This window comes from Odocoileus virginianus, chromosome X (genome assembly GCF_023699985.2).
Source record: "Odocoileus virginianus isolate 20LAN1187 ecotype Illinois chromosome X, Ovbor_1.2, whole genome shotgun sequence".
NCBI lineage: Eukaryota > Metazoa > Chordata > Mammalia > Artiodactyla > Cervidae > Odocoileus > Odocoileus virginianus.
In genome coordinates, this window is record NC_069708.1 from 46,427,405 (window position 1) to 46,499,493 (window position 72,089).

Here is a 72,089-nt window from a genome sequence, read left to right on the forward strand (position 1 = left end):
CTTAATTATCACAGTGTCTTTTAAACCCCATATGGGCAATTTCTATTGATTATAATGCTGCCTGCTGCCTACTGCTAAGAGCAAAACCGTTCCACTGCATGCTCGAGAGTGGATAATCCTTGCCAGCAGGTCACTTATGCCTCCCAAAGTTTCCTTTTAACACAATTAATGATGATGGTGAAGATGGTGGCGATAATAATAATAATCCTTAATGCTAACTCAATACATTCTGCTAAGATAGCTGGAAAATTAAATAGGTTTTCTTTATAGTTCTAATTCAATACATGATTTTGAATTCTGGTCATCTAAACATAGGGCTTCACCTGCAGTGGCAGAGATGCAAGTTCAATCCCTGAGTCAAGAAGTTCCTCTGCAGGAGGGCACAGCAACCCACCTCGGCATTCTTGCTGGGATAATCCCATGGACAGAGGACCATGTCGGGCTCCAGTCCACAGGGTCTCAAAGAGTCAGGTATGACTGAGCAGGCGCACACACATCTAAATATGTATTTCTTGCTTGATTTTTTGTTTGTGTGTTCAAGAAACCACTGAAACACTGCTGACTCAATGGTCTTGGCACAAAAATATTTTTTATATTCTAGAATGGTCAGTTCAATAATCTCTGCCTCCAATGGTACCCCAAAACTACTATAATAAAACAGAATGGATTTATTTTTGCCCTTTTCAGCTATTTCAATCCCTGAAGTGGTCACCAGTAGCTCCTTTCATTAATCATACAATATTATAAATTCACATACATTCAAACCACTGGAGCTACTTTAAGATAAGCAGATTTCAAATTAATACATGCCTACTAATTTTGAGATCTGAGCTGAAGTTTCTTAGTTCTGTATCACTTCATGCATATGACAATCATAATCAGTTTCTATACACAAAGTATGAGCAATTTAGAGATCTAAAATTAGTGTGAGCAAATTATTTAAAAGAGTGCTGTGTAAGAGATTAATCAGGTCACATGAATGACTAGAGTGTCCCAAATCCAAGTTGTCACGTATTTTCTTCTCCACTAATTGTCTAACCAAAGGTAGCACAAATTTCATTTAGTGAATTTATAGATAGTATAGTGGCTATTTTCCAAACCCACAGTGATCTAGCATTCATAGCTGAATTTAAACATTTTTGTCCGTTTTCTGACTGAAGGTTTTTTCAAAAAGAATGTTCCCTAAAGTTTAGCATTGTTGTTTTTGCTTTAGTTGCTAAGTCATGTTCAACTCTTTTGTGACCCCATGGACTGTACTCTGCCAGGGTCTGCTGTTACATGGAATTTCTCAGGCAAGAATACTGGAGTGGGTTACTATTTCCTTCTCTAGAGGACCTTCCCGACCCAGGGATCTAAACTGTGTCTCCTGCACTAGCAGGCAGTTTCTTTACCACAGAGCCACCAGGGAAGCCCGAAAGTTTAGCGGAAAATTAAGAAACATCGTCAAAAAAATAAAAATTAAAAAAAAAAAAAGAAACATGGTCAATCAATAGGAACATGAACTAGATGACTTTGTCTTGCTAATGGTATGTTTAATAACTTGGTTTATGGCCTCTACATACAAACCTTTATTACGTGTCCTTTCAGTCAAGCAAAACTGGGACAATATTGAAGCTTAAAATTTAGTTTCAGCTATTTTTACAACATAGAAATCCTATGAAAATGTTTATCTGTCCCCCAAATATGAGAAAACCTAAACACAACCCCACAAACATCCATGTCATTTATATATAATTTCTATCTAAATTTCTTTAAATACTATACTATAAAGCATAATTGCCTTTATTGACAAAGTTTGACCAGCAATTTTGAGTGGGTGTTGATTTCTGGCTTAATTATAGTTTTAACACTATAAACTTTTTAAAAGGTATTTTTTTATATCTCTAAATACCAAAAAACTTTATAAGATGCACTCCAGAATTGTAAACCCTTTAGCATGTAGCAGTCATGCTTTGAATACCTATTTGATGAATGAATCAAGGAGTTTTCCTCTTCCACATTCCAAGAAAGATTATCAGTATTTAGTGGGGAAAATGGTTATAACTCATAATCTCTACATTACATCAAACTCTAAGCCAATATAAAGTTATATATACCTACATCTCAGGCAAGAAATAGAGATCTTCTCATAGTTTCCATAAAGAAAGGTAAGATCCAATGAGGTAGCAGGCAAACTGTACACTATAAAACATATAGTTGAATAGTGAAAAAATTTCAGATTTGGCAGATCACCTAGTAGGTGTTGGGAGATATGTGCATGCGTGCATGCTAAATCACTTCAGTCGTGTCCAACTCTTTGCAACCCTATAGACCGTAGCCTGCCAGGTTCTTCTGTCCATGGGATTCTCCAGGCAAGAATACTGGAGTGGGATGCCATGCCCTTCTCCAGGGGATCTTCTTAACCCAGGGATCGAACCTGCGTCTCTTATGTCTCCTGCATTGGCAGGCAGATTCTTTATCATTAGCACCACCTGGGAAGCCAGTTGGGAGGCATATCAGCTTTCAAAACTAGCTAGGGTCAGAGAGACTCTTCCTAGGTAGCAAATATTTCCAAGTCCCACCACTGTTACCTTCTGCTTCCCTTAAAAAAAAAAAAGCCAAGAAGACAGAATCCAGGCATAAATGTTACAATGTTAATGCATTTGGCACTATTACACAAATTTGGGAGAAAAGAAAAAGTGAGTCAAAAATTAATTAAGGGTGTTTATATAACAGAACTGTACATGACCAAGTATGTTACCACAACATTTTACATTTAGTTTTCTGGAGCCTTAGGCAGGCTTAAAGTCTAGAATGGGGCTCTTCTCTAGAAAACCCTTTTCAAGATCTTTTATCTTTATCAAACAGGATTATTTCCACCTCCATCACATGGCTCATGAGTACTAGATAACACATGCCTACTCAGGCTTAAGATACTTGAAATCTAGGCAAATGGGGCCATGATTATTATTCAGTGGGTTTGAATTTCACTGTACTAATTTTGAGTGAATGAAGAGCATTCAGAACAACTCTTGCCTGTTTCATTTCTGTGATTTTCTTCTGTTTCTCCTTTCCTTTTCTTGAGCTCTGCCTTTCTTTTGATAGCAGGCAAGAGATTCACTTTAAGTGAAGGAAGGTAATAGTTTGAGGAAGACCATTTCTGCCTCAATTTCAACTTCTGGGTTCAAATATACTATGCTATGACCCACTACTTTACCTTTAATTTATGCTTTAGCGTCTTAGTGAATAGCTAATTTGTAGCTCATCAAAATACTCTCTCCTCTTCCAAGACATAAACTGTACTGTGAAGTCCTCAGCTATTAGTGGCTTAGAAGACAAGGTGTGTGTGTGAGAGAGACAGAGACAGAGAAAGAAAGAGACAGATAGAGTCACTAAGTTGTGTACAACTCTTTGTGACCCCATGGATTGTAGCCTGTCAGGCTCCTCTGACCATGGAATTCTCCAGGCAAGAATACTGGAGTGGGTAGCCATTCCTTTCTCCAGGGGATCTTCCCAACCCAGGGATCGAACCCAGATCTCCTGCATTGCAGGCAGATTCTTTACCTTCTGAGCCACCAGGAAGCCCAAAGGAGAGGCCACATCCTCCAAAAAATAGGCTCTTGCATACTTAAAAATAGCCAGTATACAAATATCTTGTGTTGAGTTCCTAATATTTGCAAAGTACTTTGTTCTCATTGCTGTTCTAGATACACATGTTTGATCAGTGAGGGGTGACAGAAGGCGGAGGTGGTGCTGCAGGCATCTGGTATAAGCTTGGAAGCTGAATGCCACACAGAGAGAAAGACACTCCATCTAAGAGGGCAAGCCAGGCAGCATTCTGCAGCCTGTAATACTGGGTTGGGGAGCGAGCCAGCAGAAGTCTTGTCTAGGGCTGGCTGGGTCCAGGTACCCTGGAGGCTCACTGTTCACGGAGGTCATGGGCAGCTGTGGCAGCAGTGGCCCTTGGGCTCAGCACACATCATTCAGGGCCTTGCGGGCAAACTCAGGCAGGATGAAGGCTGCCCAGTGCACATCAGAATTGTAGTATTTCAGTTGCATCTGTTCCACCTGCTTCATGTGTCTGCTGCCTCAGGGGCTCCAAGAAGTTGGTGCTTGGATATTTGCCGCACAGCATAAAGCCAATTTAGGATCCCCTGGAGAAGTGCATAGCAATCCACTCCAATATTCTTGCCTGGAGAATCCCATGGACAGAGGAGCCTAGCAGGGTACAGTCCATAGGGTCACAAAGAGTCAGACACGACTGAAACTACTCAGCATGCACAGAGGAATGCACATGAAGCCAATTTGGCTGCTGGGGTAGGTGGGGATGGTGCACGAAGCATACCCCATGCCCAGAAAGAGTGATTTGCAGAACTACCAGCATCTCCTTGATGAGGTCCAGGTTCAGCCACTAACACTCACCCTGGCAGCAAAGGATGCCATCCTCTTTCAGGGATGAGCCGGTAATAGGACTTCTTCATGAGTTGGTAACAGGACTTCTTGAAGAGATTCTTAGCAGGGCCCAGCGGGTCTGAGGAGTCAGTGATAATGACATCTAAAGCATTCTGGTTATGCTACATGAAGCTCAAAACCATCACCCACAGATAGGGTGAGCTTTAAACTGGAGTAGCGAATGGTCGTGGGCTTCCCTGATAGCTCAGCAGGGAAAGAATCCACCTGCAATGCAGGAGACCCCAGTTTGATACCTGGGTTGGGAATATCCCCTGGAGAAGGGATAGGCTACCCACTCCAGTATTCTTGCCGGGAGAATCCCATGGACAGAGGAGCCTGGCGGGCTACATATCATAGGGTCACAAAGAGTCAGACACGACTGAGAGACTAAGCACAGTACAGCACAGTCAATGGCCATGCCCAGCAGGAACTTCTTAAGAGACTTGAATGACACTGCCCTCGGTCTCGCACTGGACCACTGACTCCACTTCCCGCTGGACACCACCATCCTCGCCCCTGAGGATCAGCACCTCACCTGGATTGACGTGGCTGCAGGGAGCTTCAGAGCTGCCTTTCATCACCTGGTAGGAGAACTCATTCCTCTCAGTGTACTGGATGACAGATGACACCATCCAATGTCATCACGGAGCACGTTTCCATAGCTCTTACTGAGGAACACAAGGATATCCTGGTACCAGGAGCGCTGATAGTGTAGCGGCTGCTCCACCTGCAGCTACAGGACCTGGCCGGGCTATAGGCTGCAAGTCTCCCGAACTAGCCTTCAGGAAGGGCTATGGGGCAGTCGGAGGTGGGACTCCATGGCTGGCGAGGAGGTCGGAGAAGGGGATATCAGGATTCCAGCTCCGCCTGCACCTCGCTCCTTCCCCACCAGCATCCTAACACCGCCCATGTTCTAACAGCTCCCGCACCCTAACCCCAGGGGTGGGGCGGGAATGCTAGTCAGGGGAGAAATCCAAAGCCTCTTTGCAGACTAGTTTGGTATTTTTCTTTCTCCTAGGTGTTTATTCTAGATATTTTTTCTCCTAGATGTCAATCCTATAGGAAATCAGTCCTGAGTATTCATTGGAAGCTGAAACTGAAGCTGAAACTCCAGTACTTGGGCCACCTGATGCGAAGAACTGAGTCCTTGGGAAAGACCCTGATGCTGGGAAGGATTGAAGGCAGGAGAAGAGGGGGACAACAGAGGATGAAATGGTTGGATGCCATCACTGACTCGATGGACATGATCCTGAGCAAGTCCTGGGAGTTGGTGATGGACAGGGAAGCCTGGCATGCTGCAGTCCATGGGGTCGCAGAGTTAGACATGACTGAGCAACTGAACTGAACTGAACAGAGACGTTTATTATCATTAACATTCTCCCCCACCGTCTCCAGATCACTGTCTCACTTCTATATGACATAATCCCATCCTAACACTTCTGGAAATATCCACTAGAGAGCACAAGAGGTGCTGTGTCCACTTATCCAGCAAACACTTTTAATACAAAATTATGAAAATGGTATTTCATTAACAGAAAATATACCTGTCTTGAAGAGTTCTGACAAAACATGGCCTACCTGAGGAGGAAATGGCAACCCACTCCAGTATCTTGCCTGCGTTGCTCAGTTGTGGATGTATCTGGTGGTGAAAGTAAAGTCTAGTGTTGTAAAGAACAATATTGCGTTGGAACCTGGAATGTTATGTCCATGAATCAATGTAAATTTGACGTGGTCAGGCAGGAGATGGCAAGAGTGAACATCAACATTTTAGGAATCAGTGAACTAAAATGTATGGGAATGGGCAAATTTAATTCAGATGACCTTTGTATCTACTACTGTGGGCAAGAATCCCGTAGGAGAAATGCAGTAGCCCTCATAGTCAACAAAAGAGACCAAAATACAGTACTTGGGTTCAGCCTCAAAAATGACAGAATGATCTCGGTTCTTTCCAAGGCAAACCATTCAACATCACAGTAATCCAAGTCTATGCCAAAACCACTGAAACTGAGGAGGCTGAAATTAACTGGTTTTATGAAGACCTACTTTATCTTCTAGTGTGCATGCTTAGTCACTCATTTGTATCCGACTCTGTGTGACCCCATGGACTGTAGCCTGCCAGGCTCCTCTGTCCATGGGATTCTCCAGGCAAGAATACTTGAGTGGGTTGCCATTTCCCCCTCCAGAGGATCTTCCCAATTCAGGGATCGAATGAGTGTCTCTTCCATCTCCTGTACTGGCAAGTGGATTCTTTACCACTGAACCACCTGGGAAGCCCACAGCATCTTCTAGAACTAACACCAAAAAAAAAAAAAAAAAGATGTCCTTTTTATCATAGGGGATTGGAATGCAAAAATAGAAAGTCAAGAGATATGCAGAATAACAAGCAAGTTTGGCCTTGGAGTACAAAATGAAGCAGGCTAACAGAATTTTGTCAAGAGAACAGGCTGATCATAGCAAATATCCTTTCCTAACAACCCAAGAGACAGCTGTACACATGGACATTACTAGACAGTTAATAGTGAAATCAGATTATGTTCTTTGCAGTCAAAGATGGAGAAGCTGTATACAATTAGAGAAACAAGACCTAGAGCAGACTGGCTCAGATCATGAGCTCCTTATCATAAATTTCAGGTTTATGTAAATCCATGGCTAATTCATTTCAATGTATGACAAAAACCACTGCAATGTTGTAAAGTAATTAGCCTCCAACTAATAAAAATAAATGGAAAAAAATAAATAAAAATAAATTGAAGAAGGTAGGGGAAAACACTAGTCCATTCAGGTATGATCTAAATCAAATCCTTATGATTATAAAGCTGCAGTGATGAATAGATTCAAGGGATTAGATCTGGTAGACAAAGTGCCCGAAGAACTATGGACAGAGCTGCATAGCACTGTACAAGAGGCAGTGACCAAAACCTTCCTAAAGAAAAAGAAATACTAGAAGGCAAAGTGGTTGTCTGAGGAGGCTTTACAAATAGCTGAGGAAGAAAAAAAAAGAAAAAGGTAAGGGAGAAAGGGAAAGATATCCCCAACTGAATGCAAAGTTCCAGAGAATAGCAAAGAGAGACAAGAAGGTCTTTTTAAATGAACAATGCAAAGAAATAGAGGAAAACAATAGAATGGGAAAGACTAGAAATCTCTTCAAGAAAATTGAAGATATTAAATGAACATTTCATGCAAAGATGGGCACAATAAAGGACAAAAATGGTAAGGACCTAACAGAAGCAGAAGATATTAAGAAGTGGCAAAAATACACAGAAGAACTATACAAAAAAGATCTTAATGACCCAGATAACCACGATGGTGTTGATCACTCACCTAGAGCCAGACATCCTAGAATGTGAAGTCAAGTGGGCCTTAGGAAGCATCACTGCAAACAAAGCTAGTGGAGGCAATGGAATTCCAGCTGATCTATTTAAAATCCTAAAAGATGTTGGTGTGAAAGTGCTTCACTTAATATGCCAGAAAATTTGGAAATGTCAGCAGTGGCCATAGGACTGGCAAAGGTCAGTTTTCATTCCAATCCCAAAGAAGGGCAATCCCAAAGATCAAACTACTTTACAATTGTGCTCATTTCACACACTAGCAAGGTGATGCTCAAGACCCTTCAGGTTAGGCTTCAATAGTATGTGAACCAAGAACTTCCAGATATACAAATTGGAATTAGAAAAGGCAGAGGAACCAGAGATCAAATTGCCAACATCTGTTGGATCTTGGAAAAAACAAGAGAATTCCAGAAAAACATCCACTTCTGCTTCATTGACTACACTAAACCCTTTGACTGTGTGGATCACAACAAACTGGAAAATTCTTAAAGAGGCAGGAATACCAGACCCTTATCTGTCTCTTGAGAAACCTGTCTGCAGATCAAGAAGCAACAGTTAGAACCAGAAATGGAACAATAGACTGGTTCAAAATTTGGAAAGGAATACAACAAGGCTGTATGTTGTCACCCTGTTTATTTAATATCTATGCAGAGTACATCATGCAAAATGCCAGGCTGGATGAATCCAAAGCTGGAATCAAGATTGCTGGGAGAAATGTCAACAACATCAGATATGCAGAAGATTCCACTCTAATGGCAGAAAATGAAGAGGGACTAAGATCCTTCTTGATGAGTGTGAAAGAGGAGAGTGAAAAAGCTGGCTTAAAAATTCAGCATTCAGAAAACCAAGATCATGGCAGCCAGTCCCATCATTTCATGGCAAGTAGAAGGGGAAAAAATAGAAGTACTGACAGATTTTATTTTCTTGGGCTTCAAAATCACTGCAGACAGTGACTACAGCCATGAAGTTAAAAGACGCTTGCTCCTTGGAAGGAAAGTTATGATAAACCAAGACAGCATATTAAAAGCAGTGACGTCACTTTGATGTCAAAGGTTCATATAGTCAAAACCATAGTTTTTCCAGTAGTCATGTACAGATGTGAGAGTTGGACCATAAAGAAAGCTGAGACCTGAATAATTGAGGCTTTCAAATTGCAGTGTTGGAGAAGACCCTTGAGAGTCCCTTGGATAGCAAGGAGATCAAACCAGTCAATCCTAAAGGAAATCAACCCTGAATATTCATTGGAAAGACTGATCCTGATGCTGAACTCCAATACTTTGTTCAGCTGATGCGAAGAGACTCTAGTGCTGAGAAAGATTGTAGCCAAAAGGATAAGGGAGAGGCAGGGAATGAAATGGTTAGATGGCATCACCAACTCAATGGACATGAATTTGAGCAAACTCCGGGAGACAGTGGAGGACAGAGAAGCCTAGCGTGCTGCAGTCCATAAGGTTTCAAGAGTCAGATACAACTTAACGACTGAACAACAACAGAATAAAATTACAGTCTTAACTAAGAAGATGAAAAGCCTTATGAACTTCATTCACCACTGCATATCTTGACCAACTCATAGTCAGTGTTGTGAAGACCAAGACAATGTCATGAAGACCGAAATGAAGACCATTTTGACCTGGACAGAGTACTTTGCCAAGGATGCGGGACTCCCTGTGTTAAAACAGGGAAAGTAGTTGCAAACCAGTGGGTTTGACCAAGTGAAGACCAATTGAATGTAGTGGAAACTGCTACTGTCAAGAAAACCAAAGCATCTTACCTCTTTTCTGCTGGAATATACCTTTCTCATTAAACTTTAAATCATTAATGATTTCTTCTCTTACTACATAATATTGCTTCCTACCTGGTGCTACTATCTCCTCAAAGCCAAAATTTTGTGAACTCTAGTTTTCTTGTTATTTTTGTAGCTGTATTGACCAAAAGCTATTAATTTCTTTTTAAATGGTCATCTTCAAGACTCTCTCTGAACTATTTTATTTAATGATTCTTTTACAATGTAATCAATAGATAGGTATTCCATGATAATTTCTGGCATCATGGTACCATAATTCCATTTCCCTCTTCTTCATCTCAACAATGAAAGTAGCTGGAATTTTGCTGACTATCTCATAACAGTTGCACACCAATTACATTTATCTTACTGTGACAACAATTGATATTATTGCCCTTTCTTGATTAGAAAATGGAGGCTAAGTGGAATCAGTGACTGGTATAGGTTTTAGAGGGCTTAGTTTGTGGCTCAGTTGATAAAGAATTTGCCTGCAATACGTGAGACTGCCTGTAAACAAAAGACCCTAGTTTGATCCCTGGGTCAGGAAGATTCACTGGATAAGGAAATGGCAACCCATTCCAGTATTCTTGCCTGGAGAATCCCATAGACAGAGGATCCTGGCAGGCTACAGTATATGGGGTCACAAGAGTCAGACATGACTTAACAAACAAACCAAGCCATAGGTTGTAGAACTAGTCACAGGAAAAGCCGACTGCCTGCCATGGCCTTCTTTCCATATTAATAATGACTCTCCATTTTCTAGCCTATCTGTCAAATATACCTAACATCTATAAGCACAAAAGAAATGTGACCTAAAATTTGTAGATTAAAAGATCTACTGGAAAACATTTTCTCAGCCCTGTCTTGTGCATAGCTTTGATAGTTTCTTGGTTGACTTTTCTAATTACTCTCATGAGATCATAAAATCCAACTTTCTGACAGAATGCTATTGAGTTGCTTTCCTTTATTTTCACCTTGGATGTGTCATTTGTGTTTTAAATGTTCATGGTAAGCATTACTCAGAATGTATATTCTCATAATATTTTTTAAAAAAGCAAACATTGTCAGGGCCTGAAAAATGAGGTGGGGAGAAACAGCAGTCCTGAATTTTTTTTTACTCAAAGCACCCATGATCATAGATTGAATTTCAGACCACCAAACCAAACAATTTTTCTTCAAAATTGAAGTTAAAATCCTCTTTATTTTTTCCTCTATTTGCCATTCAAGGAAAAAAATATGTGCTAGTAATCCATAATTCACTTTATTGGAAGAAATTTCTTGGGAATTATATTCTAGAAATGACTAGTTGGGCAATTTTAGAATCTATAATAAAGTCATTTCAAAGGAATTTTCCAAATAAAACTTTCTCACTTTGAAGAATGGCATTGCTTTAGTCCAATTCACACAATGAAAAGAAAATAAAAGCCTAAAGTTAATTCTGTAAGAATATAGGAATACATGCAAGCTTTGATATAAACTAATGGCATGGAATCAAGACACAAACTTGAACAGTTTATTGAGCAAAATGTCTGCAAAGTTAAAATATTCACAGAGGCAGTAGCTACAAATATGAAGAAAAATATCAGAACAAAAATCACTGAAAGACAGACTTATAGTTCAGCTTTAACTGCCTACAGGGAAGTTTTTATTTGAATTCAGTTCATCCTAGAAGATTCCAAACTGGGAGTTCACTGAACCCTAACTTACAAAGAGAACTGACAGCCAGTCAGGTATATTTCACTCCAGTCAGTTAGAGCTGATGTTGCCTTCATGAATTTATGCTCCTCCTGGGGATGTGTATATCTGTCTGTCTGTACAGCTCACCCCAACTGTAGGGAAATGAGTATAAACAATATAGATGTCCAAACTACAGGTATAATGCATGAGTTATTAACAACTTTAACTCCTCATAAGTGTCTGGCTTAGATTTACACTATCCAACGGTTGTTGTAAGAAACATGCATGTCCCTAACAATTCTCATAACATGCCTCCTTATTTAACATTGTTGCTTTAAGATTTACAAGCCATATATTGATCAAACCAGTATCCTATTAAACTATAACTTTAAAAGTACAACAAAATGCATGGCTGATTGGCAAGATGAAAGGTCTTGTAGGGGCAGGAATTTTTTTCCATTTTGTGTGAAAGTCCTATGCATGTGCAGAGTGCAGCGGCCAATGTTTCTGGATCATCATTGTCCAACTGATCCTACCTATATGTATGTTATCTACAATAATCTTCAGACTTGCAATGTAAATAAAGAAAATATAGTATGGCTTGTAGGTACATGGGAGAAAATTCTATCACGTTTCTGCAATATATATTCCATACAAGAACAGTATGTTATTATATCTCAGACTCATTAATTGGTGTTTAGAAAAACTTATTAATTTTTACCTGTGTGCTATGCTTAGTTGCTCAGTTGTGTCTTGACTCTTTGCAACCCCATGCACTATAGCCCGCCAGGCTCCTCTGTCCTTGGGGATTCTCCAGGCAATAATATTGGAGTGAGCTGCCATGCTCTCCTCCAGGGGATCTTCCCAACTCAGGGATCAAGCTCAGTTTTCACGTATGTCTTTCTTCTATATTTAGTGTGTGTGAGTGATGGTGCAAACTTTGAACTCAGTAAAATATTTTATCAGTTATACTCATCATTTTATTCCCTACTATATGTAGTATTTTTTTTAAAGCTGCTGTTGTTCAGTTGCTAAGTCATGTACCAATCTCTGTGACCCTATGAACTGCAGCATGCCAGGCTTCTCTGTCCTTCACTCTCTCCTGGAGTTTGCTCAAACTCACGTCCATTGAGTCAGTCGTGCCATCCAACCATCTCATCCCATGAACAGTATGAGAATGCCATGAACAGTATGAAAAGGCAAAAAAGCTGTTGCTTAACTTTTTCCTGTATCTATCAAAAAGAATGTTGATCATATTTAGGTTTTTAATATTTCATATCTACTTGCTACAATTGTATCTTAGCCTGTATCGCTGTTTCATTTCTATTTTGTTTATTATATTTTGTTCATAGCTACTAGAAGATTGTATACATTAGATAATGTGATCTAATCAACTTTCCATTTGATAACATATGTCTGTAAATGTGATTTAATTACTTTTCCATATGATACATTAGGCCAATTGTCTGACAGGACCACACAATATTCCTAGCTAAATATATGTATTTTATTTATTTATTTTAAATTGGAAGATAATTGCTTTGCAATGTTGTGTTGGTTTCTGCTGTACAATAACATGTATCTACTATGAGTATAATTATATCCTCTCCCTCAGGGCTTCTCTGGTGACTCAGCAGTAAAGAATCGATCTCTGGGTCAGGAAGATCCCATGGAGGAGGGCATGGCAACCCACTCTAGTGTTCTTGCCTGGAGAATTCCATGGACAGAGGAGTCTGGCGGGCTACAGTCTATGGGGTTGCAAAAAGTCTGACACAACTGAAGCAACTTAGTGTGTATGTACACATGCATTCCCTCCCTCTTAAGCCTCCCTTCCACCTCCCTGTCCCACCCCACTAGGTTGTCACAGAGCACCGAATTGAGTTCCCTGTGCTGTACAAATGTATCCCAGTATTCTTAGCTAAATATATTTTAATTACATTTTAATTCACACTTAAAATATACATATAGTATAATTAAACATAGGGTATAATTTGGAGTATACTTCTATGAGTTTTGAAAATGCATACAGATATGTAACCATCATCATAATCAAGATACAGAACAGTTCCAGCACTCTCCAAAATTACGTTATGATGATCTTTGAAGTCAGTTTCTCCCTCCAACCACTGATCTGTATGCTACTTCTATAACATTGCCTTTTCCAAAATATCACACATGTCATCATATAATATAAAACCTTCTCAGTCTGGCAGCTTTCATTTTGCATAATGAAACACGCACATCATGTGTGTGTGCTGTTTGATATATTAATAAGTTTTTTCCTTCATTTTAGCTGAGTAATATTCCAGTTTATCCAGTGACTAGTTGAAGGACATTGAGCTGTTTCCAGTTTTTTATGATTATATAAAGCTGTTGAAATGTGTGTACACATTTAGAGGTAAATATAAGTTCACATCCTTTGTGTGTGTGTGAACTCTCTTGTGTCCGACTCTTTGCAACCCTATGGACTATAGCCCACCAGGCTACTCTGTGCATGGAATTCTCCAGGCAAGAATACTGGAGTGGGTTGCCATTCCCTTCTCCAGGGGATCTTCCTGACCCAGAGATCTAACCTGCATCTCCTGCATTGCAGGCGGATTCCTTATCACTGCTCCACCTGGGATGGCATTACATCCTTTAAGTAAATACAATTACTGTCACATTTGGTAAGTGCATGATCAACATCATAATAAACTGCCCAGCAGTTTTCCAAAGTGTCTGTACCAGTGTGCACTCCAACCAGCAGTATAGAAGGGTTCCAACTGCTCTACATCCTCTTTAGTACTTGATATGGTCTACTTTTTTTAAATGTTAGCCATCATGATAGATGTGTTAGGGAACCATTGACCAAAATTATGCACGTTGCCCAGGCACGATAATAACTGCTTGCTTGAGTTTGCTCACAACAGTAAGTCCTGATAAGGAACACGGAACTGACAAGCTACCATCAGCCAGAAGAATTCAGAAGAGGCCAAAAGGAGGGAAGATACATCAGCCATTAATAACCTGTCCTGCGAGCCTCCCAGAAACCCTCATGCTAGAATCCAACTTGGCTGAGAGATGCAAACAACAACAGGAAAGACCCTGAGTCACACCAAATAGGGGCACAAGCATATTAGTCAGAGACAACCTAGAAACTAAGCCCATTACCCTAAAACTCAAGAGACCTCCTGGCGTCCTTTACCCTGATGCTCTCAGCCCAGGTGCCTCTTCCCAATAAAATTTTGCTTTGTCAGTACATGTGTCTCCTTGAACAATTCATTTCTGAGTGTTAGACAAGAGCCCGCTCTCACCTGGCAGGGGGCTCCTCTGGTAACAGACGTAGTAGTATCTCACTGTAAATTTTAAAATCGCTTATTTGAGATATAATTGATATAAAATAAACTAGTTACCACAAAATTAAAAAGTACAACAAAACATAGCTTTTTCATTTATAAACCAATGAGTACCATTTGTATGGACAGTGCTTAGTAAACTGAATAAGATAAATAGGTGTTTAAAGATCTACCTTTACACCTCTGATGTACTTTGTGATCAGTTTAGGAGGGAATGCTATCACAATCACTTGTGAGATAGTGTCATCTAGTCATTAAAGGCATCAGGTGCTAACTTTCCTAGAAAAAAATGGCCTTATTAAAATAGACTGAGGAGCTATATTGTATCATGAACTTGGAATGGCCCATTCTACATTTAATTTAACATATCTAAAAATATCATAGAGCTGAAAGGATATTCAAATGAAATAAATACTTACTTTCCATTTGATTATTAAAGTAATCTATCACTTTGAAATCATGATGCAGTGTTTCCTATCGAAACAAGGTTTCTGCTGTACTTCAAAGATTACAGGTGAGAGTAAAATATCCTTCATGTTTCACATATATTCCTATCATCCACTAGGAACCTATTTTTATAGGTTTATTTATATCTTTGGGGTAAAAGAGAGCAAAGTTATATTATTGAAGTTGTAAAATTGAAAGAAAAGATTTGATGATTTTAGCATAGTATTGAGAACTACTTATTGGTTTTTTGAAAAATTATTTTTATAAGTCTTCAACTGTTAATAATGCATACTGAACTATTTATGGATGAAATATGATGAATTTGTTTTAATATGAAGTGAAGTGAAGTGAAGTCACTCAGTTGTATCCAACTCTTTGCGACCCCATGGACTGCCATAGGGTCCTCTGCCAGGGGTAGCCTGCCACGCTCCTCTGTCCATGGGATTTTCCAGGCAAGAATACTGGAGTGGGTTGCCATTTCCTTCTCCTCTATATTCCAGGCTAAAAAAAATGGGTGGGATAGATGAAACAAGATTGGAAAGATGTTAATCATTGTGTAAATTGGGTGATCAATTCTAAAGGAAATCAACCCTGAATATTCATCGTAAAGACTGATGCCACAGCTGAAGCTCCAATACTTTGGTCACCTGATGCCAAGAGCCAACTCATTGGAAAAGACCCTGGTGCTGAGAAAGATTGAAGACAGGAGGAGAAGGGGCTGACAGAGGACGAGATGGTTGGATGACACCACCGAGTCAATGGACATGAGTTTGAGCAAACTCGGGGAGATAGTGAAGGACAGGGAAACTTGGCACGCTGCAGCCCATGGGCCTGCCAAGAGTCAGACACAACTAAGTGACTGAACAACAAGTCATTGTGAAAACTGGGTGACAGTTACATGGAATTGAGTATATTATTCTACTTTTGTGTGTATGTGGAAATTTCTGAAATAAAATTTTAAAATTCTTCTTATCATAATTAACCCTACCTTCATGAGAGTTTAGGAAACATGGTTCAGTGATGTACATGAACTTTATGTAAAAACACCATTTTTACACCAATTTCTAAATCCAAGCATGAAAAAAAATGACCTTTAAATGACATTCTACCACAAATATAGAACTGCTCCTAATTAGTGCAAAATCAGCAAGAATATGTGAGAGTGATTCTTTACATGATTTAACCAATGCTTTTATGTCTCAAAAATAGTGGGAGACTCAAAGGATCAAATATAGGTACAGGTTCACTGATATGAATCAATCATCTATTTAGTTAGAAACATACTAGAGGCTGTAAAACATACAATATAATAGACAAGACATTGCCCCGCATTTGTCAAAAAGTTTTCATATCAGCAGAGAAGACAACATTAGCACACATTAAACAGCAGAGAGTTGAAAGCTGAACTGCAGGGTCCAAGTAGTAATTATAAAGGAAATTATCAAAAGGAGAGCTTTGTGAAGGTCCCACATAAGAGATCAGAATTGAAATGGTCATTTTAAAATGGATAATGTTTGGGGAACCAGGAAAAAATATTCTGTTGCATGTAGGGAGTTTAACACAAGCAAAAATATTAAAAAAAATAGCACAGTATGTAGATATTAAAGAAAACATGAAAGCTACAGCAAGGAGCAGATGTGAAGGAATAATAACAATGACAACAGAAATAATAATAATAATAACAGACTCTGTGCAAGGCATTATTCTCAGTGTTTTACATATATTTACCCCTATGAGTATATATTATTAATAATAGCCCAGTTTTGCAAATGAAGAAACTGAGGCACAGAGAGATTAAGTAATGTGCCCGAGGTCATAGAGTTTATAAAGTGACAGACCAAGGTTTTGAACCCATTCTAGTTTCAGGATACATGTGTTGACTCCCTTGCCACACTGCCCAGTGGGAAATAGGGCTAGATAGTTTGGGATCAGATAATGACACCAACGATATAGGTTGGGCTTCCCAGGTGGCACTAGTGGTAAAGAAGCCACCTGCCAATGCAGGAGACATAAGAGACTTGGGTTTGATCCCGGGTAAGAAAGATCCCCTGGAGGAGGGCATGGCTACCCACTCCAGTAATCTTACCTGGAGAATCCCATGGACAGAGGAGCCTGGTGGGCTACAGTCCACAGGGTCACAAAGAATTGAACGTGACTGAAGCGACTTAGCACGCACACAATGCTGACTTCTCTTCCATCCTCACTTCAAATAGCCACAACTTTTACGGACTGTCCAAAACTGTTCGGCCTAGAAGTTGAGAGCTAATTTTGATCTCTCAAGTCAAAGAATCAGAAAACTGTGCCACTAAATTTAAGGAACTTGGCTGAAAGCAAGTAATGTGTTGGATCAAAGAACTAAAAATCCAAAGACTCTTGGTCTGAACACCAGACTTCACATACAAATGTACACTTCTTCTCTCAGAACTATAATTCCATAGGCTGAAACTGGAAGTATGTGTAACTGGATCCCAGCCATCTGTCTCACATCTAATGATACAGTTCAATAAGTATTACATAATAATTTACAGCCTGTTGTGGTTTTTTTAGCATGTCAAGCAAATAAAATAAATAGGGCAAATATTTCTCATAATTTTTTTCATTATTGTTCAGCTTGAGATACAAACCCCACCATTTAATTAACACTTGGAATAGATTCTGGGACCCAGAATAAAGGTATAAAATCTAAGATTATGTTTATTGATAGTCTCCTCTCCTCATACTTTTCCTGTTACCTCTGACCTTGTCACCTGATGCATTCTCACACCTGTTGACTGAATTGATTATTTTCACTCCTCTATTATCTTTGAGAAATATTACATTATCTTCCCAAATCCCTCCCCCCACCCTAACTCTTTAAGTCCAGAATTAACTCTTGTGGAATGGAAAGCTTTTGCATTGTCATATAGGAACGACTTTCCTGAACTTAGGTCACCAACCTTCTCGGTTGGCCAGAGACTTTCCTGGTTTGGGCACTGGAAGTCCAACATTCAAGAAAAAGCCCTCAGTCCCAGGCAAGGCAGGACAGCTGGTCACCCTAGTGCCTGGCACACCATCTAAAAATGTTGGAGAAAAACTGATGTGCCTGTCTCAATAAAGCTATTTGTGTATCTACACATTGTTTAATGAAACAAACTGAACATGTGCAGGTGAGAAAAAAATAGAATAAAAAGTGAAATGCTTCCTCAGCCTTCTGGAGAGACATGTAATCCTAGCATGAGAACTCCTGCCACTTGGAAGAGAAGTGAACCTGATATGGTCTGTTGATAATCAGCTACAAGAAGGGTAAAAACACTTCCTAGTAACTTCTCAAGTTGCAGTAACACTAACTATCATGCCATGCTGGGGAAGTAGGATATCAATTTACCTGAAAATTGAACTAGCTCTTAATTAAAACCAATTAATTTGTTAATTGTTAACTAATTGTTGTGTTCGTCCAACACAGAATTTCTTTACTGCAGTGCACTGGCCCTGACCCAGCTTTCAGAAATGATAACAGTTTAGCAATATTTTCTTTTATTGAAGTTGAAAACCCAGTATTAGTGTTCAAGCAAAATAACTGACATTTATTATTAAGATATTCTCTGAGAAAGTCACAATTTTACTGAAAGTGAGGCAAAGAAAAAGGGAGCTGGTATTTGAGAAAATATCTTCCCCTCAAATCCTTACTAAGAGTGTGGGCATGATTTCTCAGCTCACACTCTAATCTCAAAAATACTTGAGAAAGGATCTGCAAGTCAGTGTTCTCCCTCAGAAAACTTTAAGGGACCATTTTTCCCTCTCATAGACACTATGTTTGTGGGACAGCCAGGGATGAAATGAATTTTATGTTAAAAACATGCAAAGATATTTTGAAGACACTTCTCTTTTCTTCAAAGAGAAGTTGTTTGGAGGGCCTGATGATAAACAGCAAATGTATTTTAAAATTGCATTTCATTTGCAAAATGTGATAGGTAATTAATCATTAATTCTCTAAGAAGCACCCCCTCCAACTTGAATAAATCTAATGAAAATGAAAATCATGCCAATCATAACTGGATTTTACATTGGAATTAATAATTTATTTTATTTGCTCACTATAATACAGGGAAGATGACAAGAAAAGTTAGTATATTTATAAAAAAAAACCAAGCAGAGGTAGTACATTTTATCATTAGAGAACTTTCCTATAGAGCAAAAAACATTTGAGATTAAAAATTTAAATTATGCATCACACTTTTGTAAATGCAGAGCAGAAGTTAAAGACAGAAAAACTGGTTACTTTCAGATTTATATGTCAAAATAGAAAGTTGATGTGTAATATTGTTGGGGTTTTTGTGAGAAGGCCTTAAGCTTAGCAGGCTGAGGTGGTGAATAATTTTCTTAAGGAAACATAGAAAATCAGCTTCTATACATCCCTTGGCAAAATTTCACTACAGATATAATGGGAATAGCAGTTCAAAACAAAACCAAACAACCAACCAGAAAAGCTAGGAAACAGACAAGAACAGGGGTGAGGGCAGGAGGATGGTTACTTTATTTCTGATGTTTTGTTATTTTCATATATTTAACAATGAAAGCTATTACAAATAGAACTTAATGTCCCTTCGTGCACCCTGTGTGCAGACGGCAGTATTGCTAGATAGGGCAGTATCCTCCCTGGGGCATCCTATTCTATGGCCTTTCAAGGACAGCCAGAATCAGGAGCTCATCGTGCTCTTGTGATTCTTATGTGTTACACTGGGAAGTTTGCCCTTCTAGATCTTCACATAACTGGCTCCTCATCAATTCAGTCACCACTTCTGTATACAATATGGGCTTCTTGATGGCTCAGTGGTTAAGAATCTGCCTGCAATGCAGGAGCCACAGGAGATGCGGGTTCAATCCCTGGGTCAGGAAGATCTCCTGGAGAAGGGAATGTCTATGTACTCCAGTATTCTTGCCTGGAGAACCCCATGGACAGAGGATCCTGGTGGGTTATAGTCCATACGGTTGCAAGGAGCCAGACACAACTGAAGCAACTTAACATGCATGTACTGCAAATTTCATTATAGAGTAAACATATTTGCGATGAGCAACTTAAATTATGGGGCTTCCCTGGTGGCTCAGATGCTAAAGAATCTGCCTGCAAGGCGGGGGACCTGGGTTCAGTTCCTGGGTTGGGAAGATCCCCTGGAGGAGGGCATGACAATCCACTCAGTATTCTTGCCTGGAGAATCCCATGAACATAGGAGCCTGGTGGGCTACAGTTCATGGGGTCACAAAGAGTTGGACATGACTGAGCAACTAAGCACAAGGGACACAACTTAAATTATAAAACACAGTTTTTAATATAAAAAACTCCCTTCTCCCCTGAGTCATTCTTCAGCTTATCACCTTGCTTTGGTTCCTTCAAATTGATTGTCTAATCTGTAATCTATCATTTATTCATTAATGTATTTATGATATCTATCTCCCTCCCCCATAAAATATAAACTTCATGAGTTTGGTGATTTTTGTTGACAACTCTATTCCAAACACATAAAAATGTGCTGGGAACATAGCTGTTTAGTTGTTAGTTACTCAGTTGTGTCTGACCCTTTGTGACCAATGGACTGTAGCCCACTAGGCTGCTCTGTCCATGGGATTCTCCAGGCAAGAATACTGGAGCGGGTTGCCATTTCCTTCTCCAGGGGATCCTCCCAACCCAGGGATCAAAGCCAGGTCTCCCATGCTGCAGGCAGTTTCTTTACTATCTGAAGCACCAGGGAAGCCCGGGGATGTAGTAAACCCTCAATAAATATTTATCACATGGATAAACAAACCAAGAAAGAAGGAGCCATTTGCATCAGATCTGATATTACTGCTCCATCCAGAGTGAAAGGCTCTCTAATATGATGCCTACCAAACTAGTAAAGGCCCAGCTTTCCTTCCAGAAATGATATCATTTTAGTCCTTCTTTATTCTAGTGGTGCGAAGACTCAAAAAGGAAACTCTAGAAAAGAATGTTCTGTAAAGGCAGTGTTGTTTTGTATTCTTTTTCTAAATATAAGTTAACTAAATTCTAGGAGTGACCTAAAACAAAAAAATGCAGGATGATGCTAGTTGCACCATTATTTAAGCCAAAAACAGACTGTTACAGTGAGTAGAGTGAGTTTTATCCCTGAAAGAAAACAAAAGCTAGTTCACTATGTGAACTGTTCTCTTCAGTAGTGATGCTGCCTGCTGACAGCGAACAAGTGTGCTGTCTTACATCCACATTCATCAAAGAATTGAGCCCTGATCCCACTGGGAGAGCCTGTGAAATGATTCTCATGGTCCAACACAGTAGGGAAATGCTACACACTCTAGCTTTTTCTTAAAGACCCACAAAGCATATCGGGACAACATAAAGGTTTTGAGAAATCCTACATTCAAAAGCCTTTGAATTTGTTTCATCCATGTTTCCCAAATTTTGACAGATCCATGTCTGAAAAACCCACTGTGGGAGAAACAACTTGGTGGTCCCCAGTATTGATTTGTTTACTTGTTTTATTTATAGTGAGTGACAAACTCCTAGTGGGACAGTTAAATAGTATACAAACTCATTAAGACTGTGCCAACATCTAGACCTTTACTGAATAAATGAGCAATGGCTGGGTCATTTGACAAGACAAGATACTTATTATTCAGGTTTCTGGAATAATCTTCTAGCTCTTTAGCCCCCAAATTGCCCAGGGACTTAATGTGGCTGAATTCCTTTATACCTAGTTTGCAGTTCTTCAGTCACAGCTATCAGGGACAAGAAGTTGTTTTCAAAATATGAGAGAATTTGGCACAGCTTCAGGGGGGATATGCATGAAGCAGGGAAAAAGGAAGTTAGCACACCACCAGTCAGCCTGATCGGCTGTGTCACTCCTGAGGTCAATAAGTGACACATATTGCTGTCAGACCACCCACACAGTCAGATAATTGGCTGCCCCCCTCCCCCCACCCAGAGGGGGACTTCTAAGGAACCCAAAAGTGACCAACTTCATGGAGTTTTCTCTTTAGAGAGTAACAAGGTTTTCCTGTAAAGAATTCCAAAAGAATTAGTCTTTTGTCACGTGTGTTTATTTCTCAAGAGGCTTTTAAGGCCTTGCTGGTCTGTAGCTCAGTGTGACAATAATGCAGGATGCATTTTTTTTCAAGAGGAAGTCAGCCTTCAAAACAGTGACATCCTGGACAACTTCCAGAGAGATTGCAAAGCTTACAACTGTAGTACTAATAGACATCAATTTCCCTCTGGTGGTGGCCTGCTAATTTAACTCACCAAATAAACAAGCAGGAGAGCTCTTAAGTCTTTATTCTAGTGGTCAGTACATTTGCTTTTGAATTATGGGTCAAGAAAGGGTAAAGAACACCTTTTATCAGTGGGAGATCATACAGCCTTAGACAACTGTAAAGATTATTTTGAGTATTGTTGGGACCTGAGGCTTGAGTTCTGGGATTTATGCAAATTCTGCTTGAGGTTAAAGAGAATCTAGTATCTCAGGTCTGCCTGTGTGGTTATATTGATGTCTCTAAGGCTTTATTTCATGCAGAGTCCCACATTCTATGGGTTAAAATGATGGTTTGGTCATTCCTTCAAATGTTGAGGCAACTGTATTTCTGCTGTGCTTTGTAAACTTTATTGATTCAAAGACTTCTTGTTCAGAACTCTTGTTTTTCATGTATGAACCTGATATTGTTTCCATACCTACTAAACATTACATCTCTGGTGATGAATAGCACTATATCTCTAAGTTACCTGGTTCCTCTAGTTTATGGAAAGGAAGATTGCTACAACACTAATTCCCTTAACCACAAAAATGTGGATATCTAAATATTATTAAGACAGGTAGGTTCAGAAGTCAATTCATGGCAATCAGCATGCACAAGGAAGGTTGCTACACCGCTTTGGGATTATGAGGTAGAGTCCTGCAGTTAAGAAACTATTGTGAGGGAAAATAATTTTGAGGGGAAGTAAGATATAAAAACTATGATAAATGAAAGATATAACACTGTGAAACATGAAGCATTTAAACTAGGCCTCAGAATATAGGTAGAAATGAGGTGTGACTGTTCGTGGGAATGCAAACTAGTACAGCCACTATGGAGAACAGTGTGGAGATTCCTTAAAAAACTGGAAATAGAACTGCCATATGACCCAGCAACCCCACTTCTGGGCATACACACCAAGGAAACCAGATCTGAAAGAAACACGTGCACCCCAGTGCTCATTGCAGCACTGTTTATAATAACCAGGACATGAAAGCAACCTAGATGCCCATCAGCAGATGAATGGATAAAGAAGCTATGGTACATATACACCATGGAATATTACTCAGCCATTCAAAAGAATTCATTTGAATCAGTTCTAATGAGATGGATGAAACTGGAGCCCATTATACAGAGTGAAGTAAGCCAGAAAGATAAAGACCAATACAGTATATTAATGCATACATATGGAATTTAGAAAGATGGTAATGATAACCCTATATGCAAGACAGAAAAAGAGACAGACTTTTGGACTCTATGGGAGAAGGCGAAGGTAGGATGATCTGAGAGAAGAGCATCAAAACATGTATATTATCAAGTGTGAAACAGATCATCAGCCCAGGTTGGATGCATGAGACAAGTGCTCAGGGCTGGTGCACTGGGATGACCCAGAGGGATGGGATGGGGAGGGAGGTGGGAAGGGGGTCCAGGATGGGGAACACATGTAAATCCATGGCTGATTCATGTCAATGTATGGCAAAAATCACTACAATATTGTAAAGTAATTAGCCTCCAACTGATAAAAATAAATGGAAAAAAAAAAAGCTCTCTAACATGAAGCCAGGAAGCCACTGAGAAAGTATGACATATGCACGCCTCAGCCCTGTTGGAATTTGAACTTAGACCATTTTTTTTGTCTTAACATAGGCATCCAGAACATCTGCTCAATGTTCCAGAAATGCAAGATATATGTCAGATCCTTACCCTAAAATAACTTGGGACAGGCTATTCCTTAAGGACAAATAGTTCCTTTCTTGCATTAGTGACAATCATTATTTTTGAACAATCTTGTGGCTTTTACTTTTGGAAACCCCAACTCTCTCTTCCCTGGAGCAATCTTTTGGTTTTACCTGAATCTGTGTGTCCTGAATTGCAGTTCTTAAGACCCCAAGTAAAATTCTTTGTTCTTTGCAGCCTTGACACTGATTATGGCTCAACAGAGGGATTGGATGGCCCAGGTAGAGGGTATTATAAGAACACAAGCAGTGTCAATGGGAAAGGACAGATAGGAGTGTGTGTGTGTGTGTGTGTGAGAGAGAGAGAGAGAGAGAGAGAGAGAGAGAGAATGATGTGTATAGTGTGTGAGTTGTATTAAAACATAAAGGGAGTTGTTAGTTGACAGGGAAAGCTAGAAAGATGAGTTGCAGCCAATGCATGGAGGGCCTTGAAAGCCAGACCAAAGTGACTCGGCCCACAATGGTGATTTTTTATGAGGAAAATTATATTATCTGTTTAATGAATCTGAAAATATATCTGGTTGTGATGTGAAGGGAAACTGAAGTTTAATGAAACACTAAGACAGTTAGACTACTTAAATGGTTATTGCAGGGAAAACTATAGAGATAAAACTGAAATGTAATCTCATAGCAATTAAAATATAACCTGAATACCTACATGCAACATGTCACAGTTGCCTCTTTTGGCTTAACATCTTCGGTGTGGATGACTTATGAAGATGAAAAGCAAAAACATAATGCTTTGCAAGGTTATTTTTTAGAATGCAAAAGTGATCAATCATTTACATAAAAGTACCATTTCATTTCATAAATTTTACTGCTTGGAACATTAATAATGGAGGGCACATAAAGAACTGAAATTAAGCACCTTTACTACACTGTGATAAAGATGCATGTGTATCTTCCAAATGTTAAAAAAAAATAAAGAAGCCATTCTTTTCAACTTCAAAGCTAGCATTTTTTTGTGACCCAGATCCTGAATAAAAACATAAAAACAGCCTTTAGTTCTGCTGTTCCACTTTACAAGATGGAGAAATCTTAAACTCTAAAGTTTGCTTTTAAAACAAAGAAAAAAATGAAAAGAAAAAGAAAGGTAGGCAATATGTTTCTATTGTTGTGCAGCAAGGCAGCTACACAATGCTGAAGAAAAAAAAAGAATGACTTTAATATAAAAGTCTTGTATTCTGGCAAGCTTTGGATTATTCATACTGTTTGGTTTTGAGGGTCATAGATTGACCTGTGTGTCAGTAACAGCACACTGAATGCCATTTTTTTCAAACCTAAACAAAAAGTCCTCAAAATAATTATTTTCAAGTCTTCTTTGTTCCTCTTGCCATTTGCTCTTCAGCATTTTTTTTTTGCTTATTTTAACCAATTAGGTAAATATGAAATATATGTTGAGTCTAGTTAACAGAAAGTATTTTCAGAATGTAGTTCTTAGAAGTGATAATGAACAAGGCAACATGTGTTGACTGAAAGAAAAAGGCACAATGTAAAAGTTGTGAGTTAAGTTTTATTTGGGGAAACTTACTGAGGACTATTGCCTGTGAGACAGCCTCTTAGACGGCTCTGAGGAACTGCTCCCAAGAGGTAATGGAGAAACCAGGATATACATGAATTCTTTTGCTGGGGGGTGGGGTGGGAGGACATGTAATTGAACATCAAAAGATTACTACTAATTACAAAAAACAGAAGTCTCAACTTAATGATTTTAGGGCAATGAGAAGATGCAAGAATCTGGGGATCATTGAAATTATTCCTTAGATATGCGTCTTAAGTATCTAGGGGTAGTATATTTAAAGTACAGAATACTTCTTGTTTTTATCCATCCTGAATTCTGCTCAGGGTACACTGTTACTGGATGTCTACAATGATTAATAGCTTGATCTTTGTAGAACCAGAATGGTGGGCAACATTCTTTTCTCTACACATGATATATAAAAGTAATGTAAGAAGGGGGAAATAAGCATCTTACTGAACTTCTGGAATCTGTATGTCTATTTAACAGCATCCAGTTTAAGAATCAAGTATTATCATTGTCTTTTGCTTCCCTGTTATGATTTTCAGCTCAATAAATTCCTGCTTCCTGATTTTGTCATACTTGGAATTCTGCTGCACTCACTCATCAGATCTATTTTTGGCAGTTGTATCCTGTCTCCATCTCTAAGGGCATATGATCAAATTCTTCAAACTGACTCAGGGTGTCTGGTGACTTTTCAGACTGTTTGGGCAACTCAGTGGGGCATTTAACCTCTCCAGTAACTACACCACAGGAGAATAAGCAAACTGTATCCTTATCTTCTACCTGGAGGTTAGCATTACTAATGTTATTGTGTTTACATTTTCTTCTATGGATGTTTAACTATATTTTCCAGGTTCATTAGATACTTTCCCCAAAATTATCCAATGCTCTGGGGCTAATGTTCTTTTTCAATGAAAAATAAGCAAGATATCCTTCATGAAGGACCAGGACCTACCCTTTTTATTGGGGTTTCCAATAGTGGGAATGAATTGTACTGCACCCAGTGTCTCTGAATACATATCCAGATGCTAAAACATGAGCTTTCCCACCTAAACATAAATGCAATTGAACTTCTTATTTTAATTCATAGAAATGTGTTCAACAAACATTTGTTGAGCAACTACTATATACAACAGATTACACACCGTAGAGAGGATACAATGATGAATGGACCACAGTCCCTTGCCCTCAAGAATCTTCTAGTTTTTCAGGACACTAAAGGGGTAGTATAAGTAAAGTGTACAAATAACTGCAATACAAGGTAAAATATGATGAGGGCAATAAAGAAAACATTCTAGAGAGGGGCAGATTATAAATGGTGGCTGAATCAGAGGGAATGATTCAAGAAGAAGTAGCGGTGGAGCTATGGAATTTAATAGAGAGGATTTCAACAGGCAGAGATAAAAGAGGAAATAACCCTCGTAGAGATAACAGCAAGCACAAAGGTGAGGAAGCAGGAAAACACAGCAAGTTTGGGGAAAGACAAGTGATCTAGTCTGATGGGCCATTGAGTGGACATCCTCGGAAAGTGAACAATAAAACTGAAAAAAAAGTGGGTGAAGGCCACATGAAGGAGGATGTCAGCTAGATGGAGAAGTTCAGAGTTTATTTAGTGCACAAGAAAGAAGCAATGAAAGCCTTTAAGAAGGGAAATGACTTGCCATATTTACTTATGCAGGAGTCTCTGGTGGCTCAGTGGTAAAGAATCCACCTGCAATATGAGACATGGGTTTGATCCCTGGGCCAGGAAAATCCCATGGAGAAGGAAATGGCAACCTACTCCAGTATTCTTGGGAGTGGGAAATTCCATGGACAGAGGAACCTGACAGGCTACAGTCCATGCGGTTGCAAGAGTCGGACATGACTTATCAACTAAACCACGACTACATTTACTTATGCATCTATTTGCACCTTTCCACATTACAAAAAGCATCTGATGCAATAAAAAAAATGAAAATGTTGTAATAAGATAAAAATATTAAAAAGATCAAGATGTATGGATAAAATATTAATAAGAAAGCCAAAAGACACCAGGAGTGGCCAGTGCAAAAAAAAGAAGCTCCTACACAATTATTAATAGTAGCCTACAGTCAGCTTTGGGTTAAAGGAAGACAGTGTCAAAGAATGTTCAAACTGCTGCACAATTACACTCATCTCATACGCTAGCAAAGTAATGCTCAAAATTCTCCAAGCCAGCCTTCAGCAATACGTGAACCGCGGATTTCCAGATGTTCAAACTGGATTTAGAAAAGGCAAAGGAACCAGAGATCAAATTGCAAACATCTGTTGGATCATAGAAAAAGCAAGAGCGTTCCAGAAAAACATCTGCTTCTGCTTTATTGACTACACCAAAGCCTTTGACTGTGTGGATCACAACAAACTGTGGATAATTCTTAAGAGATGGGAATATCGACCACCTTACCTGACTCCTGAGAAATCTGTATGTAGGTCAAGAAGCAACAGTTAGAACTGGACATGGAACAATAGACTGGTTCCAAATCAGGAAAGGAGTATGTCAAGGCTGTATATTGTCACTGTGCTTATTTAACTTATATGCAGAGTACATTATGTGCAATGCCAGGCTGGATGAAGCACAAGCTGGAATCAAGATTACCAGGAGAAATATCAATAACCTCAGATATGCAGATGACATCAAACTAATAGCAGAAAGTGAAGAGGAACTGAATAACCTCTTGATGAAAGTGAAAGAGGAGAGTGGAAAAGTTGGCTTAAAACAGCATTCAAAATCTGAGATCATGGCATCCAGTCCCATCGCTTCACAGCGAATAGATGGGGAAACAACAGAAACAGTGACAGACTATTTTCTTGGGCTCCAAAATCACTGCAGATGATGACTGTGGCTATGAAATTAAAAGATGCTTGCTCCTTGGAAGAAAAGCTATGACCAACCTAGACAGCATATTTAAAATCAGAGGCATTGCTTTGCCAACAAAGGTCCATCTAGTCAAAGCTATGGTTTTTTCAGTAGTCATGTATGGATGTGAGAGTTGGACTATAAAGAAAGCTGAGCACCAAAGAATTGATTCTTTTGAACTGTGGTGTTGGAGAAGACCCTTGAGAGTCCCTTCAACTGCAAGGAGATGAGTCAATCCTAAGGAACTCAATCTTGAATATTCATTGGAAGGACTGATGCTGAAGCTGAAACTCCAATATTTTGGCCAGTTGATGCGAAGAACTGACTCATTTGAAAAGACCCTGATGCTGGGAAAGATTGAAGGTGGGAGGAGAAGGGGATGACAGAGATGAGATGGTTTGATGGCATCACCAACTCGACAGACACGAGTCTGGGAAAGCTCCAGGAGTTGATGATGGACAAGGAAGACTGACACACTGCAGTCCATGGGGTCGCAAAGAGTCAGACATGACTGAGTGACTGAACTGAACTGAACTTGTGTTTCTAATTGGCCAGAGAAATGGTAGAGATGTAACATGTGGACCAAGGACACAATCAAAGCTGTGCTTCATTTAGGTCAATATAGTAGTGCACAAAGGATAAATTGGCATATGGACATTGTCAGTGGATGGTAGACTGGTTAGGAAGTTATTACAACATCAATGAGGTGATAAAAATTCTTTCTTATGGAATTTGGTATTCCCTTAATATAAGACTGGCAAAGAGGAGAAACTGTTGTTTTGGTATCTCTATGGCCAAAAACATGTTGCCAATGACAAGTTCCAGAGATGTATAAAACTAATCTGGTACTATTTTCTGTCTGCTAGAGGTGTTTTCCTTAGGGTGTGTATGTTGTGCAATTCATTTCTTTGGAGAGAGCCTTGTCTAAGTATCACCAGGCGCTTGGCAGGTCAAGTCCTTTGTGTCCTCCAGTGACATCTTTAACTATGAGGCTGTGTGGTACCATTCAGAGTGGACTTCACCTTTGCAGTGGGAATACCCGTAAGTCATTTAAGAATAAATGTTCAGTTAATAATGGGTTTCTTTCAAAATAAATGAAGACTATGCTTTTTTCTCCTTTGTGTCAGTGTTCACTTTCAATGTGATGATAACAGCAGGGAAAAGAGAGAGCTTGCAAAGGCAACTGCAGCTCCAAAAAAAAGGGTGGGGGGTCAAAGTAGTCATAATGCAGATTCATTTCATTTTAGAATGCCTGGCCAGGGCAGTGAGATCTGTTTGAATAAGAGCTGTTGCATCCCGCCGTGAGAGAAAGTTATTCCTTGCTGAGTCTAAATTATTCAGAAACAGGGGAGAGTAGAGAGAGGGAGTAATTATCTCTACCAATGGGGCATGCTACCCTTTCCAAGCAAGGTATCATTCTACACGCACACACACACGTGCACGTTTGCGCATGCACACAGATACATATGTCTACTTCAAAGTGTATTCTATATTTTCAGCCACGCTCTTTTCATAACATACGACAAAAGGGACCCTCTCTTATCTCACCTGCGCCTTTCTTCTGAATTACCCTATGGTTCCACTCTTCTGTCCTTTCTTCCTACCATTTACCTTCTGGACTACATAGCCTGCAAAAAGAATTGCTATCAGATAGCTCTTCTATATCCATAGTTCTTTATTTCTGGTTAATTACTGCTCAGATGTTTTCATTTTATTTTGTATTATATAATATGAGAAAGAGACAGAGACAGAGAATGAGAGAGAAACTTGTGTGTGAGTTATGATGTGTAACCCAATAGCCGTGGTTCTCAAATGTCAGCATACATCAGAATCACCTAAAGAGCTCCATACAACATGATTGCTGGACATGTCCCAGAGCTTCTCATTCAATAGGACTGGATAGGATCTGAAAATGTGAATTTCTAACAATATCTCAGGTAATGCTGATGCTGGCAGCTTTGAGATCACACTTAAAGAACCCCTGTGATGAAATACTATTAATAATATTAAAGCTGCCCTGAGGCTTCTTTCTAATTCCATGCCACTCTTTCCCCTTAAGAGGTCAAATACTATGCTGATTTTTAAAAATCATTTCCTTGCTTTTTAAAAATACTCTTAATTTTGTCACAGGTACATGTACTCCTAAACTACAGAGGAATATTCAGACAATGGAATATTACCCAAGAGTGAAAAGGAATGAACTGTTGGTACACAGAATAATGTAATAAATCTTAGAAACATAATTCCAGGTGAAAAAAAGTTACTGATGATTATCTGTGGTAATTTAGCATTTTCAAATATTCCAGTGCTTTTCATCCCCAGTTCTGGTTGATGACATCTCCAGAAAATCCTTATATTTTTCACAAATAATATGTTGCATATACAACTTCTTTCTAAGGATCTCTATGCATGCCAAAGTTTCTCATTTAATCTAAAAGTTGTGAGGTAGGTAGGAAAAGACATTTCCTTCTATCTTTTAACAAATAAATGTGAAATACAAAAAGGAATCACCTAAGAGTGAATGTCATTGGAAAAATAAAGGTTAAAATTCCAGATTCTTGGAGACTTTTATTGAGGACAATCGATGTGATATCCACAAGAAGTAGGACAGCATAATAAATTTTAAAAGTTCTGGCTAGGAATTAGGACAGGTAGATGCCAGTCCTGATTCTACTCCAGAAAAGTCAATTCATCCCTCTGGGTTTGATCCCTCATCTACAAAATGATGAGATGAATAGTTTTAAAACCATGCTCAAAGGAGCCCTAGGGATTCCTCACAGACATTTCTGGAACTGCATCAGGCAATGAGGAGGATGTGGAGGTTGGAGGGAGCAAGGATGATGTTTGAGGTTCAGGACCTTCTTTCCAGTGCTACCCAGGTGGCTCAGTGGTAAAGAATCTGCTTGCCAAGCACAAGATGCAGGTTTAATTCCTGGATCAGGAAGATCCCCGGAGGAGGAAATGGCACCCTACTCCAGTATCCTAGCCTGGGAAATCCAATGGGCAGAGGTTCCTGGCGGGCTACAGTCCACTGGGTCACAAAGAGTCAGACACAACTGAGAATGCATGCATTACACATTACCTTCTTTCCACCTCTTCCATCTGAGCCACTGAACTATCTGATTTTCACATGCTGGACTTCTAGAAAGAATTCATTTGGAGAACTGGTTCTGTTGATTGACAAATAAAGTTTGAAAACTACAAAACTAAGAGATTTATAAACGCCCTTCCAGCTCTACTGTATTCTTCTATTCCAAACCTTTCTTAAAGCAATCTGTACCACCACCACCATGAAAACTCCCTTTTATCTCAGTCTTGCTTTTGTTTTTTCTTTAAAGAAAATTTTTAAAAAACTCTCAAATTTCCATCTCAATGCTCCCAAGCCTATGTATTATTCTTTCACTCTACCTTCTTTAATGCAGTCTCTGAAGAAAGATCTCACTTCTCAGCTTCAAGACAAATCTTTCCATCCATGTTCCAGATCTCATTCCCTACAATTCTTAAGACTTTGCCTATTTATTATTTTCATTTATACTCTCTCTTTCTCCTCTTCCATCTCCTCTCTTTCTCATTTTCAAGATATTTATCACAGGCTACACATATGCTCAATAATTTTTCCTAAACATAAACAAAGCACAAACCCTCCCTATAGCCTACATCCTCCTCTGATTATTAGTTCCCTCTCCCCTCTTCAAATGTCTGGCATTGTTGTTTCTATTAGTATTTTTTTTTTCCTATTTCATCACTTCTCAATCTACTATAGTTTGCCTTTTCTTCCCACCATTTCAATAAAAATGTCCTGGCAAAATCCTCCACCAGTGGTCATCTCAGTTCTCTATCACGGCATCATTTAGTAGTTATTCTATCAGTTTAGTACTCTGAGCAACTTCTTTCCCACCCTCCGCCTTAGCTGGAGGTTTTGTATGAGAGACCCTGGTGTCTCTGCCCCAGCCCTATGCGATGTCATCTATACTACTACACTCTGATCTCTGCCCTTAGTTTATCATAATCATTGTCTCATGCCCAGATTCTCTCTCTTTGTCTCACACCTTCAAACTGACCTTTTAGCTGGGATTATCTGAGTCTCTTCCCTGGTGGCTCAGACTGTAAAGAATCTGCCTGCAATGCGGGAGGCCTGGGTTCAATCCCTGTGTTGGGAAGATCCCCTGGAGGAGGGCATGGCAACCCACTTCAGTATTCTTGCCTGGAGAATCCCCATGGACAGAGGAGACTGGCAGGCTACAGTCCATGGGGGTGCAAAGAGTGGGACATGACTGAGAAAAAAAGCACATACATACACATACATCTGAGTCTCTTAGTATTTCATCCTTTGACACTGCTTCTCAGGTCACTTGAGCTCCATGCTCTGCAATTCATGGAACACTCCATCCCAAACCCAAAAATTCAGTGTGGGCATCTAGGTTTGTTCAGAGGGGATGAGGGGCATAGATCCAAGGTCCTTGTACTTCTCACGCTGCAAGTTCTCCCAAGATGATAGTATCCTCTCTGGTGACTTCAACCACCACCTGTGTGTTGGTAATTTTCAGTCTTCTTACTTCAGATTCAGACTTATGTAGCCCAATTGTAGCAAGATATTGCCACTTGGGGAGTCAATAGTTACATCAGACAAAATATGTCCAGACTAAAGTCATCATCTTCCCTCTAATACTTGAGGCTTCTCCTGATTTCCCCATTTCAATGAATGATACCCACTTCTAACCACTCATCTACATTGGTGTCAGAGTGGACTTGTAATAAAGCAGAATGAAAGAAGCAGAGGTACACAACTGGCACAGAGTTGAGATCATAGATATCTCTATGCCCCTTTTATGCTGCTCATCTCCATGAATCCCCAGGAACCAAGCTGGAAGTTAAAGCTAAGTAATCAGTGATGTTATTAATTTTTTTGCTTACTTCATGTAATAATAAAGTAATTCATATATGTATAACTAAGTCATCTTGCTGTACATCTGAAACTAACACAACATTGTAAATCAACTATGCTTCAATACATATTTTTTAAAAAAAACTAAAAAAAAACTGCTGTGCTGACCAAAAAAATAATAATAAAGTAATTTACAGCTATCACCTAGTGCCTCTTACTCTGAGAAACAGAACCAACTAGTCACCAGAATTTCCTATTGGAAAATGTCTCCCAGGATCATAGAATAAATTGCTAAACCCATAAATTACAACCTAAGTGGTTCATTCTTTCCAGAGCTATCTGAGAGTTTCTCCAAACATAAACCTTGGACAATTACCCTCTCCCCAAAATAAGATCTGATGTAAGAGTCCCTTTGCTCACAACCCTCCACTACCACTGATCATTTTATTTAACAAATCTTTATTGAATGTCTAAAGTATGCAAGGTACTGTTCTGGACATGAAAGACACAGCAGTAAGCCAAACAATACACCCGTGCTATTTCTTTTTTTCCCTTACAGGATTCATTTCTCCACTCTTTCCTGGTCCTCTGTTGCCCAGGAGACTGACTTCTAAGACTGGCTTCACTTGGGCTTCTTGCCAGCTGATTTCTGCTCAGGTTTTAACAATAGGTACACTGGTATGAGACAGAAGGATGGGAAGAAAGAAGAACTGGTCATTTCTTCTCCTGCTTCTTCTGACTTCCAGGATCATGTCTCTCTGAGTTCATGTCTCTCTGAGTTCCTCCAAGATTACATCTTCTTTAAGACAAGTCTTCCTAGATCTAGCTTTCACTGAGCTTTACTAATTCTTTTTTCCACTTGCCCTTTCAATACACCTTATTTGTACCCATAACCCTGTCCATACTGTTGGGAACTAATCCTTCTTTATAGTCCCTTTATTTGAACTATCTGCAAGGATTTCTGATTCCTGATGGGATCCTGGAGTGATACACGCTTGGGGCTTATAGAACTCACATTCTATGGTGGCAGTGGTTCAGGGGGAGGAAAGAGAAAAACCATCAAACACATAATGATATAATACAATGTCATAAGATATGTGCTATGAAGAAAAAGTGAAGCAAGACAAGAGCGATAGGGGTGGGATAGTTGGAAGTAGACTATGAATAGACTGTAAAGGAAAAACTTTTCTAAAGAAGTAATATTTTGACATAGACAAAATTATAAAATTAATCTTAAGGATATCTAGAGCATTCAGAACAGGGGAAACAGCCAGTGCAAAGGCCCTGAGGTGGGAAATTAATTAGTAGGTTTGAGGATAGCTAGAAGGTTAGTGTGGCTACTTGATCATACTTAATCATTCATTAATTTGCATTCATTCCTTCTAGTTTTAAGCACTGCTCTGGAAAATGGAGATGAAAGTCATGGTCTCTGCCTTCATGGAGCTAACAGAAACAGTAACAAAGTCCTCTTCTTCTGCTTAAATTAGAAAAGAGGAAAAAACATACTAAAATGTTACAGCAAATTATACCAAATCATACCAAATTATACCAAATATACCAAATACATAGCATTTGGACTCCTGTAAAGTACAAGGTCAGCCAGACACTTCCATCAGCCTAATTCTAATGTTCACATGTCAAATTCAAGATCCACTCATTACACATTCAACATAGTCACAGGCTATTAAAAAGTTTAAAGATGATTGCCAAAAAGAAAATACAAATAAATACTTAATGCTATTTTAAAATAAAGTTGCTATGTTATGACAGCAAAGTATGCATATAGGTAACCATGTTTGTAAACCATAAGAAGAAATTGGAGGATATCTTTTAGAGACCTAAAATGTTTTACATTATGATGAAGTATAAACATAATAAAAGAGATAAAAAGAAGTCCCACAATAAAAAGAATAAGAGGAAATGGTATTAGAATTAAGATATTGGAAGAAGCCCTTCATATTGATGGTGACAAATGCTAGAGTTGGCCATGGAAGCCTCGGTTTCCTTTAAGAATGAAATAGACAGTGACATGCATGAAAGAAAACGTAGATTTTCATTCATGCAAACAACACTGATCAAGTATGTAGTAAGTGCCTACTACTCTGCATGGCCTTTGGGGAATAGAAAGAAAGCCACACTCCTAGTACTGAAAGTGCCTGCGAGGAGAAAAGACAAATACATGAAAAGAATGGTCAGATGCCAGAAAAAATCAGTCCAAGAAGGCACTATTCTCAGTAGTCTAGCTCTTAACAAATTTTTAGTCAGATAATGTCCATGATTTAAGGACATTCAGTTAATAATGCACTTCAGAAAAATTGATAAAGGTATTGGGATGGGGTTACAGTCAGTATCTCTTGCCTCACTTATTTCACATCTAATCCTCATGGGGTTATCTTTCCCTTTACTTTGAGTGTATTCCATAAGGGGACCAGAATAGAGAAGTCACCAACACACACATTCAGCAATTTTCAATCTATCAGTATAGCTGCATTCATTCTAAAGACCTATTTTCTACATGTTATCTAGCAGCTGATGAAACAGATCGCAAATATAAATTGTCTCATGGGGTCTATATTCTGTCTGGCCAATACCTACAGTAAGAGTGAATGGCATTCAAAATCCTTCACAAAGAATTGCCAGTTAGTTGACTTCTCTGGTTAAGACTCTGCACTTCCACTGCAGGGGGCATGGGTTCTATCCCTGGTCGAGCAACTAAGATTGTTCATGCCCTGAGGTTCAGCCAGGAAGAAAAATAAAAGAATTACTAATTAGTTCATCCAGTCCAGTGCTACAGACTGATGCAAATGCGGTTGTTCAATAACCTGTGTTGTGAAAAAGGAAGTTTCACAATGCCTAAGGTATTCCATATGAGCAACAGAAGCACATTCACCCATGACCTGGAATCTATTATATTATAGCTACATGTTTTGTTTTCCATTCCATGCAGTTATTTCCTGCAGAAATTCACCTTGCTGGTTATATTTTGCTGAATCTAGACACTTACATAACTGGAAGTTTCAAAAGACTACAAAATTGATAGAGGGAAATGGTTAGGACAGGTAATGATGAAATTTAAAATGTCATGGAGTATGAATTACTTATACATAGGTAAACAGAAACTGACTGTATCTTCCAAAATTACTTTCATTCCTGGGCTTCCATAGCAGCTGTATATTTCTATATCCTCCTCTGTTCTGTACCACCAACCATGCTGCTACTGCTAAGTTGCTTCAGTCGTGTCCAACTCTGTGTGACCCCATGAACTGTAGACCACCAGGCTCTTCTGTCCATGGGATTCTCCGAGCAAGAATACTGGAGTGGGTTGCCATGCCCTCCTCTAAGGGATCTTTCTGACCCAGGGATTGAACCTGCATCTCTTACATCTCCTGTATTGGCAGGCACATCCTTTACCACCACCACCAACCATAATTAGCCAAGATAATTGTTACAGCCCTTCATGTACATCAGCAGATCATGTTATGCAAATTATTTTTAAAAATCTGGTGCTAGGTTGATCATAACCTCTTCAATTTGAGATTATTTTCCACATTTTGGATATGACTCTTTCCAGTTCAGTTCAGTTCAGTCGCTCAGTCATGTCTGACTCTTTGCGACCCCATGGACCACAGCATGCCAGGCCTCCCTGTCCATCACCAACTTCCGGAGTTTACCCAAACTCATGTCCATTGAGTGGTGATGCCATTCAACCATCTCATCCTGTGTCATCCCCTTTTCCTCCTGCCCTCAATCTTTCCCAGCATCAGGGTCTTTTCAAATGAGTCAGCTTTTCACACCAGGTGGCCAAAGTATTGGAGTTTCAGCTTTAACATCAGTCCTTCCAATGAATATTCAGGACTGATCTCCTTTAGGATGGACTGGTTGGACCTCCTTGCAGTCCAAGGGACTCTCAAGAGTCTTCTCCAACACCACAGTTCAAAAGCATCAATGATTCTTTTAAGATACTACAATATCCCTAAGGTTTGAAGTCTTCTTTGATGTATTTTTTAAGTTACTTAAAAAGGAATTCTTGGGACTTTCCTAGTGGCTCAGAGGTAAAAGAATCTGTCTTGCAATGCAGGAGACAAGAGTTCTATCCCTGGTTGGGGAACTAAGATCCCACATGCTGCAGAGCAACTAAGCCCACATGCCACCACTACTGAACCCCGTGTACTCTGGGGCTTGCAAACCCACAACTACTGAGCCCACGTGCCACATCCCATATTGAAAGACCCTGTATGATGCAACAAACATCCTGTATGCCATGACTAAGGCCTGATGCAGCCTAATTAATTAATTAATTAATTAAAGGAATTCTTATCTCCAGGTATCAACCTACACATGCCAACCTATGATTTACATAGTAAACAAGACACCAAGTGTACAAGTCACAGAACTCCTATATAATGTTTCTACCAAGGAAAAATAACTTCCACATTTTTCATTGGATGCTAGTTTTTCAAATACCCTTTGCCAATATAGAGACTACCCAAGGACATTGATGAACATTTCTATTAAGCACCTATAGTGTACAGAGCCATTTTCTAGGCACTATAGAAAATGCAAAACATAAAAAAAGAATGCCTGCCCTACATAAGCTTATTATTTAAAATGAGATCTAAGATAGACACATGCAAAAGGAAAGAATAAAAATGAGTCTGATAATGTATTCAAGTTGCATATAAGATGCTACAGGATGCAAACAAAGGGATAAATCAACTGGGATAATGATAATTAGGGGAAATTCCTTGAAGTAGATGACTGTTGAGATGTTTTTTTTCTTTCCCTTATTTGTGAAAATAAGGTCCAACCATTTTTGACAAAGTAAACTTACAGCTTGATGTGATTTGGGATGTGTGTGAAAACAACTGAATCTGTTATTTTATAAGAAAAAAGAAGGGCAGAAGAGATTCATCACCTCTGCAAGGGGAAGAAAAACTATACTTCATCTTTAGGCACTCCTTCTTCTCTGAAATATGATTCATATCTTCCACCATGGAATAGTCTGTTTTGCCTTGCATTGTTCTACTGAATGATGGAGTAAGATGACAAAGCATTTCATCTGAGGATGCAAAACAGTGACAGGTTAGATTATACATTGAGGTTATTGGGATACAAATGTGATAGCTTAGGGCACCCTTTTCAGGAAAAGAAAACTGATGATCTTTTATATTTCTTATAGGAAGCAGCAATTTTGAACATATAAGTCTTCGCCAGCCCTAGTCAAAAGACACAAGGTTGTGTGTATATATATATATATATATATATATATATATATAAATCTTCTTGCCCAGTTTTCCTGGCGTCTATTAACAAAGAAGAGTCATCTCTGGCCTCAACGCACTGCTCCACTTTGAAGCTCTTTAAAAAATAATTCTACATGATACTCTTCACTTTTCACAGAGGAAAAAGTCATGTAACTGATTCAACCAACTATTTAAAATTAGAGCTGAATTGTTAGCCACTGTAAAATACAATTGTGTCCAAAGGAATAGTTATCTTTCTGACAAACAGTGACAATCTGCATTTATTTAAACTCAGAGATGTAGATCTGCTGTCTTTGGTATTACAGCATGATTTTCCTTAGCTCCATCTTTATCCAGAGCCAGTTTTCCCAAATATAGGGAGAAGCTTAGATTCTAAGCCAAAACATCATTTTTGAATTGCCAGAAGCTGCCTGTTAATTTTTCCCATGTTCTTATAAATTCAATTAAAAGCTGAAGCTTAGATCAAATTAAAATGACTTGCTTCATTATCAAACATCCAGCCATCCAGCTGTTCACAATATTAACGTTAATACATTTCATGTACAATAGTATTTTCTGATGTTCTCTGCAGGTTCCCTCATGTCTGTAGTCAATTAATTATTTGTTATGTGTGTGCTTACGGCAGCCTGGCTTCCTGTTTCCACCACCTCTTCTGCTTCCACAAAGCTCTGAAACACTTAAATACTGACATTCATGAATCATAACTAAATTCAATATCCTTTATTTTCTTTCCTCTGAAAACAGGTCTCATACTAGAAGGGAGCGAAGTCTAACATCTCTGAAAAACTTAAATACAATTCTTCTTCATTATCAGACATTATGACCACAATCCATCTACCAATATATGTCTGTCATGGCAGATATCTGGCATCTTGACAAAAATTGTAGCACCGAATATGAATGAGGAGATGGCAAGATATGCCACTTTCTTGAACTGAGGATTGAAAATAGTGAAGATTGAAATAACTGAGAAGCATCATATTTTTCTTTTCAGAAAGATTAAAAATAAGTGCTTTGACTGAAATCCAAAGGTATTATGCCTACCTGGTAGAAAGAACCATCCCATTCAGTCAGTAACAAGTAATCATTATTAATGCACAGGAAATCATTATTAATGCACAGTAGTATGGAGAAGAAAATGGCAACCCACTCCAGTATTCTTGCCTGGAGAATCCCATGGACAAAGGAACCTGGAGGGTCACAGTGCATAGAGTTGCAAAGAGTTGGATACAACTAATACACACACACACAAAGTACTATTGCTAAGACAGACCCATACGTATAGGAAAAATAATCAAAATGAAAGAAATTATTACCAACAAACAAAGCAGATTTGATGATCAGCAAAAATCATTGAAAAAAGAGTATTTTGGAAACAACGCAATTTCAGCTACTTCCCTTCCACATAGTAATCCCTTCCTGGACTTCTATCCATCTGTAGCTTCCTGAATCACCTGAGTCCTTCTTAACCTGTCATGGAATTTTAGGCTATCTTTAGTATCTGTTTAAGACTAACATACTATTCCTGTCCCAGTAACTACACATCCACACATACTTCCTAGCCTCAGTCATCACTCCTTTAGCAACACAAATGTTATGCCCATTCTAAATGATCCATACACACTCATACTCAACAGAGAACAAATTAGCAGAGAAAGAAACAGGGAAAAAGACATTTCAGATAGGGGAGATATGAAGCACAAAATGCCACACTCTGTGTATAGAATTAAAATCATTGCCAGTGGAAGAAGTACAAGTTGAGGTTTATCAAAGGAAGGGGCATCCTCATGGCTTTCAATTACGTGCCACGTGATCAAAAGTGCAAATTAAGCAAATATTTTCAGGCGAATCATGCAAATCAGGCAAATCATGAGTCAAAGTGTTCATGTTTGCCATATGAGTATTAAAGATACTAATATATAAGGCAAGTGAATGTTGCATCTTTATCCATACTTGATTGTTCTTTTGCCAATAAACTTTCATAATGTCCCTGTCTCAACATATGATATCAATGTTATTAAACTTTTGGTTTCAAAATTTTATAATTAATTATGTCCATCTTTTCTTATTTATTAATTGACCCAAGCTTTCTAATATGGTATCTCTCAAAGTATCAACTCTAGACACCTACATCAGAAACCTCACTTGATGCTTGTTAACATGTAGGTTCCTAGAACTCGGGTCAGATTTGCTGAATCAGAGTGCCACCTAGGAATCTGAATTTTGACAAACACTCTCAGCTGATTCTCATGCACAATGAAATCTAACCACATCACAGCATGATACCTATCTGTGATGAATTAGACTAGGGTCACTCCTGACAGAGAGTTAGTACAATCCGACTTTTGTCTGCTGGATGTGGTGTCAGTGTTTGCCAAGGCATATTTCTCAGAGCCCTGCTCACTGGAGATGCTCTTGAACAAAGTTTCTGTGGCCAAATGCATTTCATATACCATCAAAATTACATAGTTATTATTAATTATAATTAATAACATATTAAAGGTTCTGAGAAGTCCTGCATTAAAAGAAAAACAGCATTTCCCAAATTTATTTGACTATGAAACCCTTTATTGTCTATCTATTATCTATTTATTATCTTTATTATCAATGAAACCTATTTTTATACTATAGGATGAAATGCTAACATGAGTATATTTCTAAAATAATGCTCTCATGCTCCACTGTTAAATATGGTGTTGGTGTTTATCATATTATTGAATTATTTTCCATTTCCAGTTTATTAAGATTTTTAAAAATCAGGGTTATATTGGGATATATTTAAAAATCAGGGATATAACTGATGGTGGTAAAGGGTCAATGCACTGATGAAAACAAAATACATTGAAATTCCATGTAGTTTTTCAGTAAATCGCTCAATTTATTAATATGTTAGTTATGATCTGAATATCTTTATAATAAGAAGTCCACCAACAAAACTTAGTTGACAAATTGTAAGTCAGAAAACAGAAGCTCAGTTCTCCTGTTAGAATGTTAAAAAAAACTTTTTGTTAGATCACTAAGTGAGAAATCATTTGGAGGCATTAGCAGATCAATTGTAATTTGTAAAGCAATCTTTAGCAGTTATAGTTAAGATGGTTTTCAATGATTGCCTCATTAGAACACGGCATCCCCCTTTCCTGTAGCACACATGATGCATTCTCCATTATCTGGCTGTGGATTCACTGCAGTGTGGATTTATTTGTGAGATTCTGATCACATCTTCATCACCTCACACCAAACTACTGAACAGCCCCTCAATCCCAGGACACTGGAAACACACCAAAAACATCTGACTCTGACTGTTCAAATATTACCCAAGCAGTCTTCATTCTGCCTATTTACACATTAGAGCCTAGAAAGCAAACTTTCACCTTTATAAAAATAGTGTTTCCAGAAGGTACAATTTATTATATTTATGTATCAACTCTTTTGACCTTACTGATATCACTTTTACCAGTTTTGCCATCATCACTTCCTTGTTCCCTTAGGAGCCTCTAACTTCTCTATAGCGTTTTAAATAAAATCAAGCCTATTTAGGAAAGTACAGATATGGAATCTTTTGAAAGCTGGGAACAAGTATGATACTAGCAGTAATTAAAGAAAAAAGGTAGAAATCATTTGCTTTAAAGACTGTATGAAATATTATAGAATGTCCCATTGTGAAAAGCAGTTTAGCACAGAATTAGCAATCAAGGCTTTCTGCCAGCCTCCTTAGCAGCTGTTAAAACTTCTTTGGAACCTTTGCATGAGAAAGGCTGCAGCAACTGTAAACTACAGTGGTTCATCTGAAATACATTTATGGTTATTAAAAGCACAGCAAAACATCTGCAAAAGAAAGCAAGCACTAGGGGGTTACAAGGGCAAGTTAGTGAAGCTTCCCAGAATTATCTCAGGGCCTGTCAGGGAATGTTAAAAAAGAGGCTTCCCCAGCAGCTGCCAGAGACAGAACTGAAGCTGCCAAGAGTTAAAGGAAGCGAACAAAGGGTAGAGGGACCCAAAGGATTTCTATCTTGTAGGCTCAGTGTGAGGAAATGTAGAAAGGTGCTAAGCTCCAAAGTAAGAGACGTATATGTTAGGAAATTGAATGGAATGAGCCTTGTATGATCAACACAGTTTGCACACAAGCAAAAAGATAAATTCTGTAAAGGGAAAAGTACTAATTACAGTGACGTCCAAAGAGTAGCTTCCCCAATGCTCCTTCAGATGCAATAAAAACTGAATTTCCACATGGACTAATAAATTAGGTACTTAATCAGAAAGATTGAAAAATGTGTTTGCAAAAGAAAATAGAACATTCGAGTGGAAAGTCAAAGAAGGCAGCGTGGAGAATTCCAAGCAATTAATAGTCCTAAAGATTGACAAGCATTTGAGTCAAGTTCACAATAAATGCAGAAAAACATATTCAGGAATTTAAGAAGACATCAACTATTATCAGTGGGTTATTTTGGCCTCCGTTTACACTGGCCAAGTGGCTTACCCTCTATCATTCTTCTTTCTAATAATCTTGTATGTCATTCCTAGGTCAAATATATGTTAAATGGAAATTTACAGAGATTTATGTTAAAATCTTTCACAATAAAATACAATCTCTGTTGATTAACTTTCCATAATTGTTTATCAGTAACCTTAGACATGCTATAAAACTAATGTAATGTATAGAATGTTCAATGCATTTATTTTCTGAAGAGTTATAAATTTAAGATTGCACTGGATAGCTGCCATGGTCTTCTAATGTATTACAAGACAGCATTGGTGATTGCTATGCATTTAAAAGATTGTTGTTCTATTAAAAAAGCTGGATAAATGAACATTAGAGTGCTTACTTAAAGCCACACTCCCTGAAGTCAATAAAACATAGAAATATTTTTTAAGTTCCAAGTTAAGTTTTAAGTTCATACTACTTTCTTCATCTTACTGTTAGATTAAGTGGACTCCTAAATTGAGTGATAATCTTAACAGGGTGATGATAATATGTTAACATTAGAATGATTATACGAGAAGTCAGAACAAAGTAAACACTTTTGTGTTACACATTTCTAACTCTGTGTTTATAGACAACATTTCTTAAGGAGGTTCATCCTGTATTGATGCACTAGTTTTCCTTAATATTAGAATCTCCACGTTCCAAAATCCTCTATACCAGGTCAATCTACTACCATCAATTAACTTCTCAGAGTCAATGCTATTTCTGCACCATCTTCCATGATGTCCTCCTACTCTAAATATTCTCATGTGTGTGCATGCTCAGTTGCTTCAGTTGTGTCCAACTCTTTGTGACCCCATGGACTGTAGCCCACCAGGCTCTTCTTTCCATGGGATTCTCCAGGCAAGAATACAGGAATGGGTTGCCACACCCTTCTCTAGGGGATCTTCCAGACCCAAGGATCAAACCTGCGTCTCTTATGTCTCTTGCATAGGCAGGTGGATTCTTTACCACTAGTGCCACCTGGGAAGCCCTTGGGGGATAATGTCTCTGACCTATTTTTTCATCTACTAATGATACATTATACACTAATTCATTACATGGTATTTTCAATTAAATGAGATGAAAAACTTTGGAGGCTAAAGGGTGTGTGTGTGTGTGTGTGTGTGTGTGTGTGTGTGTTCCTTCTATAATCAATATTTGTATATATAGTCACTGAGATCCTGGATTTTGATATTTAGTGTTCAGTAAGTTTTCAGAATTTGGAAAAAAAAAAAGACTTGTCCTGGCCAGCTGTTTTTAAAGCTCCTCTCTACTAACTGGCTTTAAATAATAACAACAGAAAGAGAAAGTATACCATTATTTACAGATGCTGTCAAACCGTGTTCACTGAATTTCTTGCCCCTATTCCACTACTTGTCTCTTGCTTTCAGAGTTTAAATAATCTCATACCCACTCCTGGGCTTCTGACTGTCCAAACTCACTTGGCTTTCACTTTTAAGTATAAATCGCATCGGCTTGTACCTTTCTAAGACTCAGTTACCACATTTACTTAGCCACATTCTAAGTAAAACCAAAAAATGCAGAAATGTTTATATTGCAATAACATCTTCTAATATGATTCTTCCATTGCTACTTGAAAATATAGGTTTTATTATCCAGTTAAAAATAATGCAGAATAGAAAATATCTGTATCTGGAAACACTGGGTGTCAGATTTGCAAGATTCCAAAATACATAGATTTTAATTTATTTCTGCAACATCCGAATAAATTAGCAACTTTAATTCCTAGTTGTTTTTATTGAATAAATTGATTCCCTACAAAACTGAATGTAAATGTGCTACTCAAATAATTTCTATGACTATTTATGATTTTCTGTGAAAATCTCCAGCAAATTCTCATCCCCCAACTTTCTTAACCTAATTAGCCCTTATCATTTCTAAATGACTGAACTGTCCACCTGTGTGGATCTTGGGACTACCTGGTGTTATGAGCAGTGATGGCCAGAGAAGCAGAGTAATGGAAATGGCCAAAAAAAAAAAAAAAAGCCCACATATGTTCTATATCAAAACACAGTTGCTACTTCAGGGCAAAAGTCACTGAAAGTCAGGATATGGCAAGGAGTTAATATTTCTGTAGGTTTTACATTTCTGTCTCTTTGTGTCTGCCAATAAAATGAAATTATGGCATTAACCATCATGTTCCCTACTATTATCTTAAGCAGTCTTAACATTTGTAATATAAGAACCTCAACTGTTTACCTCTAATGTTACTACAAACACTCTCATAATAGACCCTTCTAATTGATTGGTGAACAATTGATCACTGATACCAGCCTGCTAATAAATCTATCATGGGTGAAAACAATAATGCTTATTTACTAAGATTTTAGCAGAATCTGTGCTAGAATCTATAATAACTAATAGTTAGAAACCTTGCTGGGGGGAAGATATAACCTAGATTGCCACAAATGGATTTGAAACCTGTTCAAAAGCAAACCACACAACATTACCCCCACATTTTGAATCAGTTAATAATGAACATAAGTGGAATAATTGAAAAGTCTGAGTCTCCTCTTTTGACACTTGAAATGTTTCTGGGACATACATAAACAAGAAATTGAAAACGAAAAGAACAGTGGCTCCAAAAACCCAGTTATTCACCCAAAAGACATTATTAGGTGACCTGAATTATTCAAGTACAGTTTTCCTGTACTTTTATGTGGTGGGTTAGATCTCTGTGGTATCCTCACACCCAAAAGCCAAACCCCAAAACTCACCAGTAGTCAAAGATCTTAAAACTGCTTAGCATACTCTAAAATCTAATTGACCTTCTTTAAATACAATCCTGACAAGAGATACAAAACAGTATATTCATTTCCAAGGGCTGCTATGAAAAAAAAACACCACTAACTGGGTGACTTAAAACCACAGAATCTTACTCCCTCACAGTTCTGGAGGCCAGAAGTTTGAAATCAAGGTGTTAGCACTGTCATTCTTTCTCTGCAGCCTCTATGAGTGGATCCTTCTTTGCTTTTTCCAAGTTTTGGTGGCCCGAGACTTCCACTGGCTCAAGGTAGAATAATTCCAATCTCTGCCTCTGTCTTCACATGGCTGTCTTCCTTGTGTCTGCATTTGTCCAAGTTTCCCTCTTGTAAGGACCCCATTATTACCTGCTCTTAACTTGATTACATTTGCAGAGACCTTATTTCCAAATCAGGTCACAGTAACAGAAACCAAGGATTAGGCTTGTCATATCTTTTTTTTTTAATCCTGGGAGGGGATGGCCACAATTCAGCCCATAACACTGGGCAAAATGATGTCCGGATGCCCCCCTTCAGGTTCTATCTTTCCTTAACTCTTCCACTCAAATATTGAACAAGAAATCCAATTACATTCTAGAGATTTAATTTTGATTTTTTTAAATAAAATACCGACTAAATGTGACACTCAGTTAAATGCAAACACAGAGATTCAGTTTACTTATTTTTAAAAAAAAATCACTTTTCAACTTTCTTCCAGATCCTACTGGATAAATACATATCTCAGAACTAGAATCAAGTACACAGTCATTAAAGACCAAAACCCACAGATGTCACAGGCTCCATGTGGCTGATGTCTTTAAGCAGACAGTCTGCTACAATCTGTACCAACTGACACTTCCAGGTGGTGGACAAAGGAAGCCCCAGGGAAGCCACATTGTTTCAATCTAGCTTCAGGGTAACATATATCACAGAAATCAACTTTTATTATTTTAAAAAATTTTCCCCTTAGGTGACCTAGGTGATTCTTAATTGCCTTCCTTCTTCTTAAATTTGTCCTGGGAAAAAGTGAGTAGTACGTAACTTCTGTTATTTGGGGAGACTTGTATCTTTAGGTGAATGCTGATGATGAATGAAATTGCATCCCTATTATGGATGACAACCAATCACAGGGGCAGGCTTGTATAGATATGTCTTAAGGAAAGTATAATAGTTAGGACAAGCTTTATCATAGACTAGTGATATATTCTTGCAAAAGAAAGTGATAAATCATTTCATCATTGTCAGAACAATACTTTTCTTAAAGCATTTTTGAAATGTTTTATTGCTACACCTGATTAACTTAAATGCAAAACAAAATAAGTAGATGGCAATGACATTTGCGATCCTATAGGGAGGAATGGTGTACCATGTGTCTTGCACCTAAAAGTTTCTGAGCCTTTTAACTCTCAAATCTAGGTATAAAGCTCCCTCACACTCTGAGCTGGATGAGGCTCCCTGGCAGGAGGAAGAAAGGGAACCCTAGGCCAACCAATATCTTGTTGTTGTTCAGTACCTCAGTCGCGTCCGACCCTTTGTGACCCCATGGACTGCAGCATGCCAGGCTTCCCTGTCCTTCGCTATCTCCCGGAGCTTGCTCAAAGTCATGTCCATTGAGTCAGTGATGCCATCCAACCACCTCAGCCTCTGTTGTCCCCTTCTCCTCCAGCCTACTTGCTCAAAATAACGATGTTTTGCTGGTGTTCCCCTGCTGACCTGTACTCTGGTTTTCACCCTATTTTTTGTATATTAGATTCTAATAGGTGGCATAGTTCTTACAACTAGATTTGGTCTTCTGCCTGAGTATCTAACTCTCTGCCTGGGTTTCTATCCCATTCACCAAGTCTAGAATTCTGAATGATCACTGAATCCTGGAAAAACCTCGGCTCCATCCTAAATCCCAGTTCCTATTTCTGGCTGAGTAATGCTACTTATGGCCATTTTGCTACTGCTTATATCTGTACTGTCTGTCAGAACCGAGTGGTAGACCTCGTTGGGTCTCATCTTATATTCTCATACCCCATATTCCTGTCCTGCCCTTCCAGTGATTAGTCAGATATGGTTTCCAGTTAACCTTGGTCTGACCCATTTAATATTCCAGTTATGAATTGAGATAGGGACTGGCCAAAAATTTCGTTCAGATTTTTCTTTATAATCTTATGGAAAAATTTCAACAAAATTTTTGGCCAACCAAATAGTTTGTTGAAAGTAATAACTCCAAATGAGCAATCAGTCAAAATACAAGCACCTGTAGAAATAATAAGTATAGTCACATATTAACTTGTTTCAGAAATTAAGTGGCATACTTCTGACATTGTCCACTATTACTTTTGTTATCTGTGTTGAAGGTTTGGGACTTCTATTTTCCCCTAGGTAATCTAGTAGTGTCTTAATTCCTTTCTTTCTTTCTTTCTTTCCTTTTTTTAATCAATAGGTATAGGATCAAGCCTGTGTTTGTTTATTAGTATTCTTCATCTCAAAACTGTTTCAAGCTTAAATATTCATTGGTTGTCTCTGATTTTATTAATATAGAGTTTCATACTGATATTGACAACTTTTTAAATTTGAATATTGCTCTCCCATCAGATGAAGGAGAATTGCTTAATAAGAATCCCCCTGTTGTAGACTGAATTATGTTCATCCAAATTTCATATGTTGAAGTTCTAACCTCCAATATCACAGAATGTGACTAATTTTGGAAATTGAGCCTCTAAAGAGGTAGTTAAGGTTAATGAGGTCATAAGGATGGGACCCTAATCCAAATAAAATTGGTGTCCTTATAAGAAGAGGAAGAGACACCAGGGCTATGCACTCAGAGTAAAGGCCATATAAGTACACAGTAAGAAGACTGACATTTGCAAGCAAAGGAGAGAAGCCTCAGGAGAATGAACACTGCTGACTCCTTGATCTTAAACTTCTACCCTCCAGAGCTATTAAAAAGTAAAATTCTGTTGTTTAAGTCACTCAGTTGGTGGCCTTACATTATGGCAGCGCTAACACACTAACATACACCCTTTTAAGTCACTACCCTTGAGTTAAGAACAAAAAGAGGATGATCTTTGACACTCCGTAACTAATTCTTGATATTTGGTTGCTTTCCTAGAAAATACACCATGGGCTTCTACTATTTGTGTTAAGAATAATATATTTTAACAATCATGATTTAGAAATTTATTTCTAATCAGAGGATAATTGTTTTACAGTCTTATGTTGCTTTCTGCCATACACCAACATGAATCAGGCCCCCCTCCTCTTGAACCTCCCTCCCACCTTCCACCCCAACCCACCCCTCTAGGTTGTCCCAGAGCACTGGATTGGCACTCCCTGCATCATACAGCAAATTCCCAGTGGCTATCTATTTTACATATAGTAATGTATATGATTCAATGCAGAGGGTGGAATGAATTGAGAGTAATAATCATTTTTAACCACCAATTATATCTAGAATTTTTAGAAAGTTGATTAATAGTAAGGAAACCTGATTGTAATCTGTCTAGCCAATTAACCAGTCATGCAACTTTGTTCAGGTCTTTTAATCTTATTAAACTTTGGTTTATTTATCTAGACGAAGGGATAACAAGTCTTGTCTTGATCACCGCAAAAAGCACTCTGAGAATCAAAAGTGAAAGAGTATGAAAGTATTTTGAAGTTGTGAAGCTCTATAAAAATGTAATGTCTTTGTTTCAGTAAAAGGCAAGGACTGCTTAACATTTTTTTTCCATTTATTTTTATTAGTTGGAGGCTACTTATTTTACAATATTGTAGTAGTTTTTGCCATACATTGACATGAATCAGCCATGGATTTACATGTGTTCCCCATCCTGAACCCCCCTCCCACGTCCCCCCCCCCCCCACCATCCCATCACTCTGGGTCTTCCCAGTGCACCAGCCCTGAGCACTTGTCTCATGCATCCAACCTGGGCTGGTGATCTGTTTCACCCTTGATAGTATGCTTGTTTCAATGCTATCCTCTCAGATCATCCCACCCTCGCCTTCTCCCACAGAGTCCCAAAGTCTGTTCTATACATCTGTGTCTCTTTTTCTGTTTTGCATATAGGGTTATCCTTACCATCTTTTTATTTTTTTTTTATTTATTTTTTTATTTTCTGATTTTATTTATTTTTTTTCTTTTTTTTTTAATAGGCTAATTACATCATTACAGTAGTTTTTGTCATACATTGAAATGAATCAGCCATGGATTTACATGTATTCCCCATCCCAGTCCCCCCTCCCACCTCCCTCTCCACCCGATCCTTCTGGGTCTTCCCAGTGCACCAGGCCCGAGCACCTGTCTCATGCACCCAATCTGGGCTCCTTACCATCTTTATAAATTCCATATATATGTGTTAGTATACTGTATTGCTCTTTATCTTTCTGGCTTACTTCACTCTGTATAATGGGCTCCAGTTTCATCCATCTCATTAGAACTGATTCAAATGAATTCTTTTTAATGGCTGAGTAATATTCCATGGTGTATATGTACAACAGCTTCCTTATCCATTTGTCTGCTGATGGGCATCTAGGTTGCTTCCATGTCCTGGCTGTGATAAACAGTGCTGTGATGAACATTGGGGTACACGTGTCTCTTTCAGATCTGGTTTCTTCAGTGTGTATGCCCAGGAGTGGAATTGCTGGGTCATATGGCAGGTCTATTTCCAGTTTTTTAAGGAATCTCAACACTGTTCTCCATAGCGGCTGTACTAGTTTGCATTCCCATGAACAGTGTAAGAGGGTTCCCTTTTCTCCACACCCTCTCCAGCATTTATTGCTTGTAGACTTTTGGATAGCAGCCATCCTGACTGGCATGTAATGGTACCTCATTGTGGTTTTGATTTGCATTTCTCTGATAGAGTGATGTTGAGCATCTTTTCATGTGTTTGTTAGCCATCTGTATGTCTTCTTTGGAGAAATATCTGTTTAGTTCTTTGGCCCATTTTTTGATTGGGTCATTTATTTTTCTGGAATTGAGCTGCAGGAGTTGCTTGTATATTTTTGAGATTAATCCTTTGTCTGTTGCTTCATTTGCTATTATTTTCTCCCAATCTGAGGGCTGTCTTTTCACCTTGCTTATAGTTTCCTTTGTTGTGCAAAAGCTTTTAAGTTTAATTAGGTCCCATTTGTTTAGTTTTGCTTTTATTTCCAATATTCTGGGAGGTGGGTCATAGAGGATCTTGCTGTGATTTATGTAAGAGAGTGTTTTGCCTATGTCCTTCTCTAGGAGTTTTATAGTTTCTAGTCTTACATTTAGATCTTTAATCCATTTTGAGTTTATTTTTGTGTATGTTGTTAGAAAGTGTTCTAGTTTCATTCTTTTACAAGTGGTTGACCAGTTTTCCCAGCACCACTTGTTAAAAGAGGTTGTCTTTTTTCCATTGTATATTCTTGCCTCCTTTGTCAAAGATAAGGTGTCCATAGGTTCGTGGATTTATCTCTGGGCTTTCTATTTTGTTCCTTTGATCTATATTTCTGTCTTTGTGCCAGTACCATACTGTCTTGATGACTGTGGCTTTGTAGTACAGCCTGAGGTGAGGCAGGTTGATTCCTCCAGTTCCATTCTTCTTTCTCAAGATTGCTTTGGCTATTCGAGGTTTTTTGTATTTCCATACAAATTGTGAAATTATTTGTTCTAGTTTTGTGAAGAATACCATTGGTAGCTTGATAGGGATTGCATTGAATCTATAGATTGCTTTGGGTTGTATAGTCATTTTCACAATATTGAGTCTTCCAATCAATGAACATGGTATATTTCTCCATCTATTTGTGTCCTCTTTGATTTCTTTCATCAGGGTTTTATAGTTTTCTATATATAGGTCTTTCATTTCTTTAGGTAGATATACCCCTAAATATTTTATTCTTTTTGTTGCAATGGTGAATGGTATTGTTTCCTTAATTTCTCTTTCTGTTTTCTCTTTGTTAGTGTATAGGAATGCAAGGGATTTCTGTGTGTTAATTTTATATCCTGCAACTTTACTATATTCATTGATTAGCTCTAGTAATTTTCTGGTAGAGTCTTTAGGGTTTTCTATGTAGAGGATCATGTCATCTGCAAACAGTGAGAGTTTCACTTCTTCTTTTCCTTTCTGGATTCCTTTTATTTCTTTTTCTGCTCTGATTGCTGTGGACAACACTTCCAAAACTATGTTGAATAGTAGTGGTGAGAGTGGGCACCCTTGTCTTGTTCCTAATTTTAGGGGAAATGCTTTCAATTTTTCACTATTGAGGATAATGTTTGCTGTGGGTTTGTCACATATAGCTTTTATTATGTTGAGGTATGTTCCTTCTATTCCTGATTTCTGGAGAGTTTTTTTTTATCATAAATGGATGTTGAATTTTGTCAAAGGCTTTTTCTGCATCTATTGAGGTAATCGCATGGTTTTTATCTTTCAATTTGTTAATGTCGTGTATTACATTGATTGATTTGTGGATACTAAAGAATCCTTGCATTCCTCGGATAAAGCCCACTTGGTCATGATGTATGATCTTTTTAATATGCTGTTGGATTCTGTTTGCTAGAATTTTGTTAAGGATTTTTGCATCTATGTTCATCAGTGATATTGGCCTGTAGTTTTCTTTTTTTGTGGCATCTTTTTCTGGTTTTGGTATTAGGGTGATGGTGGCCTCATAGAATGAGTTTGGAAGTTTGCCTTCTTCTGCAATTTTCTGGAAGAGTTTGAGTAAGATAGGTGTTAGCTCTTCTCTACATTTTTGGTAGAATTCAGCTGTAAAGCCATCTGGTCCTGGGCTTTTGTTTGCTGGAAGATTTCTGATTACAGTTTTGATTTCTGTGCTTGAGATGGGTCTGTTAAGATCTTCTATTTCTTCCTGGTTCAGTTTTGGGAAGTTATACTTATCTAAGAATTTGTCCATTTCTTCCAAGTTGTCCATTTTATTTGCTTAACATTTATAAAGAAGCCGTTCTGTCCCCCTAAATTCACCAAGTGTTGAAGAATAACTATAAAGTAATGCACTGTATACCCAACAAAAACTGCAGGGGAGAAAAGACCTAAGAAATCCATAGTTCCGATATACTTTGGTAATTAAAAGTATCAGCTTTGGAGGAGGGGGATGGATATATTAAGAGTTTGGTATTAGCAGATACAAGCTATTATATATAAAATAGATAAACAAAAAAGTCTTACTATATAGCACAGGGTAGTATATTCAATATCTTGTAATAAACTATAATGGAAAAAAATCTGAAAAAGTATATCCTTTTTCCCTAGTAGCTCAGTTTTTAAATAATTTGTCTGCAGTGCAGGACACCCAGGTTCAATCCCGGATCAGGAAGATCCCCTGGAGTAAGGAATGGCTACCCACCCTAATATTCTTGCCTGCAGAACTCCATGGGCAGAGGAGCCTAGCCGGCTATAGTCCCTGGGGTCCCACAGAGTCAGATATGACTGAGCAACTAACACTAACTAATACTAATATACATTATATAATTGGAAATCAGCCCTGAATATTCATTGGAAGGACTGATGCTGAAGCTGAAGCTCCAATACTTTGGCCACCTGATGAGAAGAACTGACTAATTGAAAAGACCCTGATGCTGGGAAAGATCGAAGTAGGAGGAGAAGATGGTTGGATGGCATCACTGACTTGATGGACATGAGTTTGAGCGAGCTCCAGGAGTTTGTGATGGACAGGGAGGCCTGATGTTTTGCAGTCTGTGGGGTAAAAAAGAGTTGGACACAACTGAGTGACTGAACTGAATTGAATATACATTATGGAAATCACTTTGTTGTACACCAGAAACTAACAACAACACTGTAAATCAATTAAAAAATAAAAACAAAAATACCAGATTAGGCCCAGAAAAGTCTGAATTTAAGCTCTGCCAGTTCTCTCTGACTAACACAGTTCTTTTAACCTTAGTTTCCTCATCTGTAAAAGGGGGAAAATAATATTTATCTCATAGATTATTTACCACAGTAACTGAAATAATAATGAAGGTAAAGGAAGTAACACCAAGTTAGTAAAGCATACAGTAAGCACTCATTAAATGTTGGTTATCATTATCTTTGATAATATTTTTATTGCTACTAAAAGCCTAGACATTTTTCGGGAGACTATGACTGTTCTCACACTTTCTCAAACCACAGCTGCACTATACCATAACACCTTCAACCCTCACAGATAAACCTTGCAGAATAACTGGGTGGTGGTGTTAGCTGTGCAGTCATGTCTGACTCTTTGCGATACCATGCACTGTAGCCCACCAGGCTCCTCTGTCCATGGGATTCTCAAAGCAGGAATACTGGAGTGGGTTGCCATTCCCTTCTCTAGGGGATCTTCCCAACCCAGGAATTGAAGCCAGGTCACCTGTATTGCAGGCAGATTCTTTACTGTCTGAGCCACCAGGGAATCCTGCATAATAACTAGAGAAATGCAAAACCTAGAAAGTGATCATGGAGAGGAAACTGCTTCAAAAGGAAGAAAACACATGTGGTTTCCATTTTCCTGAAAGAGAAGCCAAAGTCTGATGACAGCGTCAGGCCAAATTGAATGGCACAACCCACATTTGGGTTCTACATGAATGGGGCCAGGTGGCCAGGCATAGACTGCAGGGAATCTGACCAGATGGTCACAGTTCAGCATTTAAGCACTGAGATTCAAACTGGTTTTAAATGAGGGAACAGCAGAACTGAGGCCGAGATGGGGAATAGGAGAACAGATGGGGTGGTTCACACAAAAGCATAACCGGAGTAGGACACAAGAAGTGCCTTATGGCCTGCTCTCCATGCTGATTCAAACATCTTTGTGAGTGTAAGTAATTAAGGACCAGTAGGTGTGCACAGTACTGGTGAATGAGGCTGTGACCTCCAGGTCTGATGACTACAGAAGAGGCTCTTGATCATCAAGGAGTCCAAAGTGTTCTAAAAGTCCCCTCAGCTATTTTTGCATGTGTATATGAGCCTATAAATTATCTTGTATATATCCAGGCAGTGTGTTGATCACACAATGAGTGACAGGGACTGGCCTGAGGTTCTAGACTTTTCAAATTTTGATCTTGGTATATGATATCTATGCTAATTGTACCCATCACGCATGTTACAGGTATTCTTTTCTGTTTATGTTAGGATTGCCTGCTGCTGCTACTACTAAGTTGCTTCAGCCCCACCCTGTGCGACCCCATAGACAGCAGCCCACCAGGCTCCTCTGTCTCTGGGTTTCTCCAGGCAAGAATGCTGGAGTGGGTTGTCATTTGCTTCTCCAACGCATGAGAGTGAAAAGTAAAAGTGAAGTCAGTCGCTCAGTTGTGTCCAACACTTCGAGACCCCATGGACTGTAGCCCACCAGGCTCCTCTGTTCATGGGATCCTCAAGGCAAGAGTACCAGAGTGGGTCGCCATTTCTTTCTCCTTAGGATTGCCTAGGGGATAGGATATGCTGGAAAGGAAGAGAGAGACCTTGATGAAAATAATGAGTAACATATACAGTGTTTATCATATGTTGTCCTAAATGTTTTACACATGATTATCTCATTTAATACTCCCAACATCCTTGTGAAGTAGATATTGTTTATTGTCCTTATTTTCCAGATGGTAACCCAAGGCACATGGATGTGAGAGTTGGACCATAAAGAAGGCTGAGCACCATAGAATTGATGCTTTCAAATTGTGGTGCTAGAGAAGACACTGAGTCTCCTGGACATCAAGATCAAACCAATCAATCCTAAAAGAAATCAACTCTGACTATTTATTGGAAGGACTGATGCTGAAGATGAACCTCCAATACTTTGGCCACCTGATGCAAAGAACTGACTCACTTGAAAAGACCCTGATGCTGGGAAAGATTGAAGACAAAAGAAGAGGGCAGCAGAGGATGAGATGGTTAGATAGTGTCACTGATTTAATTCATATGAGTTTGAGCAAACTCCTGGAGATAGTGGAGGACAGAGGAGCCTGGCATGCTGCAGCCCATGGGTTCACAAAGAGTTGGACATGACTTAGTGACTAAACAAGAACAGCAATAACCCAAGGCACAGTGGCGATGAGTAACTAGTAAGTAGTGAATCCAGGATTCAAAACTAGCCAGTTGATCCCCAATTTCCTGAGCACCAATACTGAGCATCTAGTAATGCTTCAATAAGTATTTATCCTATCAGTGAGTAAATAAATATTGAGAGGTAGAAAAAGTTGTAATTGAAAAAAAAAAAAGAAAAAGTTGTAATTGTGTGTGGGCACGCCAATCCTCTTAGTTGGCAAGTACAGTGGCTGTAAAGAAAATGTTGTCTATTGTTCTTGTATGTACCACTTCCTCCCCCATAGTCAGTATGTGCAGATCATTGGTATTGATGATGGAAATAAGAATCGGATTTGATGTCTCACAGACAATTACACTTACCATGTCCACAGCAGCACTCTTTTTCATTCCTCAAACCTGCTCTATCCTTCAGTCTTTCTGATCTCAATAAACCTTGTTGACTTTATCTTCAAAATATTTCCACATCTGACCGCTTCTCACTACTTCTTGTGCTACCATCAGTGATGCGCTGGCTGTCTGGCTTCTGCCCTGCTCTGTTTTGAGCAGCCATTATTATTCCATTAATAACCTAAATCAGATTATGTTATTGCGCTGTTCACCTCAATGGCCCCATCTCACTATAAGTAAAAGACAAGGACCTTACAAATGGCCTCCACGGCTTTACAGGACTATCTATCTGACCACGTCCTTTAAACGCCTAGTCCAACCATGCTCACTCAACTCCAGCCATATTGTACTTTGCACTGCTTCTGTAACTCACGAGAAATGTTCCCCACAAAAGGCCTGTGTCTCTGCCTGAAATTTTCCTTCCACCATACCTGTATGGCTCACTTCTCACCTCTGCTATGTCTTTTCTTGTATGTCAGCTCAGTTCAATATATCTTGACCATCCTATTTGCACAATCAATATTAAAAAAGAAAAAACACTAACACCCTAATTCAAAAAGATACAATTACCCCAATGTTCATAGCAGCACTATTTATATAGGTAAGACATGGAAGCAACCTAAGTGTCCATTAACAAATGGATAGGTAAAGAAGATGTGGTACATAAAATGGAATGTTACTCAGCCATAAGAAAGAATGAAATCTTGCTATTCGCAGCAATATGTATGGACTTAGAGGGCATTTTGCTCAGTGAAATAAGTCAGAGAAAGAGAAATAGTATATGATACCGTTTATATGTCAAATCTAAAAAATATAGCACACTAGTGAAAATGACATAAAAGAAGCAGACTCACAGATATGGAGAACAAACAAGTGGTGGGGGTCAATATAAGGGTGAGGGAGTGGGAGATACTAAATATTTGGTATAAGATAGGCTATGAGAATATATTGTACAACACAGGAAATAAAGCCAATATTTTGTAATAACTGTAAATCAAAAGTAACCTTTAAAATTGTATAAAAATTAAAAAATTAAATTAAAAAATAAATAAATAAAATCTAACCCTCACCCCTGCCCTTCAGATCTCCTTAGCTTACTTTATTTATTTTTTCTAAAACCATTAGCTTTAGAACACATAATAAATTTCACTGATACATTCTGTTTACTATTTCCCTCTACTGCAATGTTAACTAACTCCATAAGGGCAAGTATTTTTATCTGGTTTCTACACTAATATATCTAAAGCACCTAGAGTGGAGCCAGGCACCAGGCAATTAATATATGTTTATTGAATTAGACAGGAGATTCTCATGTGGAATATTGACGAGCAGCCCTCAAGTTAAAGACAAAACTATGTGGTTACACTTAAAGCAATATTTCAAGATAAGTCAATCACAAGCTGTTTAAGAAAGTAAAACTCATCCCTGAATCCCTACCTTGTTTCTCCTAAGCTAATATCTCTTCAGTACAGTTCAGCTCTGTCACTCAGTCAAGTCTGATTCTTTGCGACACCATGGACTGCAACGTGCCAGGCCTCCCTGTCCATCACCAACTCAAAGAGTCTACTCGAACTCATGACCATTGAGTCAATGATGCCATCTAACCACCTCATCCTCTGTCATCCCCTTCTCCTCCCACTTTCAATCTTTCTCAGCATCAGGGTATTTTCAAATGAGTCAGTTCTTCACATCAGGTGGCCAAAGTGTTGGAGTTTCAGCTTCAACATCAGTCCTTCCAATGACTATTAAGGACTGATTTCCTTTAGGATGGACTGGTTGAATCTCCTTGCTATCCAATGGATCCTCAAGAGTTTTCTCCAACACCACAATTCAAAAGCATCAATTCTTCAACTTTCTTTATACTCCAACTCTCACATCCATACATGACTATTGGAAAGTCCATAGCCTTGACTAGACAGACCTTTGTTGGCAAAGTAATGTGTCTGCTTTTTAATATTCTGTTTCTTTCAAGGAGCAAGTGTAGTTTAATTTCATGGCTGCAGTCACCATCTGCAGTGATTTTGGAGCACAAAAAATAAAGTCTGCCACTGTTTCCACTGTTTCCCCATCTATTTGCCATGAAGTGATGGGACCGGATGCCATGATCTTACTTTTCTGAATATTGAGCTTTAAGCCAACTTTTTCACTCTCCTCTTTCACTTTCATTAAGTGGCTCTTAAGTTCTTCTTTGCTTTCTGCCATAAGGGTGGTGTCATCTGCATATCTGAGGTTATTGATATTTCTCCCAGCAATCTTGATTCCAGCTTGTGCTTCATGCAGCCCAGCGTTTCTCATGATGTACTCTGCTTATGAGTTAAACAAGCAGCGTGAAAATATACAGCCTTCATGTATTCCTTTTCCTGTTTGGAACCAGTCTGTTGTTCCATGTCCAGTTCTAACTGTTGCTTCCTGACCTGGATACAGATTTCTCAAGAGGCAGGTCAGATAGTCTGGTATTCCCATCATTTTCAGAATTTTCCACAGTTTGTGGTGATCCACACAGTCAAAGGCTTTGGCATAGTCAATAAAGCAGAAATATATCTTTTTCTGGAACTCTGTTGCTTTTTCAATGTTCTGACGGATGTTGCCAATTTGATCTCTGGTTTCTCTGCCTTTTCTAAAACCAACTTGAACATCTGGAAGTTCACAATTCATGTATTGTTGGAACCAGGCTTGGAGAATTTTGAGCATTGCTTTACTAGTGTGTGAGATGAGTGCAATTATGCAGTAGTTTGAGCATTCTTTGATATTGCCTTTTTTTGGCATTGGAATGAAAAGTAAGCTTTTCCAGTCCTGTGGCCACTGCTGAGTTTTCCAAATTTGCTGGCATATTGAGTGCAGCACTTTCACAGAATCATTTTTTAGGATTTGAAATAGCTCAACTGGAATTCCGTCACCTCCACTAGCTTTGTTCGTAGTGATGCTTCCTAAGGCCCACTTGACTTCACATTCCAGGATGTCTGGCTCTAGGTGAATGATCACACCATTGTAATTATCTGGGTTGTGAAGGTCTTTTTTATACAGTTCTTCTGTGTATTCTTGCCACCTCTTCTTTATATCTTCTGCTTCTGTTAGGTCCATACTATTTCTGTCCTTTATTGTATGAAATATTCCCTTGGTATCTCTAATTTTCTTGAAGAGATCTCTAGTCTTTCCCATTTTATTATTTTCCTCTTTTTCTTTGCACTGATCACTGAGGAAGGCTTTCTTATCTCTCCTTGCCATTCTTTGGAACGCTGCGTTCAAATGGGTATATCTTTCCTTTTCTCCTTTGCTTTTCACTTCTGTTCTTTTCACAGCTATTTGTAAGGCCTCCTCAGACAGCTAGTTTGCTTTTTGCATTGCTTTTTCTTGGGGATGGTCTTGATCCCTGTCTCCTCTACAATGTCACGAACCTCCATCCATAGTTTATCAGGCACTCTGTCTATCAGATCTAGCCCCTTAAGTCTATTTCTCACTTCCACTGTATAAGGGATTTGATTTAGGTCATACCTGAATGGTGTAGTGGTTTTCATCACTTTCTTCAATTTAAGTCTGAATCTGGCAATAAGGAGTTCATGATCTGAGCCACATTCAGCTCCTGGTCTTGTTTTTGCTGACTGTATAGACCTTCTCCACCTTTGGCTGCAAAGAATATAATCAGTCTGATTTTGGTATTGACCATCTGGTGATGTCCATGTTTAGAGTCTTCTCTTGTGTTGTTGGGAGAGGGTGTTTGCTATGACCAGTGCGTTCTCTTGGCAGAACTCTATTAGCCTTTACCCTGCTTCATTCTGTACTCCAAGGCCAAATTTGCCCGTTACTCCAGGTGTTTCTTGACTTCCTAACTTTCCATTCCAGTCCCCTATAATGAAAAGCTAGTATAGGTATATTCTAACTGTTCTGGTATATTCCTTTTATATTCAATAGTCACAAAGCAGATCCACCATCCAGAACAAAATGCAAACCAGTACAAAATAAATCAACATAAAATAATACTTTAAAAAGTCTGCCCTACAAATGAGTAAATGAAAATGGACTGTTGCAAATGTTAGCAGCAAACTTGATATATTCATGAAAAGCAACACATTTTCTAAGCTCATAAAAACATTTTTTTTCTTGCCACACCATACAGGCAAGCAGTATCTTAGTTCCCCAACAAGGAATTGAACCTGTGCCACTTGCAGTGACAGTGTGGAATCTTAACCATTGGACAGCCAGTTAAGTCTTCTGTTGGCTCATTTCTTGTTAATTTTGAAAAATATCCCAATATCTGAGGTACGACAGTTTGTTTATCCTTTAACTTATTGAAGGATATGATCGATTTTTTTTTAACCAACAATGAAAAAATAAACAAACAAACAAAAATCTCAAAAGAATGTTTTTATGCGAGTTCCCTGGCTGTGCAGTGGTTAAGGCTCTGTGCTTCCACTGCAGGAGGCATGGGTTCAGTACCTGGTCAGGGAACTAAGATCTTCCAGGCTGCAAGGCGAGGCCAAAAAGAAAAGAAGAAATTAGATATAAAATCATGAAAAGACAAGGAAGAAACTAAATGCATATTGCTAAGCAAAAGAAGTCAGTCTGAAAAGGCTACACTCTGTATGGCTGCAACTCTATGACATTCTGTAAAAGACAAAACTACGGAGACAGTACAAAGACCAGTGGTTGCCAGGGATTAAGGGAAAGTGATGAATAGAAGGAGCACAGAGGATTTTTAGGGAGGTGAAAACACTCCCTGTGTACTACAACAGTGCATACATATCATTGTACATTTGTGCAAACCCATAGAATGTACAACACCAACAGTGAACCCTATAGTAAACTTTGGACTTTGGGTGATAATGACATGTCAATGTAGGTTCATCAATTATAACAATTGTGGGGGATGTTTATAACAGGGGAAGTTGTGCATGTGTAGGGGCAGGAAGTATATGGGAAACATCTGTACTCCCCCCTCAATTTTTCTGTGAACCTTAAACTGCACTAAAAAAAAATTAAAGTCTGATTTTTTTTATATAAAAATAGGGCAACTAAGAGGAATAACATGTTGCAAACATTTCCATTTGCAATCAGTTAAAGAATACCATTATTACAGAAGTAGTATATATGCACTATAGAAAATTAGAAAATGCAAGTTAGCAAAAACTTAAAAACTAAGTCTTCACATTGCCACCTCCAGAGATCCCGATCTGTGTTAATTCTAATGCATATGCATCTTAACTTCTTTTGAGCATGCATACAGACAATATATGAGCTTATATATTTTTGACCAAAACAGCATCACACTGTTCAGCACTTGCTTTTCATAAGTCAGTGATCTTCATCCTTCCATTTCAGTAAGATTTCATCTCATCTAATATCCAAACTACATTGAAATTTCCCTCAAGGGAAAGAAAAATGACGTTTCTTGTTAGTTTGTCAAGAACAGTATCCAATTCAGGAGAATATATTGAAAAATCACTTTTAAAGTAATAGTAACTCAAACTTCTTTGATCATATTATTTTATTAGAGAAATGCAAATCAAACCTTCAATCAGATATCACCTCATAACAGTCAGAATGACCATTATTAAAAAGTCTACAAAGTTGTCTAAAAATAAATGGAAAATAAATAAATAAAAAGCAGAGACATTACTTTGCCAACAACAACAACAAAAAAATGTCTACAAACAAATTTTGGAGACAGTGTGGAGAAAAGGGTATCCTACACTGTCAGTGGGAATGTATGGAGAACAGTATAAAGGTTCTTTAAAAAATTAAAAATAGAGCTACCATATGACCTAGCAATCCCATTCCTGGGCATGTATTTAGAGAAAACTCAAATTCAAAATGATATAGGCACCCCAATGTTCATTGCAGCGCTATTTACAATAGCCAAGACATGGAAACAACCTAACTGTCCATCAAGAGATGAATGGATAGACAAGATGTGGCAGATATAGATGTAGATATAGATAATGGAACACTACTCAGTCATAAAAAAAGAATGAAATAATATCATTTGCAGCCACATGAATAGACCTAGAAATTATGATGCTAAATGAGGTAAGTCAGACAAACATCATATGACATCACTTCTACGTGGAATCTAAAATATAACACAAATGAACTTATGTATAAAACAAATAGACTCACAGGCACAGAAAACAAACTTATGGCTCCCAAATGGGAAAGACAGGGTACAGTGATAAGTTAGGACTTTGGAATTAACATACACATAATATTATATATATAATAGATACATAACAAAGTCCTACTGTATATTCAATATCTTGTAAAAACTTATAACAGAAAAGAATCTGGAAAAGAAAGAATCTCTTAATAGTTTTAATTATTTTCAGATAGCTCTCTTGGAATGTCTAGAAAGACAATCATATCACTTGTAACTAATTACTATTTTGTCTTTGCAATATTTAAATGTCTGAGTGGTTTTATCATATGACATCTTTCTAGGACTTCTGAGACAGTATTGAGTAAAAATGATAACTCTCAAAAAAAAAGAATAGATAGCACTTTGCTGTACACCTGAAACTAACACAACATTGTAAATCAGCTATACTTCAATTGTTTAAAAAAGGAAAAAAAAAAATTTCCAAATGTGGAAACTTTCTCTTATTGAAAATATTTATTTTTACAGCATTTGTCGGCATGTGGTTTAAACTTTGTTCAGTATAAATTCATCAATGATTTGTTGAATAAAATTATAAAATATGTACTAAAATGCATAAGATATTCAAATTATAAAATGAAAGAAAACATTTAATTATAAGGAAAGTTTTTAGATCATTGGAACTGGTCAAAATATACACAGTAACTTTGGACAACTCATTTTGGTTGAATTTTTATTAGTGTGGCATTATCTGAAACTGATTTTTTTAAATTGCTTTTTCTCTTTTTACTACATAATAAACTACTCATGGGACATGCCTGGTGGCTCAGTGGTGGCTCCTCCTGCCAGTGTAGGAGACACAGGATATGTGGGTTTGATCCCTGGGTTGGGACTATCCCCTGGAGGAGGGCATGGCAATCCACTCCAGTATTCTTGGCTGGACAATCCCATGGACAGAGGAGCCTGGTGGGCTATAGTCCATAGGGTTCCAAAGAGTTGAAGTGACTGAGCATGCATGCATACTCAAACTGTTCATATTCTGTGGCATTTTATTAAGCTTTTTCAGTCAACAAAATGAATCAGTTGTTACTGTTAGTGACAGCAAAGGGTTATTGAATAAAATGACAAAGCCTAGAACTGATAAAAAATTTGATGGAAAATATAAATCACTTTTATTCAACAACTCTTTCTCATCAGTATCCTTTAAATTTCAACATATATTTTCCTTAAAAATAATTAATGGTAGACTTACCATGGTGATTTTCTGAATGAATCCTTTTCTGAATATAAAATACAAGTACAAATCATTTATAAAATTAATAAATCCATCCATCTGTACAGGCTCTAATGTGTCCTGTATGTTTGAGATTTGAGCATTATGTGAATAAAACTGAAAACTCTCATTTGCTATGTTGTTTTTAAAAATTCTTCAAGTATGGTTTCAACATCATTGCCAAACTCAAAACTTATTCCCAAAGATAAAACTAATATGTGGTTAAAAAAGCAAACAACTACTTTGTGGTAAGCTTTTTAAAGTGCTGTTTACTGGAAAAAAGTCTGGCAATTTCTTATAAAACTAAAAATGTAACTATCATACAATCCAGAAATCACATCCCTTGGCATTTTTCCCACAAATAAGTTTGTAAAAACTTATTTTTACACAATAAAACTATACACGAATGTTCATAGCCTAATTCATAATCGTCAAAAAGTGGAAACTACCCAAATGTTTTCCACTGGGTGATTGTATAAACAAACTTTGGTTTCTCCATACAATACTATCAGCAATAAAAAGGAACTATTGATACACAAAACAACCTGAATGAGGGACTTCCCTGTTGGTCCAGTAATTAAGATTTCATGCTTACACTGCAGGGGGCACAGGTTTGATCCCTGGTCAGGGAGCTAAGGGGCTCCCCAAGTGGTGCTAGTGGTAAAGAACCCACCTGTCAATGCAGGAGACAGAAGAGAAGCGGGTTTGATTCCTGGGTTGGGAAGAACCCCTGGAGGAGGGCATGGCAACCCACTCCAGTATTCTTGGCTAGAGAATCCCATGGACAGAACAGCCTGGCAGGTTATGTCCATAGTGTTGCAAAGAGTCAGACATGACTGAAGTGACTTAGCACGCATGCACACACAGAGAACCAAGATCTCACATGCCTTGTGGTATGGCTGGAAAGAAAAAAAAAAAACACCAACTTGAGTGAATCTCCAAAAATCATATTGAGTGAAAGTTGTTGATCCTAAAATGCTATGTGTTATAGGATTTCTTTTATATAATATTCTTGAAAAAACAAAATTATTTAGATGATCTAAAAGTAGATTAATCATTGACAGGATTTAGGGACAGGGCACAGTATGGGGAAAGTAAGAATTGTTACAAACAAGAGAGATCCATGTGACATTGGAACTGTTTGTATCTTGTCTGTGATAGTGGATATAGGAACCTATCCATGGGATACAACTGTGAGGATATAAATACATACATACAAATAAGTTAAAGTGAAACTGGGGAAATTTGAATAATATCAGTGGATGTTATCATGCCAAAATCCTGATTGTGATATTTTACTATAATTTTACAAGATGTTACTATTTGGGGAAACTGAGTAAAGTATACATGAACTCTCTCTGTATTACTTCTTAAAACCCCATGTGAATTTACAATTATCTCAAAATATTCACAACTGGATATTTACAACAAACTTTTCCCCCACAACTGAAAAAATTTCATTTATTGTCTCATGTTGTTTTTGATCAGTTGCCCAGTCATGTCTGACTCTTTGTGACCCCATAGACTGCAGCACACCAGGCCTCTCTGTCCCTCACCATCTCCTGAAGTTTGCCCAGGTTCATTTCCATTGCATTGGTGATACCATCCAGGCATCTCATGCTCTGATGCCCTCTTCTCCTTCTGCCCTCAATCTTTCCCAGCATCAGGGACTTTTCCAGCGAGTCAACTGTTCACAACAGATGACCAAAATACTGGAGTTTCAGCTTCAGCATCAGTCCTTCCAATGAGTATTCAGGGTTGACTTCCCTTAAGATTGAATGGTTTGATCTCCTTGCTGTCCAAGGGATTCTCAGGAGTCTTCTCTAGCACCATAGTTCAAAGGCATCAACTCTTTGGCGCTCTGCTTTCTTCATGGTCCAGCTCTCACAACTGTACATGACCACTGGGAAGACCATAGCCATGACTATACAGACCTTCATCAGCAGAGTGATGTCTCTGCTTTTCTACCTACTATATAGGTTTGTCATAGCGTTCCTGCCAAGAAGCAAACTTCTTCTGATTTCATGGCAGCAGTCACCATCTGCAGTGATTTTAGAGTTCAAGAAGAGGAAATCTGTTACTACTTCCACCTTTTCCCATTCTATTTGCCATGAAGTCATGGGGGCAGATGCCATGATCTTTGTTTTTTTTTAATATTTAGTTTTAAGTTGGCTCTTTCACTCTCCTCTTCACCCTCATCAAGAGGATCTTTAGGTCCTCTTCACTTTCTACCATTAGAGGGGTATCATCCACATATCTGAGGTTATTGATGTTTCTCCCACCTATCTTGATTCCAGCCCGGCATTTCTCATGACACCTTCAGCATATAGATTAAATAAACAGGGTGACAGCAGACAGCACTGTCATACATATTTCTCAATCTTGAACCAGTAAGTTGTTCCATACAGGGTTCTAACTTGTTCTAACTCATGAGTTTGCTTTAAACAAACTTTCTGGGGAGACTCTAGAGGCTCTGTTACATTCTGTACGAATAACTATATTCATTCCCTGATTCTCAAAGTATATCAGTTCAGTTCAGTCGCTCAGTCGTGTGCGACTCTTTGGATTCTGTGGACTGCAGCATGCCAGGCTTCCCCGTCCATCACCAACTCCCAGAACTTGTTCAGACTCATGTCCATCGAGTCGGTGATGCCATCCAACCATCTCATCCTCTGTCGCCCCCTTCTCATCCTGCCTTCAATCTTTCCTAGCATCAGGGTCTTTTCCAGTGAGTCAGTTCTTCTCACCAGGTGGCTAAAGTGTTGGAGTTTCAGCTTCAGCATCAGTCCTTCCAATGAATATTCAGGATTGAATTCCTTTAGGATTAACTCATTTGATCTCCTTGCTGTCCAAGGGACTCTCAAGAGTCTTCTCCAACACCACAGCTCAAAAGCATCAATTCTTTGGCACTCAGCTTTCTCTATAGTCCAACTCTCACATCCATACATGACTACTGGAAAAACCATAGTTTTGACTAGACAGACTTTTGTCAGCAAAGTAGTATCTCTGCTTTGTAATATTCTGTCTAGGTTTGTCTTAGCTTTTCTTCCAAGGAGCAAATGTCTTAATTTCATGGCTGCAGTCACCATCTGCAGTGATTTTGGAGCCCCCCAAAATAAAGTCTGCCACTGTTTCCATTCTTTCTCCAATGATTTGTCATGAAGTGATGGGACCAGATGCCATGATCTTAGTTTTCTGAATGCTGAGTTTTAAGCCAACTTTTTCACTCTCCTCTTTCATTTTCATCAAGAGGCTCTTTAATTCTTCTTCATTTTCTGCCATAAGGGTGGTGTCATCTGCATATCTGAGGTTATTGATATTTCTCCCAACAATCTTGATTCCTGATTGTGCTTCTTCCAGCCCAGCATTTGCATGGTGTACTTTGCATATAAGTTAAATAAGCAGGGTGACAATATATAGTCTTGACATACTCTTTTCCCGATTTGGTACCAGTCTGTTGTTCCATGTCCACTTCTAACTGTTGCTTCCTGACCTGCATACAGATTTCTCAGGAGGCAGGTCAGGTGGTCTAGTATTCTCATCTCCTTCAGAATTTTCCACAGTTTGTGGTGATCCACACAGTCAAAGGCCTTGGCATAGTCAATAAAGCAGAAATAGATGTTTTTCTGGAAGTCTCTTGCTTTTTCTATGATCCAACGATTGTTGGCAATTTGATCTCTGGTTCCTCTGCCTTAAAGTATATATAAAACTGGAAAGTTTTTTATTTTACTTTTTTTTAATTTATTTATTTTTAATTGGAGGATAGTTGCTGTACAATACTGTGTTGGTTTCTGCCATACATCAGTATCAACCAGCCATAAGCATACATTTGTCCCCTTCCTCTTGATCCTCCCTCCCACCTCCCACCCCATCTGACCCCTTTAGATAGTCTCAGGGCACTGCATTTGAGCTCCCTGTATCATACAGCAATGGAAATAATTTTTTTTAATGACATGAATGAAGCCAGCCTTGACTTTATTTTTTATCTTCTGTAGAGATATTAGGAAAAAGAATGTTACTGAGCTATACATTCTTTGAAATACAATTATTCAGCTTACTCTTTTCATATGAATATTGCTTAAGTAGTCAGAGCTGGACTCACTAACGGCTGGTGAACCAAGGGGAAAGCATAGTAGAGGTAATTAGCCTCAATTAATGTTGATTGAAGGAGAAATAAACTAGCACCCTCCTCTGGACGATCATGTAAGGGTGAAGGAATGAGCAAAGAACATTCTGGGAAAAGAAGAGTTCAGGTAGACATGTCAGGAGGATCGCTGAGCAGCCCCACTTCCTGATCTTTACTTCTTCTGGAAAGTTGTCTCATAAAACCATTACAGAACATATCCAGCTTCGATCGGTTCTCCTTCAACCAGTCATGTTTAGGTCTACTTCCAAATCTTTACTTTGCCTAGAGTTTCTATTCTCATTCCCATTGCTTCAACCCTCATAGAAACCTGAAGTGGAGACAGATTATCTCTTCTAGAAGGTTCTATGCTCATACTCTCACTTCATCAGAAATATCCAGGAAAACAAGCTTAGCTCAGATCTCTTTCAACCAACAATGTTGCAAACTGTTCCCACACATTTACTTTTCTCAAAATATTCTGTCCTCTTCTCAGTTCCAATACAGAAACGTCCTGTGAAATTCTTCATTATCTCATCACTTTCTGAGCTGACCCAATGACCTTTACTTCTTCCAAATAGCTTTGTCTTTATCCCTTCATCCTCACAGAAATCTCACTGGGTGGAACTTAGTTGACTCAACCAATCACATTCTATCTCCACTTCCTGATCTTTACGTTTTCAGGAAACATCTGTCCTCATACCCTTATTCAATCAGAAACATCCTGGGTAGCAGCTTTAGTTTAGTTCTTATTCAAATAATCATATTCAGATCTATTCCCAGGCCTTTACTTCTTCCCAAAAGATCTGTTTTTACAAGCCCCTCACAAACTCACCCTTTAAAAAACCTCAGAGGAGGGATTTTACTTCATTTCTCCTTCAACCAATCACCTGACTATGCCTCCTGACCTCCGTTTGTTCCAAAAGGTTCTGTTCTCATAACTTCATGATATCAGCAACCCCTAGGGGAAGGAGTTTTAATTCAGTTCTCCTTCCACTAATCATGTTCTGACCCCTTCTTGTACTTTCATTTTCCTTAGAATGTTCCATACTCATTCTCTCCACCCTGGAAGTTTCTGTGAGAATGGCTGGATGAAGGTACAACAGTCTAGCAAAATTACTCAAAGGAGAATTGAAATAAGTTTCCACTTCTTGGGATTTCTTTGAATATCTCTGGGGTAGGCAGGTATTGAAATAGACCTTTCTGGAAAGAGTAAGGTCAGGAGAAAGTCTCAGAACATAACTGGATGAGGGAGGACTGAGGGTTTCTTTTAGATTGGCTGCATGAGGACTGAACATTGTCAGAGAAGTACAGATGAGGGGACAGAACATGACTGGTTGAGGGAGAACTGAACTAAGCTTTCTTTTAACCAGGGTATTTCTGATATAGTGATGGTATGAGGATGAAACTTCATGATGTCAGAATGTGACTGTTGGAAGAAGTACTGAACTATGTTTCCTTCCATGAGATTTCTGAGAGGGACTATATTTGGGTGAAGAGTAAGCAGAGAACTTTCTGGAAGAAAGACTGGTTCAGAATGTGACTTGAGAAAAAATTTAAGAAGCCCACACCCCTGAGTATTTTTGTGAGTATAGGTTTGAGAACTTGATAACAGAACATTCTGGGGAAACTGATTGTCTTGGAGCAGATTTGAACATTTGGGGTTGAAGGAAAGTGAAACTAAGCACCTTCCTCTAGATATTCCTGATATAGTGCCATTGTGAGCACAGAACTTCTTAGAAAAAGGAAATGCCAGGAGGTTGGTCAGAATGGGATTAGTTGAAAGAGAACTGAATTAAGTACCCTCCCCTGGGAGTTCTGTTAGGGTTTTTGTATCTATGTGTATAGAGGGGGGGAGGAAGGGGTGTAATGACAGAACTCTCTTGAAGAAATTAAATCAGGGATGGGCTTAATGCACAATTGGATGAGGAAGAACTGAGTAAATCCATTCTTTTGGGAGTGTTCTATGAGGGTTAGGGGATAAGAACACAACTTTCCTGAAAAGAGTTATGTTATAGAAGACAGAGTCACTCAGAGACTGTCATTACAAGAGGACAAACTTATTATTATATATGATAATGAGCTTTAAAGCTGTAAATAGATTGGAGGACCAATTTCTTTTATTATGTGAATTTTCCTGATCTATTATTTCAAAGCTGGCTCTCTTCATTGATTTCTGATTTTAAACAGCTTTATGGGACCAGTTTCAATGTACTTCCTTGCTCTCCTTCTGCATCTCCTTTTGTCTTAATAGTTTTAAAATATGCACTATGTATATTAAGCCTCTAGAATAAAGTATGTGGGATTCAGACATTTCTTAAACTTGACAGTCAAGTGATTTACAGGGACCATGTTCAAGAAGGTGTTCTTGTAGAGATGGAAACAGAAATAGGGCAGTAGAAAAAAAAATGAGAAGATAGCTAGGTTTATGAGAAGGATTCAGTTTGGGTTTAGACAAAGAAACTGTCAAAACACAAAACTCAGAATCAAAACCACTACAAGGTATCACCTCACACTGGCCAGAATGGCCATCATTAAAAAGTCTACAAATAATAAGTGTTGAAGAGGGTGTAGAGAAAGGGAACTCTCCTACACTGTTGGTGGGAATGTAAATTGGTGCAGCCACTATGGACAACAGTATGGAAGTTCCTTAAAAATCTAAAAATAGAGCTACCATATGATCCATCATTCCCACTCCTGGGCATATATTGGAGAAAACTCTAGTTCAAAAAGATACATGCACCCCAATGTTCATAGAAGCATTAATTACACTAGCCAAGACATGAAAGCAACATAAATGTCCATTGGGAGATGAATGGATACAGAAGATGTGGTACATACATAAAATGGCATATTTCTCAACCATGAAAACTGATTGAAATAATGTCATTTGCAACAACACGAATGGACCTAGAGAAACACTAAGTGAAGTGAAGTCAGACAGATAAAGAGAAATACCATATGATATCACTTATATGTAGAATATACAATGTGATACAAATGAACTTATTTACAAAACAGAAATATACTCACAGACTAGAAAACAAACATGGTTACCAAAGGGGAAAGGAGGGGAAGGATAAGTTAGGAGTTTGGAATTAGCAGATACACACAGCCATATATGTAAAATAAACAAGTGGGTAGCCATTCCCTTCTCCAGGGCATCTTCCCAACCCAGGGACTGAACCCAGGTCTCCTGCATTGCAGGTGGATTCTTCACCACCTAAGCCACCAGGGAAGCCCCAACTGTATAGCACAAGGGACTATATTCAATACTTTGTAATAACCTATAATTTAAAAGAATATGAATGTGAATATATATGTATATATACATAATATATGTGTATATATATATAGATTAAAGAAATACACACACTTACACCCCAAAAAAAAGCTCAGGGGAAAATTGAGGCTCCAGATGAACATCAAGATTAGTTCCACTGATATTTGATTCTGGGTGTGGTCTGATCCATACAAATAAATATATATCTGAAGTATGACAAGAAAAAGTGTTACCATTAAAATTAATTCCTATAATATTGGATCCTGGAAGCATTAAGCATGATCTGAACCATACAAGAAAGTCTTACCTGAAAGCAGACAGTGAAAATCAAAACAACCAAAATTAATTCCAGTGTTAGTGGCTTCTGGATGAGTTAATCTTGGGGTTATAAATAAATAAACACCTCTCTGAAGAAGAAGAAAAATATTCACTTCCAAAATTATATCCAAAGATTTTGGCTTCATGACTAGTTGTTTGTGTTGCATAATCTATGCAAGTAAGTTTTCCTGAAACAAGAGGGGGGACATACATATACCACAATTAAGATTAATTTCAGTGGAGTGTGAGTCTCCTCACAGAGGAGTACAGATGACAATCCAGATGTTTATTGAAAAGATGATGTGACCACAACTGATACTGGTTTTTGTCCTAAAGTGCAATTGTGGTGAAGAAAAATGCATAGGAGTGTGAGAGTCTCCTACTGTGAAGAAAACACCAGGGCAAGAGAGAAGCAAGTTATAATAGACAGATGTGGTACAAGTATGATCTCAAAGTGGTCAGGAAACTCGAACATAGTTACCAACAAACCAGTTATTCTGGGTTGTGGTGAAAAATAGAGTGGGCTTTTAAAGTGGCTAGGAAATTCCAAACCTAGTGGCTAGCAACCAACAAATCTGTCAAGAGATAGGATACTTGAAGTTTAAGAGAAAGCAAATCCACTGTCTTAGTGGAAAGGAAAGTGAACAACTGTATAGCCAGGGAATCTATATCATGGACAAGCAACCAGAAAATTCACAGTGGAAAGGAACTAGGACAGCTAGGAGAGGGAAGGGAATTACAGGTAGTCAGAAATTATTGAACAAGTTTTGAAGTGACTAGATATACATGCAGAAAGTGGCTAACTAACCATGATCAAGGTCTGCATACAGAGGCAGAGATCTTGAAGACTGGACTACTTACCTTTACAGAGAAGCTTGTGGAACCCTACC

The 72,089-nt window shown here is 38.4% G+C and overlaps 1 pseudogene; it reads right to left on the bottom strand.

Moving 5' to 3' along the window:
- Positions 1 to 3,948: 3,948 nt before the first annotated feature.
- LOC110143836 (spermidine synthase-like) lies at positions 3,949 to 56,277 on the bottom strand (annotated as a pseudogene).
- Positions 56,278 to 72,089: the final 15,812 nt, after the last annotated feature.